Source organism: Mustela erminea, chromosome 7 (assembly GCF_009829155.1).
Source record: "Mustela erminea isolate mMusErm1 chromosome 7, mMusErm1.Pri, whole genome shotgun sequence".
In the NCBI taxonomy this organism is placed as follows: Eukaryota; Metazoa; Chordata; class Mammalia; order Carnivora; family Mustelidae; genus Mustela; species Mustela erminea.
Window position 1 is genome coordinate 120,932,373 of NC_045620.1, and position 68,916 is coordinate 121,001,288.

A 68,916-nucleotide genomic window follows, 5' to 3' on the forward strand; every position below is an offset into this window, starting at 1 on the left:
TTGAGATTGGTTGGTGTGTTTAATTTCCTTATAATTTGTAGATTCCCTACCTCCATATCTTTCTTTTATTCTTTCCATTTATATGTTAAAGAAATGGATCATTTGTCCTCTAGAGTTTTGCAGGCAAGATTTTACTGATTAAATACCCATGTTGTTATTTAATATGTTCCATTTTTCTTCTCTATTTCTTTAAATGGGGAAGTTGGATCTAAGACTTATCAGAATTACTTTGGAGGGATGGGAGACAATTTCAAAGGTCATGATGATTATTAGGAGGGACACAATTCTGGTATTTTATTTTATTATTATTATTACTTTTTAAAAGATTTTATTTATTTATTTGGAAGACAGAGATCACAAGTAGGCAGAGAGGCAGACAGAGAGAGAGGGGGAAGCAGGGTCCCCGCTGAGCAGAGAGCCCAATGCGGGGCTCGATCCCAGGACCCTGGGATCATGACCTGAGCCGAAGGCAGAGGCTTTAACACACTGAGCCACCCAGGTGCAGAGGCTTTAACACACTGAGCCACCCAGGTCTGGTCTTTTAAATGCCATTTTCTAGGGGCACCTGCCTGGCTCAGTCAGTAGAGCATGTGACTCTTGATCTTGGGATAGTAAGTTTGAGCCCCACACTGGGTGTAGAGATTATTTCAAAAAAAAATCTTAAAAAAAAATGTCATTTTCTAAATTATGTCAACACTTCAAAATAGAGTGCCTGGGTGGCTCAGTTGGTTAAGCAACTGCGTTTGGCTCAGGTCATGATCCTGGAGTTCTGGAATTGAGTCCCGCATCAGGCTACCAGCTCCATGGGGAGTCTGCTTCTCCCTCTGATCTTCTCTCCTCTCATGTTCTCTCTCACTGTCTCTATCTCAAATAAATAAATAAAATCTTTAAAGATTTCTTTTTATTCATTTATTTGACAGACAGAGATCACAAGTAGGCAGAGAGGCAGGCAGAGGGAGAGAAAGAGGAGAAGCAGGCTCCCTGCCGAGCAGAGAGCCCGATGTGGGCCACCATCCCAGGATCCTAAGATCATGACCTGAGCTGAAGGCAGAGGCTTAACCCACTGAGCCACCCAGGTGCCCCCCCAGTGTTTTTGAAGCTATGTGTCAGGAGTCTGGGACAAACACCAGATGTGTTATTATAACACCACATAGACACACACATACTGTCTATTTGACAGACAGAGATCACAAGTAGGCATAGAGGCAGGCAGAGAGAGAGGAGGAACCAGGCTCCCCGCTGAGCAGAGAGCTGATGCGGGGCTCGATCCCAGGACCCCCGAGATCATGACCTCAGCCGAAGGCAGAGGCTTTAACCCACTGAGCCACCCAGGTGCCCCCCCAGTGTTTTTGAAGCTATGTGTCAGGAGTCTGGGACAAACACCAGATGTGTTATTATAACACCACATAGACACACACATATATAGACACACACACACACACACACAGAGAGTTGGGGGGGGAGATTGAAAAATTAGCTGATATTAATATATTTCTGGAGGCTGATAAACCCCAACTTCTTGAGGCAGGCTGGAAACTTAGGCAGGGTTTCTATTTTCAATCTTTTTTTAAAAAAATTAAATTCAATTATTTATTTTTAAAAATATTTTATTTATTTGACAGAGAGAGAGAGACAGTGAGAGAGGGAACACAAGCAGGGGGAGTGGGAGAGGGAGAAGCAGGCTTCCAGCTGAGCAGGGAGCCAGATGTTGGGCTTGATCCCAGGACCCTGGGATCATGACCTGAGTGGAAGGCAGACGCTTGATGACTGAACCACCTAGGCACCCCTAAGCATCCAACTCTTGATCTCAGCTTAGGTCTTGATATTGATCTTTATCTTGATCTTAGGTCATGAGGTCAAGCTCTCCATTGGGCCCAGTATGGAGCCAACTAAAAAAAAAAAAAAAAAACAACTGATTTTTGTGTGTTGATACTGCATTCTGTAACTTTGCTAAATTCATTTATTAGTTCTAATTGGGTTTGTGTGTGTGTGTGTGTGTGTGTGTGTGTGTGCATGTGTATTCTTTATGATATCCTGTAAATAAGATTATGTCGTCTGTGAATAGAGATAGAGATTGTTTAACTTTTCCTCTTCAAAGGAAAGGATGGTTTTACTTTTCTTACCTAATTGCCCTGGTTGGAGTTTCTAGCACAATGTTAAAGAAAAGTAGTGAAGGGGCACCTAGGTGGCTCAGTGGTTTAAAGTCTCTGCCTTCGGCTCAGGTCATGATCCCAGGGTCCTGGGATCGAGCCCTGCATCGGGCTCTTTGCTCAGCGGGGAGCCTGCTTCCTCCCCTCTCTCTCTGCCTGCCTCTCTGCCTACTTGTGATCTCTGTCTGTCAAATAAAATAAATAAAATCTGTAAAAAGAAAAAAAAAAGAAAAGTAGTGAAATTGAGCATCCTTGTCTGTTCACTACCTTAAAAGAAAAGCTGTCAGGCTTTCACTATTGAGAATGATATTAGCTATGGGTTTTTCATTAATACCCCTTACTATATTGAGGAAATTCCCTTCTATCCCTAGTTTGTTAAGTGTTTTAATTTTTTTTATTAAATCATGAATAGTTGTTGGATTTTGGCAATCCTTTTTCTCCACCAGTTGAGATAATTATCCAGTTTTTTTCCCCTTTGTGTTATTAATGTGGTGTATCACATTGATTTACTTTCTTTCGTTGAACCTGGATTCTTGGGAGAATTTTGGCTTTTAACACTTTTATTCAACATTGTTTAGCTAAAACATTTTGGCAATACTATGAATATTATGTAGGCTCTTATAATACACTCTCCGAGACTGATGTCATGATTCAAAAGGGAGAAATAAAAATTGTTTTATTTGAAATGGTAACAAATGTAATTCTGCCTTTAAAGTGACTTGGAACGTGCTTGCAAAAAACTCAGGAATTTATGTTACTGATCGGGAAATTCTGCCCTAAAGGATAAAATAAAAATTCCATCATTTGGCAAAATCTGGCTTCCACTTCTATTTTCAGCTTTTGTCTTAGCAAATGTGCACCTGACATTCACGACTTTATAATCTTCTTGGGGATGTTGCCTTGGACTTGCCTGGAATGCTCCTTTTTCACCTAAAAACTTTCTGCTGATTCTTCAGACTCCAGTACAAATGGCCACTTCTTGAATAACTTTTCCCATCTCTCCCAGGCAGTGAATCCCTGTCCTTTTATTCTCTGACGCTTATATTTCTGTTATATATTTATTTATTAATATACCTATAAATTTAAATTTATTTATTAATATATTTAGATGTTTCTGTTCTATATTTATTTTTATGTGGTTTATGTGCTCTATATTTACCACACTGTATTATAACTTAGCTGTTTAGACATCTGTTTTCCCTATTAATGTGAATTCCCAGAATACAGGGGTCATATTTACCTTTGTAGTCCTAGCACCCAAGCTACTGCCTAGAACTTAGTGAGCTCTCATTAAATGATCTATGAATACATGAATGGGGTGCCAGTTGTGCTGTGGTTATGGACACCAACTGGATCAATATTTGTGTCTGTAAGAGGAAATGTGCTCTTGATTCTCTAACCTAGAACATTTTCTGATTTTATTCTTTTCTATTTGTGCCTCTCTAGACTTCAAAGAAGCATAAATTCAAAAAGATCCAGAAACTCACAGGTCAGAAAGATCCTATCCTTGATTCTTCAGCTCAAGGCTACTGACAAATCAACTGTGGGTCTGCTTTAAGACTCCAGACTTTAATAACAGGTTGAGGGAGGGAATTGGAAAAAGATTATGTAAATGAAAGAAATGTGCTTATTCTTTCTAGCATCTCCAAAGATGCTAGATTCTTTTGAGCAACTTCCAAAGAGATGTAAACAGATTGATAATTCTTCCTATGCTTCCTTTCCCCATGCTTTCTTGCCTAATTTTCCTTTTGTGTAGAACTCAAAGTATCAGGAAAGAAATTGGGTGAGATTAATGTTTGGTGCAGGAAGTTCCGATAACTTTTTCCCCTATCATAGGCACTGGATAGAATCCTTTGGGGGAAAAAAATATGTGTTATGAACTTTGGTTCCCCTACTCCAACTCCCTACTCGCATGATTGTTCCTGCTCTTTCCAACAGCTTCATCTACTCCACGGTGAAGGCAGCATAGTAGAGTTCAAAATATAAAAACTTGAGCCGTGGGTTAAGTCTGAGCTCTACCACTAATTAACTTAATGATCCTAGGCATGGTTTCACCTTTGTTTTCTTATGTGTACAACAAGGGGGTGGAACAAGGTAGAGGTGGTATCAACAATTAGGGTGCTAAAAGCTTCTTTATCTCTGCTCCCAGCTTCCCAGTGGGAAGAAAATCTTAGGATGAGCTGCTCCGAAGCTAATGAGACACAGTGAGTAGAGTTGACCTTCACTATCTATTCCTCCTCTCTTCAGCTTACTCTACTGATAAACTCTGTAGTAATTAAGAGAAAGGTACCTAGTACTGTTTTACTTCCTTCAGAATGATAGCTGTTCCTTTTCTAAGTTAAGTCACTATTCTTACTGGTTTCCTTACTAGTACTTTAATATCACTTCAGTGACATTGACCTACTCTTGTATCCAGATTTTCAGGTCTCCCTATGGGATGGGCCCAGGAGTACGCATTCTGGTCAATGGAGAGAAGTCTTCAACAGATCCTCCAACATCTGGAATGTGCAAGGTCAGGGAAGGTCGTTTCTGGGAGGAGGTTGGGTGGTGGAAGTTTTTGTTTTTGTCTTAAGTAAACTCTACTTGAATTGAATTGAATTCTTGAGATCAAGAATTGCATGCTCTACCAACCGAGCTAGCCAGATGCCCCAAAGGTGGTAGAACTTTTAAGAGGGAGGGAGGAAGAGACCGAAGAAGGGAGGTGGGAAAGAGGGAAAGAAGGAGGGAAAAAGAGAGGGAAAAGAGAGATTGTTAGTTGGTTGCTTATTTACTTAGTTTGGGCAGTGGGCATAAATTCTGGGTCCAAAGGTTAAGTCCATGGATCATTTCTGATTGGAATGGAGACCCATACCTTCCTCTCCTCCTAGAGGAATTCTTTACATAAGTAATTGAGATTGGGGAAGACAACCTCTTTTGTTGTTATTGTTCTCACTCAGGACAAAATATTTCACATATGAAATAGCCATTACCTTTCCCTTTTCCTACTTTTTCCTGCCCCAAAGCAAATGGAAACTTTTCTTTATTTCCTAGATCAGCTCTTAAGGAATTCTGTTTGACTGAATCACAGGACACGATTTCTTCCTCCACCTCCTCTGTGCTTGTGCCTCAGGAGCCTGTTCTACCCTGTTGTGGCTGTAAGAAAGCAAAACATTCTCCTAAGGACAGCAGCTCCTCCGGATCATTATGCAGCAACTCCAGCCTGTCCCACCTTCCCGTCTTTTCTAAAGGAACAACCCGGCAAATCCAGAGCCATAGTTTACCTATTTTACCCAGAAACCAGTCTTCCATGTTCAGGAACCAGGGCACAGCCCTGCCTCCTTTTCAGCTCTCAGAGTTTGGGAAATCAAAACTGTTACAGAATTTGGCAGCTCTTTCACCCTTAAGATCCCAAAACTCTTTGATCAACTCTGTGTTCGAATCCCCAGATCTCTGCCAACAAGAAAAAACAAAGAGTCGGGGAGAGAGCAAGAGTCATTTGACATTGGATCATGGGCCAGATTTTATTTTCACCAAGGCAAGACCACGATTCTCGGGGTGGGCTCCAATCCTGCTCTCTCCTTTGGCTAGGTGGGAGTTAGAGGGACATATGGCTTGGAAGGTTTATACTTTGAGGGAACAAACAGTGCCTCTGCCGGTGAGGGAGTCATGGGCAATGCTGAATTATTTAACTGAGGCACAAGGAGGAGTTCCCGAACCACAGAAACCTCAAATCCAGGTATCTATGCCCATTCATCAAAGCACTGAACAAAGTCTCTACAATAAATTCCCAAACTGTCCATCATTTCAGCTCCATGTGAATATTGGAGTGGAATCTGGATTAAATCGAACAGAAACAAAAATTTCACAGTCACTTATCCCAGGTAAGCAGTCACAACTTGGGGATGGCCCACAGATCCTTGAATCCAGGCCCTTAGCTACATCATTGGGCACTCCGCTTCCCAAAAGTTTTGGAGCTGACGTAATTCCAGAGAAGACCACTGGACTGCAGGAGCAGCCAAAACATGTTCTAGAACTTAATATAGAACAGAGGGTCCTAGGTCTTCTGGAAAAAGGGATTCAGCAGCATAAGTCCCACATGACTAATGTGGAATTGACCCCAGGGCTACCATGTCAAGTTACAGAGAGCATAAAGGTAACTCCTTTAGCATTACTTCAAGTCATGGATGCAATGGGGATGATCCCAGAATCACATTCAGAAGTGATAGAATCTGTGGGCTTGTTCACACAGCCACCAGACAAAGTTGGGAAACCAATGGAAACGACCAAAAAAGTGAGTGTAAGCACTAAACCATCATATCAAGTCACTAAACCAAGTGCTCAGCATCAAGTTATGGGATCCAAGATGACCGCCAGTCCACTGAATCAAGTCACAGATAATGTGACGGTAAATCCTGCAGCATTGCTTCAAGTCATGGATTCAAGTCATAGTCCAGTGGCACTATTACAAGCTATGGATTTCGTGGGAATAATTCCACCAGCACGGTCACATGTTATAGAATCAGGAGATTCACAGTCTGAAATTGCAACTTTGGCCCCAGGAGCAGCTCAGTCAGTTGGTTTGACATCTTCTAGCTCTCCTCCTACTATTGGTCCATCTGGAGTTGTAGGATCTGTGGGTTTACCTCCAAAGCGACCACTTAAAGTCACAGAATCAGTAGGGACGATTCCAATGTCATCACATCAATCCATACGTTCTTTAAAGGTAAGTCCAGTAGCACTGGGGTCATCCATGGGAACGATCATAAGACCACAATCACAAGTTGCAGAAACTCAGGATTTGACCTCGAGGCCAGTATCTCAAGTCAGGAAACCTCTGGAGTTGACTCCTGGGTCATGGATTCAAGTGCGAGACTCTGTGGAGTTGACTCCACAACCGTATGTTCAAGGCACAAAGACTACAGCATTAACCCCAGGGCTACCTCATCAAGTCATGGAATCTCCAAGTTTGACCCCATGGCATCAGATCTTAGAATCTTCCGAGATGAGTCCAAGGCAAAGCCATCAAATGATGGAAACTATGGGGTCGGCTTCTGACCCCATAACCAGAAATCTGACTGATTCAAAACTGTCACATCATCAAATAATGGAACATTTAGGGACAGTCCCAAGATCACTGGGTCAAAGAAAAGCATCTAAGGAAATGAGCCAAAAGCCACTGCATCAAGTCACAAAATCTGCAGTAATGACCACCATATCTCTACTTCCAGGTGCAGAATATTTGGGGGAGAAGCCAATGCCACAACTTACAACTGTGGATTCTATGACGTTACCCCCAGCACTGCACAATGTAACATCTGTAGACATGACTCCAGGTTCGGTCCCACAGATGGTGAAATATGGACAGCTGATCCCAATTGTGAGCCCTAGAGAATTGGCCCCAGAACTTCAACTGCAGATTGTAACATCTAATGAGTTGGCTCCTATTTCACAGCTGGAAAGTGGGAATTCTGTACAGTTAGCACCAGGGTCTCAGCTTCAAGGTGTGAAATCTATTCATTTTACCCTAGGAACACAACAACAAAGTCGAAAATCTGCTGAGTTAGCCCAGGCACCACAGTTGCAAAATAGGAAATCGCTAGATTTGACCCACAATCCACAGTTGCAAGGTCTGGAATATGTTCATTTGGCCCTACCGCTGAAGTTTTCAGATACAAAAGCTGTGGAGCTGATCCTAAGACCAACCCAGGAAGAGAAGAAATCCATGGAGTTTGCCCCAAAGCCATGGTTACAAGATGAAAGATCTAAGGAGACAGCCCCAGTACTATTGTTTAAAGATGTGAAATTTCCTCAAATGGTAGAACGTAGAAATGTTATTCCTGAAACACAGGTGGAAAGTATGAAATATGAGGAGCCGATCTCAAGGGCACACATTCAAGCAGTAAAATCTGCAGAGCTGAACCTCAAGTCAAATCATCAAGCCACAGAACCTAAAGGATTAACCCCATGGCATCAAGCTTTGGAATCTTTAGGAATGATCCCAGAGCCAGGATATCAAGGAGCAGAAGTAGAGTTGACTTCCGACCCTTGTCACCACAGGAAAGAATCTCTGGAGTTGACACAATCATCTTTAAGTACTCCAGGGCCATTGAACCAGACTTCAGAATATCTGCAGGCGAACTCAGTGCCATTCCAAGGTGCTCTTGAGACAATGCTCCAAGGCGTAAAGGCCTTGGAGACTCGAATGCCTCAACACATAATAAAAGAATCTCCAGAGTTAGTACCAGGATCAGAGATGCAAGGAATGAATCCAGAAGTGTTGAACCCAGAGTCCCAAAGTATGATGTTTGTTCATCTGGATCTAGGGCCGTATTCAGAATTTATGAACTATAAGAAGTTGGCCCCAGAACCTCAATTTCAAGGTGTGAAATCTGGGCCGCTGACCCCAGAACCGCAGCCCCAAAGTACAAAACCTGAGGAGTTAACTCTAGGTCCGTTAATGCATGGCAATAAAGTTGTGGATTTAAGTGTACCACTGGAAGTATCTAAGAGGTTGGTTCCTGAAACACACGTACATGTTGAATCGAGGAAACTAAGCTTGGAACCACATTTACAAGCAACGGCGTCTTTGGGTCCAACTTCTAGACCACGGCGTCAAGACACAGCATCCATAAAGTTAGCTTCTGAGACCTGGCCACAAGAGGAGGAATCTGTGAAATTAATCCCAGAGCAAGTCACAGGAACTACTGGGATGATGCCCAGGCCATGTTTTCAGAATATTTCAGAGATGACTCTGGGGCCAGGCCATCAAGACACAGAAACTGCACAGCTCTTTTCTGGGGCTTTGCTCCAAGTGGCATTAACACCAAAACCAACAGGTCAAGTTACAGAATCTACAGAAATGACTCTAAAGCCACACCTTCAAGTTACTGAGCCTTCAGAGATACCCCTAAAGTCAGAATACAAAAACGCAGAACCTTTTGGGTTGGCATTGTCTCAAGTGGAAAATATCCAGGAGACGATGCCAGTACCACCATATTCAGTAAAAGGATCCCTGGAGTTGACTTTAGGACCACGAATGCAATATGAGAAATCAGAGTCACTAATGCAAAATTTGAAATCTGTCAAGTTAACCCCTGAGTCATCCCCAGTAGTGGTGGGACCTAAACAACTTATCACAGGACCAAAAGAACATGTTCCGGCGTTGACCCCAGAGCCACAGTTCCAGGGAGTAAAGTCTATGCTGCTGCATCCAGAGCCACAATTACAAGATGTGGAATATGTGAACTTAATCCAACAGCCAGCTACTACTGGAATGGTAGAATCTGAGAAGCTGGTACAAGAGCCAATACTACAATGTATAATATCAGAGGAATTGACTAAGGGGGCACAGCTTCAGGGTGTGAAACTGATCCCAGGGCCACATTTGCAAAGTGTCCGATTTTCACATTTACCTCCAGGGCCAGGTGTGGTGGGTATGAAACCAATGGAGCTGACCCCAGACTCAAAACTTCAAGGTGTCAAATCTGAGTTGTTGACCTCAGAGCTGAAAGATGTGAAACCCGTGGTCTTAACTACAGGACAGGGTCTAAAAGGTACGGAATCTACTTTGCTAACCCCTAGTCCACAGCTGGAAGGTGAGAAATCTATGGAGATAACCACAGTGCCATGGATAGAATATGCCAAACCTGTGAAAAGCACCCACGATACCAAGCTTCAAGGTACAACTTCTGACAGGATTCTGCATGCAAGAATTCAAGACTCCAAAGCTGTGGAGTTGGTCCAAAGAACCCAACTGCAAGATGTGCAAACTGTGGAATTGAAATTTGAGCCCAAGATGGAAGGTGAGAAAGCTGTGCCTTTTGCACCAGGGCCATTGCTCCAAGGGTCTGAACTGCAAGGTGTGAAACCCAAGGAACCGACTTTAGAGCCACAAACCCAAGATAGTAAATTGGTCGACAGTACCCCGTGTTTAAAGCATCAAAGTTTACAATCTGTAGAGGAAACTCCAGATTCAGAGCCGCAATGTGAAAAATCTGTAAAGTTGACCCCGAGGCTAAACAAGCAGGAAGTAAAATCTGTGAAAGCAACCAGAAGATCAAAGTTTGAAGGAGTAAAAACTGTGGATTTAGCCCCAAGGCAACAGTTTCCAGAGACAGCACTCATGAATTTAACGTCTGGGCCAGAACAGGATGGCACGCTATCTGTAATCTCTCCAGAGCATCAATGTGTGAATTCAGAGCAGTTGCAGAGAGGGGCTCAGTCGGACGATGGGCTGTCTTTGGAGTTAACTCCAGAGCTAAAATTTAAAGGTAAAAAATTAGTAGACCTCAATTTTGAGTCACAGTTGGAAAGTATGAGATCAGACTTGACTCTAGAATCAAATATTCAAGGTTTAAAACCTAGAGAATTCAAGCCTGAACCACTTGAACCTCAGCTGCAAAGCACAAAGTCTCCTAAGTTGACCCCAGGGGCACCACTGCACCAGATTGAAGGCTCAAAGTTAGCTTCAGAGCCACAGCTTTGTGTAAAAACCATTGAGTTGAAACAAGAGCCACTGCTTGAAAGTACGAGATGCATTCAGTGGATCCCAGGACCTAAGTTCCAAGCTGTGAAATCTGTAGAGTTCAATCTCAGGTCACAGTCTCCAGGTGTTAAATTTGTAGGGTTGAAATCTTCGACACAGTTAAGAGATGTGAAGTCATCTGAATTGACTCTCGGGTCCAAATCTCAAGGTGTGATATATACAGAGTTCAACCTTGTGCCACGGTTGCAGAACATGAAAACCTCTGGGGTGCACGCAGGAACACAGCTGCAAAAAGGGAAGGTTTTGGCATCAACCTCAGAGCCACAGCTTCAAGATGTCAAAACTACTGAGTTCAAAAAAGAGCCACAGCTGGAAAGAGTGAGGTGTATCCAGTGGATACCAGGACCTGATTTCCAAGGTGTGAAGTCTATAGGGTTACAGTCTCAAGGTGTTAAGTCTCTAGGGTTGAAACCTTTGATACAGTTAGAAGATAGAAAGTCATCTACATTAACTCCAAGGCCAAAGCTCCAAGATACACAATCTTCGGCATCACTCCAGGAACATGAGCTTCAAGACTGTGATTTGAAACCTTGTCGACAGGTTAGAAGTGTGAAATCATGTGAGCTGACTTCAAGGTCAAAGCTCTGGGATATAAAATTTATACCACTGGAATCTAGGCTTTGCATGCATGATAGGAAATCTACTAAACTGCCTGCAAAACCAAAGCTTCAAGAAGTGAGACCCTTACAGTCATCCCCAGGAGCACAGCTTCAGGGTGTGAAGTCTCTGGTGCTTATGGAAGGTCCACAGCTTCCTGGTGTGAAATCTGGGCTATTAAGCCAAGGGTCACAATTACAAAGCAATACAAGTAGAGAACTGAACTCCCCACTACACTTGGCAAGCACAAAGTCTTCTGAATTGACTCTTCAGACAAAGCCTCAAGGTATGAAATCTGAGAATTTCAACTCTGGGTCACAGTGGCATGATCTAAAACCTTCTAAGTTGTCACCTGAGATAAAGTCCCAAGATAAGACATTTACTGAGTTAAATCCAAGTTCACAGTTGAATGGTATAACATTTGCTACACTGATCACAGGAACAAAGATTCAAGGTACCAAATGTACAGATTTCAACCTTGGGCCATTGTTACAACATGTGAATTCTTCCAAAAGGACCTCAAAGACAAAGCTTCAAAATGTAAAACATAAAGAAAGCTGTCCCAGTCCCCAGGTGCAAGTTGTGAAATCTTCTGACCTGCCCCTTGGATCAAAGCTTCAAAATGTGCAGGTGGTGTTCAACCCTGACTCACAGTTTCAAGGAGAGAAATGTTCTAAATTAATCTCAAAAACAAAGTTTCAAGATGTGGAATCTGTGAATGTCAAACCTGGGCCACAGCTGAGAGGTGTGAAATCTTCTGAATTGATACAGGGGACAAAGCTTCAAAAAGTGAAGTCCATGGACTTCAAGTCGGGCCCCCAGTTGGAAGATGTGACATCTTCTATGTTGATCATGGGTATAAAGCTTCGAGATGTAAAATCTATGAATTTCAAGTCTGGACCACACTTGAAGGATGGGAAATCTTCACAAGTGATCCCAAGGGAAAAGCTTGGAGGTGTGAAATCTGCAGAACTGAAAGCTAATCCAAAGTTACAAGGGGAGAAATCTTCTGATCTGACCCTGGAGAGGAAGTTCTCAGGTATGAAAGCAGGCCCACAGTTACAAGACGTGCAATGTTCTGAATTGATCATGGGTATAAAACTTCAAGATAAAAAATCGGCAGGATTTGGTTCTAGATCGCACTTGCGAGGTATGAGATCTTCTGAAGTGATCCCAGGGTCAAAACTTCAACAAGTGAAACCCTCTGAGTTCAACCACGGTCCAAAGCTACAAGGTGGGAAATCTGATTTAATTCAGAGGAGGAAGCTTCAAGGTGTGAAATCTGTGGAGTTCAACCCCGGACCACAGAGACAAGGTGAGAAATCTGATTTGATGCTAGAGTGCAGGCTCCAAGATTTGAAATCTGTTGACTTAAAACCGGTTCTGCAGTTACAGAGTGTGCCATCTTCGGAGTTAACACCAAAAACAAAGCTTCAAAGTGGAGAATCTGTGGAGTTCCATATCAGACCCACGTGGCAAGACATGAAACCTCTTGAATTGGCTCTAGGTGCAAAGACCCAAGATGTGAAATCTTTGGGGTTTGAGTCAGTCCCACGATTACAAAATAGGAAACTGCCTATGTTGACACCAGGATCACACATTCAAGGCATGAAATCTCTGAAATTCAGCCCTGGGGCAACGTTGCAAGGTGCAAAATCTCCTGAGTCTGTAAAGCTTCAAATAATGAAAACCACAGAGGTCAACCAGGACCTAGAGTTCCAGGTCGCAAAACCCTCTGAGTTAGCCTTGGAATCAAAGATTGGCAATGTGAGATGTTCCGAGTTCAATGCTGGGAAGCAGCGGCAAGAAGAGAAGTCTTTTACGTTGAAACCATGGCCAGAGCTTCAAAGTGTGAAATTTGTGCTATACAACCCTGGACCACATTGGCAACATATAAAATCTTCAGAATTGTGCAAAGAGACAAAGCTTCAAGATGTGAAATCTGAGGAATCCAATCCTGAGCAACAGTGGCAAGATGTTAAATCCTCTGAGCTATGCCAGGGATCAAGGCTTCAAGGTATGCCATCCTTCAAGTTCAATCCAGGGCCACAGTTACAAGAGATAAAACCTGAGTTGTGCACAGACAGGAAGCTTCCATATGAGCCAGTTCTGGAAATGAAGCATCATCCTAAATTACAAGGTAGGAAATCCTCTGAATTTAATCTAGCCCCACAGCTTCAGTGTAGAAATGTTAGGGCATTCAGTACCGGACCACCACTAAATGGTGTAAAATCTGAGTTGAATTCTGGATCAGAGCCTCGAGGTATAAAATCCCAGGTGTTCTGCCCTGGGCCACCTTTGCAGGATGTGAATTCTTCTGCATTTATTTCAAAACCAAAAGTTCAGTGTGTAAATTCTGTTAAATGCAAATCTGAGCCACCCTTGCAAGGTATAAACCCTTCTGAATTAACTTCAGTTTCCAAACTTCAAGGTACAAAGTCTTCTGAGTTGAGGTCAGAGACCCCTAGGGAGACAACTATGGTGTTCAACCCTGATCCACATTTGCAAGATTTGAAATCTGAATTGATTCCAGGGTCAAAGTTTCTTGCTATAGCACTCATGGAATGCAACCCTGAGCCACAGAGGAAGTGTGTAAATTCTTCTAAGTTGAATCCAGAGCCAAAATTACAATGTGCAAATTCTATGGGGTGCAAACCTGGGCCGCCTTTGCAAGGTGTACAGTCCTTTGAATTGACTTCAGGGACAAAAGGTCAAGGTCCAGGATCTCAGGGGAATCCGGGGTCCAAGAATCAAAGTGAGACATCTATGGTGTTCATCGCTGAACCACATTTACAAGATTTGAAATCCGAATTGATTCCAGGGTCAAAGTTTCTTGCTGTAGCACCTATGGAATGCAACCCCGGGCCACAGACGAAGTGTGTAAATTCTTTGGAGTTGGATCCAGAGCCGAAAGTACAATGTGCTAATTCTATGGGGTATGAACTTGGGCCACCTTTGCAAGGTATACAGTCTTTTGAGTTGACTTCAGGGGTTAAATGTCAAGGTATGGGATCTTTTGATTTGAATCTGGGGTCAGAAGTTCTAGGTATAAAATCTCTTATGTTCGACCCTGTGCAACATTTACAAAATATGAAACGCAAATTGAGTCCAGGGACAAAGTTTCAAGGTATAACATCACAAGAATTAAACTGTGGCCCAGAGCTGCAAGGTGTGAATTCTTCTGATTTGAATTTTGGGTCAGAACTTCAATGCATAAATGCTATAAAGTTTAATCCAGACCCAGAGATGCAAGGCATGAAACCCTCTGACTTGGATCCTACGTCACAATATCAAGGTACAAAATCTATTCTGTTCAGCCCTGGACCACATTTGCAAGGTGTAAAATCATCTGAGTTAATTCCAGGGACAAAGTTTCCAGACATCCAGTTTTTGGAGAATCACTGTGGGTCCCAGCAACAAGTTGTGCACTCAGTGTTCACTTTAGGCTCTTCGCTGAATGGTATGAAACCTGTGTTATTTTTACCAAAGCCACTGCTTGAAGATGTAAAGTCTGTGAAGACCAACAAAGAGCCAGTGTCTTGTGGTGGAAATTCTGTGAAACTGGCTTCAGGCTCTGAGCTGCAGGACTTGAAATGTGAGATGTTTGCACTAGAGCCATGTTTTACAAAAGTGAAACCTGTGGCGTTAAATCCAGGGCCACATGCTCAAGGTATGAATTCTGGGGAGTTGCCCTCACACCTCAGGCAGCACAGTGAGAGATCTGTGGTGTTTGCACCAAAGGTGTGTTTTCAAGATGTGAAATCTCTGGCGTTGAAGCCAGGGCCACAACCTCAAGATGTGAATTCTAAGGATTTGATTTCTTGCCTCAGGCAGAAGTCTATGGTGTTTGAATCAGAGCAGTGTTCTCAAGATGTGACATCTTTGAGGTTAAAGCTACAGCTACAGCCTCCGAGTGCTAATTCTTCAGGGTTTCCCTCATGCCTAAGGTCACCAAGTGTTAATTCTGAGGTCTTTGCACCGGAACTATGTTTTCAAGATGTGAAATCGGTGGGGTTGACACCAGGGTCCCCACAGCAAGGTATGAATTGCCAAGAGTTGACTTCAGGATGGCAAAGTATGAAACCAACAGTGTTGGCACCAGAGCCAACTAAGAAGTTCATACCAGGACCCATGGTGCGTAGTGTTAAATTTTCAAGTTTGTCTCCAGAATCACAGCGACAAGGTGAGAAACCTTTGGAGTTTACTCCAGAAGCAAAGTTGCAAAGTATAAAACATGTGGCATTGTCTTCAGCATCTCTGCAACAAGATATGAAATCTATAGAGTTACTACCGGGGTCACTGCTTCCAAGAACAAAATCTGAGGGACTAACTCCAAGGAGGAGCTATCAAATCACAGATTCCTCGGAGATAATCCCTAGGCCGGGGCATCAATTTATAGAAGGTGCAGAGATGATCCCAACACCAAAGCCTCAAGTCCCTAAATCTGTGAATTTGGTGATCCCAACACCAAAGCATCAAGTCTCCAAATCTGTAAATGTGATTTCAGTACCAATTTATCATACCACAGAAAGGTTGGCCTATCAAGGCAATGAAACTGTAGAAAAATCTGTGGGGTTGGCCCCAAAGTCAACAAGTAAAACCATGGAATCTTCAGGAGTGCCTCTAAGGCTAGATCTTCAAGTCCCAGAATCTGTTGATCTGACTCCTGTGCTAAGGAATCAAGGCTCTGAAACCTTAGAATTAACCTTAAAGAAAATCCCAGAAACTCTCGAGTTGCTCTCTCAGTCATGGCCTCAAGTTAAGGATTCGGGGGAATCCTATACAAGGCCAGTGCAGGAAGTTACAGGATCTGAAGAGATGACAGTAGAGCCCAAGTATCACACTACAGGAACTATAGGGTTGACCCACAAAGCAAGGCCAACAGAGAAGGAATTCCTTGGCATGACCCCAAAGCCAATAAGTAAAACCACTGGATATACAGAGAACGCTCCAAGGCCCTATCCTCAAGCACTAGAATTTGCGGAGGCGATCTCCGAGAAAAGACTGCAAAGGGAAGGATCAGAAGCACTGACTACAGAGTCATTACATCATGTCCCAGAATCTTCAGAGATGACACCAAGGCTAAGATATCCAGTTCCTGAATCTGTGGGTTCAACCTCTAAGCAGTGGCTTCAAAGGGAGGAATCTTTAGATTTGTCCCCAAGGCAGACAGGTCAAGCTACAGGACATGCAGAATCTGTAGAGCTCACATCTGACACACGGCAGCAAGGGGATGGACCAATGGGGCTGACACAATCACAGAATCAAAGTATGAAATATTCACAGATAGCTCCAGGACTACAGGGTCAAATTACAGAGCTTATGAGGATTAGTCCAAAGCTGCTCCATCAAGTCACAGGATGTACAAAGACACAGCTTCAAGCTGCTCAACCAATAGGAATAACCTCAAGAAGCCCCCCAAGAGTTGTTGAATATGTGAAAGTGTCTCCTGGGCCACCACTTCATGCTGTAAAGTCTGTACCATTAACACCAGGGGGAACCTCTCAAATGGTAGACTATGTTGAACTGACTCCAAAAGTACAAGATGTGAGACCTTCTGAGTTTACCTCAGGGCTATGGTTGCAAAGTGTAAAATCAAAGGAATTAACCACAGAGCCAACACACCAGATTTTGGATAGAATGAAGTTGACAGGCTTTCAAATTGTAAAGACTCTTTTAATCCCACGGCCACCACTTCAAATTGTAAAATCTGAGGAATTAGCACCACCACCAATTCCTCAGATTGTAGAACCAATAGGAGACTCCTTAGGATCAGCTACTGAAGTAATGGATTGTTTGGATTTCTTCCCAAGGCCACATCTTCAAGAAATGGTAGAACTAATGGTGAGGCCAAATATCGAAGAGAAATCGCCAGAATCACTCTCACAGCCAGCATTTTCTTTGGAGGAATCGACAGTGTTCACTCATGAACAAGGGCTTCAGGCTGTGAAAGGAATGGGGGTAAAAATAGGGCCTCCTCAAATCATGGAATGTGAGGATTTGAATCTAGTACAGATATATCAGAATAGGGAATCTGAGGATTTTATGTCAAGAGAGGAGTTACAAATAGGGAATTATTTCTCTAGATTTCTACAGAACTCTTCAAACTCGCTCATCTCAAGCTCTGTCGAAGCATCTGAATTAGGAAGCCTTTGTGATCTGGAGATGCCAGAAGTGTCAAGGGCCTTGGATATAAATAACTTTGGGACAGATATTTTGCAGTCTGAAGAATACTTTATAGACCCTACAATGATACAAACTTCAACCTTTCCCTTGTCCCTTCACAATCAACCCTCTGATGAGATAGGTCACATTGTAGAAATGCCACATTTTGAGATCCCAGGAGTAGGTGTCGTATCTAAGAGGACTGATAAGAAGCAGGTGGAGAAGCTAGAGAATTCACTCCAGCGCCTATCCCATCATCCACTGCAAAGCTGGAGAACACCATCTAAGACCTTCCAGTCAGGATCAGGAACTCAAAGAGGCCTGAACTGGTCTGTCTTGAGCAGACAACAGAATGTCTGGGAGAATCACTCCTGGAGACAGCGATTACCCAGAAAATACCTCTCCAAGATGCTAGTGTTAGGGAATGTCTTGGGAACCACCATGGAAAGGAACCTTTGTTCTCAAACATCTTTAACGGAAAGAGCCACTGCAGATATCTGTCAATCTATTCAGAATTTATTTGGGGTTCCTGCGGAATTGATGGAACTTTCCAAGAGCCTACTAGAGAAGAGTCGAAGTAGTATTTCTCAGACTTCAGTGCCTGAAAGCTACATTCAGAGACACACTTCCTATCATGGTCACGAACAAAGAAGAGCCTTAAGGATGTGGACACGTAGCTCCATGTCCTCCATAATACAGCAACACTCTGGGGCTAGTGCGAAAATAAAGAAAAGTTCGAAGCTTAGTGATATATCCCAGGAAGTCATTCAGCACAGGCCTGTTTCATGTACAGAGGGCCAGCCTCCTGTCCCAGTAAATTTAGAGTCTTCCTTCAATATACTTTTTACTAGGAAAGATTCTGTTCCAATGGAAGAGAGTGAGAACTCACAGAGTTCACAGACAAGGATTTTTGAGTCCCAACACTGTCTCAAGCCAAGTTATCTTCCCCAGGCCAAGACTGACTTGTCAGAACAGTTCCAGTTGCTACAAGATCTGCGGCTAAAAATAGCAGCAAAACTGTTAAGGAGTCAGATACCCCCCAATGTACCTCCACCTCTAACTTCAGGTGTGGTTTTAAAATACCCTATCTGCCTACAGTGTGGCCTATGTGCAGGACTTAATTGCCGTCATCAATTACAGGGCACTTTGGGGTCTTACCTTCTTATCTACCCACAGCTCCACCTTGTAAGTACTCCCGAAAACCATGGAGAGATTAAGGTGAGTTTTGGCTTTAGGTTGCAAACTAGGAAAAGATCCCAAGTCCCAAAGTACCACAGAAGAGACAGATCCATCACACCAAGGAGTTCTATATCACTACCACTAAGGAAAGCTAAAGCCTATACTCGAGCTTCCAAGAGTCCTACTTCTACAATGGATTTCCGGTCTGTATCTTCCCAGTCTCCTGCTCCTGTACAAGTCCACATCAGGCAAAGACAGTCTAGAAGCCCTGCCCTAGCAGGAAAGACGATAATTGGAGGGCCAGGGCACTATGAGTTTACTCCAGTTCACTCTCTACCAGAGAGTGACTCTGAAACCGATCAGGATGAAACATGGGCTAAAAGGAGAACCAAAAAGACCCGTAGTTCAAAATACCCTAAGAAAAGAATCACTACGGGAGGCAGAACACAAAACACAAAGTTCTACAGAAATGGTAGAACCACAATACGGAGTTCTTCTCGGGATTTACCAGACCAGTTAAGAAGGAAGAGGAATGGAGCATCTCTGACAACTACTGCCTCTTCAAAAAGACAACCTAAGAAATCCTCCCAACCCAAATTCATTCAACGGCTTTTTCAAGGTCTGAAGCAAGCATTCCAGAGAGCACGCAGAACTATGGCTTTTGCTGGACAGAAGCCTGAGGACACGTCAAGGCCAGACCATTTGTGTTCAAGCAAAAACCACCATCCAAAACGAAAAGCCAGAGATTATTCCTCATCAAGAGATATCAAAAGAGATAGGATGTCAGTTGGTAAGCTAAAGCGAACAGACATAACCACTAAGCAGGAGAAGATGTTATGGGAAGAAATACAGCAATCCACATCAGCTCATCAACCAAAAAGAGGTAGCTCTTTCCAACATAGACATACCCAACGACCCAAGCCCATAGTTTCCCAAAGAAGTGCTATTTTCAAAACCACTTCAGTTGGACAGGCTGTGGTCATTGTTCAAAAGGACAGCAGCAGCAAAGGTAACAAAAACTCTTCCAGATGTGAAATCTCTAGCCAGGAGTCCAAGAGCTCCAAAACAGGAACCAGAGTTCAGGCCAGAGAGAGAAATCTACACGGTTCCCTTAAGAGAACCTCACACAGTCACCTTACAGAGAAACTCACACCCACGAAGCAAAACCACCATAGCGTCGTAAGGGAGAGAACCCCATGTAATTCCTCGGAAAGGAGCCATCGCAGTCCCTCTCAGAGGCGCCATCGAAGTCGTCCTCGCAGGAGACATCACAGTTCCTCTGAAAGGAGCCATCAGAGTCCCTGTGAGAGGAGATGTCGCAGTCCTTGTGAGAGGAGATGTCGCAGTCTCTTTCAGAAAACACATCACAGTCCCTTAGAGGTGAGAGGATACAGCCCTTCTGAGAGAAGACAGCACAGGCCCTCTGAGAGGAGTGGTCACAGTTCCTCAGATAGAACTCACTGTAGTCCCTCTGAAAGACATGGACACAGTCCCTCTGAGAGGAACAGACACAGTCATTCTGAGCAGAGCCAAGAGAACCACGTTGAAAGGGGCCAGTACAGTTGGTGTGGGAAAACCCATCTCCGTGTCTTGGAGGTGAGAGGACACAGCCCTACTGAGGGAAGACAGCACAGGTCCTCTGAGAGGAGTGGTCGCAGTTCCTCAGAGAGAACGCACTGTAGTCCCTCTGAAAGAAATGGACACAGTCCCTCTGAGAGGAACAGACACAGTCATTCTGAGCAGAGCCAACAGAACCAATTTGAAAGGGGCCAGTACAGTTCGTGTGGGAAAACCCATCTCCGTGTCTTGGAGGTGAGAGGACACAGCCCTATTGAAAGAAGACAGCACAGGCCCTCTGAGAGGAGTGGTCGCAGTTCCTCAGAGAGAACTCACTGTAGTCCCTCTGAAAGAAATGGACGCAGTCCCTCTGAGAGGAACAGACACAGTCATTCTGCGCAGAGCCAACAGAACCAATTTGAAAGGGGCCAGTACAGTTCGTGTGGGAAAACCCATCTCCGTGTCTTGGAGGTGAGAGGACACAGCCCTACTGAAAGAAGACAGCACAGGCCCTCTGAGAGGAGTGGTCGCAGTTCCTCAGAGAGAACTCACTGTAGTCCCTCTGAAAGAAATGGACGCAGTCCCTCTGAGAGGAACAGACACAGTCATTCTGTGCAGAACCAACAGAACCAATTTGAAAGGGGCCAGTACAGTTCATGTGGGAAAACCCATCTCCGTGTCTTGGAGGTGAGAGGACACAGCCCTATTGAAAGAAGACAGCACAGGCCCTCTGAGAGGAGTGGTCGCAGTTCCTCAGAGAGAACTCACTGTAGTCCCTCTGAAAGAAATGGACGCAGTCCCTCTGAGAGGAACAGACACAGTCATTCTGCGCAGAGCCAACAGAACCAATTTGAAAGGGGCCAGTACAGTTCGTGTGGGAAAACCCATCTCCGTGTCTTGGAGGTGAGAGGACACAGCCCTACTGAAAGAAGACAGCACAGGCCCTCTGAGAGGAGTGGTCGCAGTTCCTCAGAGAGAACTCACTGTAGTCCCTCTGAAAGAAATGGACGCAGTCCCTCTGAGAGGAACAGACACAGTCATTCTGTGCAGAACCAACAGAACCAATTTGAAAGGGGCCAGTACAGTTCGTGTGGGAAAACCCATCTCCGTGTCTTGGAGGTGAGAGGACACAGCCCTATTGAAAGAAGACAGCACAGGACTTCTGAGAGGAGTGGTCGCAGTTCCTCAGAGAGAACTCATTGTAGTCCCTCTGAAAGAAATGGACGCAGTCCCTCTGAGAGGAACAGACACAGTCATTCTGAGCAGAGCCAACAGAACCAGTCTGAAAGGGGCCAGTACAGTTGGTGTGGGAAAACCCATCTCAGTCCCTTGGAGGTGAAAAGACACAGCCCTATTGAGAGAAGACAGCACAGGCCCTCTGAGAGGAGTGGTCGCAGTTCCTCAGAGAGAACTCACTGTAGTCCCTCTGAAAGAAATGGACGCAGTCCCTCTGAGAGGAACAGACACGGTCATTCTGAGCAGAGCCAACAGAACCAGTTTGAAAGGGGCCAGGACAGTTGGTGTGGGAAAACGCATCTCTCTGCAAGAACCCATGGCAGTCCCGCTAAGGAGAGACTCCAACACAACTGCCCCAGGAAGAGGCTCAGACATGGTCTGTCTGAAGATTGCAAGGGCTCCTCAAACACGTCTCCTAGGGACCACACACAAAATACTCCAAAACAGGCCAAGTTTAGAGGCCTGAAGCCAACCGATGAGAAGAGATTCGTCCCCATTATTCACTGACTGGCTCAAGCCTTCACCGACCTGCCCCTTTTGTGGCTTCTTTCCTGCTTGGCCACTGCCTTTGATACCAGCACCCTCAGCAATCAGAGCCTCTATGCTGCTCTACCTGGGGGAAGGGAGGGCGGGAATGGGTCTGTAATTTCTCTAAGTAAATAAAGGGGCGATAATTGATCTCCACCTAGAAAGCCCACTCGTTGTGCTGCAGCGGGGAACGGAGGGTGAAGGGATATCGGGTGTCGTGCAAAGGGATGGAACGGGAGGAAGGGGCCCTGAAGCCATGTTTGGGGCTCTAAACCCCACCTACAGCTTCCCGGGGCGGGGTCTCAGAGGAGGGAGTCGTGTCATGTGACTCACTCCAGCCGCAGCCCCCTTGGAAGCTGCCAGGCAGATGCAGACCTTGAAACCTAGGATCTGCAGCTCTGACTCCACATCCCCCTCAAACTCCTAATACCGTATTTCTCTGAATCAAAGATGCATCATTTACTTTGTTTTAGACAACACGAGTGGGGTGGGGCAGAGGGAGAAGAAGAGCGAATCTAAGGCAGATTCCGCACCCAGTGCAGAGCCCAATGCAGAACTTGATCTCTCAATCCTAGATCATGTGCTGAGCCGAAAATTATAAAGAGTCAGATGCTTTACCCACCAAGTCACCCAGGTACCCCAGATACATCATTTAAAACTTCACATGCAGGGGCGCCTGAATGGCTCAGCGGGTTAACCCTCTGCCTTCAGCTTGGGTCATGATCTCAGGGTCCTGGGATGGAGCCCTGCATCAGGCTCTCTGCTCAGCAGGGAGCCTGCTTCCCCCTCTCTCTCTGCCTGCCTCTCTGCCTACTTGTGACCTCTCTCTCTGTGTCAAATAAATAAATAAAATTTTAAAAATATATATAAAACTTTATATGCAACCCAATTTCTAAGATAATAAAATGTGATTATTTATATGTTCAGGAATTGATGAAACCTACTGACTTGGATTAACCGGCTAGATTCTTCTCTTTAGGAGCTTCTATGTAGAGGAGGAGACTCTGCTTTCTTCCTGGCTTCCTTCTGGCCCCAGCTCCGGCCTCTGGATTTGCCCTTCCAGCTCTGGTCCCAGGTCTGCCCCCTCCCTCACAAAGCCTCCCTCCCTCTCAGTCGAGACCTCACCCGTCTCTGAACTCCACTTCAAATCACAGCCTTTATCTTCACCGAGGTACTCAATTAGCTGAGCCACAGTGGTGTCCAACTTCCCGCAATTTCAGGCTGTTAGGCGTTCTGCCTCAGATCCCCTTTTATAGTTTTCATAGTTCTGGCTCTAGCATCTAGCAAGCACTCAGCAGGTACCTGCCGCCTGAGCGAAAATGAGAGGCCCAGGAGGAAAAAGCAATGTCTGAGGAGGAATGCTGGCTGTGAGGGCGGTCCGGGAAGTGGGCGGCCAGGAAGGGTGGAGCCCGCCTCACCTTCATCCAGCACTTTTCCACCAGGCTGCTGCTGCCTGAGCCCCACACCTTGAGGTAGCAGTCGACGGCACGGCTATACTCTCCAGCCTGCTCCCACTGGCGAGCTTGGTCCACGAGCCCCTCCATGCCCCTGAGATGAGAGTCCACGTGACCAGGACAGGCTGGGCAGCGTGGCCTATCCTGTGCACACCTTGTGACCCACCCTCCAGCCCTGCCGACACTTGCCGCCTCCTGGCGTCATACCTGGCCCCTTTCTTGGTAGCCTCCCGCTCACACTCTTCCTGCAGAGCCTCCAGCTGGCCCGGCACGTAGTCCTTGCAGATCCGCAGAGCGTCGCTCCATAATCCAGCCTCCTGCTCAGATTTCCAGGTATCAGGAAGGCAGAGGCCGGCATGACACCTTCCCACTGCCACACAGGTGCTCTATACTATGGGCCACGGATCCCTAGGTCCTTGCACCTCTCTCCTCCTCCTTGTCTCCTTCCCCCTCTCCAGTGCTAACACTCTGGATCTTTCCCAGTAGTATTGGTTAGTGTAGTACTCTGTGGGTTCTTACACTCTCTCCCCCTCCCCCTCATGGTCCTGAATCCGGTGCCCTACCTTATAATAATTGAAGGCCAGGCCCGGTCTCTGGGCCCGAAGCAGCAGCCCTTCTGCTTTCTGAATGTCCTTCTCCTCCAAGGCCCCCCGGGCCTGCCCCACAAGTGCCTTGGCAACAGCGTCAGGATCGTGGGCCTCGGCCACATGCTGAGCTGCCTCCCAGTCCTGGTTATGGACGAACCTGCTCCCTGAAGAGGACACAGGGGAGGCTCATCACAGGACTGAGGCCTCAATAGTGGGAGACAGACAGCGATATCAGAGGGGGTAGAAGATTTACTGGTACTAGGTTCAGGTGAAGGTGGCCATGCCAGGTCCTGGGGCTGCGGCTGGGAGGACGGGTGTAAGGAATTGACGGGTAACTCACATGAGGACTGCTTCCTTGGGCTTACCAGCCCTGATGAATTCAGCTTCGGCCCCTTCAAATTTACCCTGTAGGGACAGAAGGGCAGCCGCACACGATCAGAAGCAGATTGCCATCACGGCAGCCGGGAGACAGGAGGAGGTCCAGGTTAAAAGCAAGGGAGGAGGAGCACATCCATACCTCATTCTCCAGGTACATAGCATATGGGAGATGCATCTCAGGGGTTCTGTGCTTGAGGGCCAGCCGGGAGAGTTCAAAAGCAAATTCAAATGAGCTGAAATGGAAGGTGTAGGTAAGGTCTGCCTACTCAGTACTTTCATTTTATAAGAGGCGGAGCAGGGCAAGAGAAAACAAATAGGGTAGAGACGGGGCCAGGGGAGGGAAAGGACAGACTGAGAAGAAAACCCATGTGAAGTGACACAGACATGTAAAGGAGGACGGGGGTCAGGGGACACTTGGAAAAGCCTGTGCTTCCTGCGACCAGTGGGCATAAAGGAATGGGGTGGGCTCGAGGCAGGGGACCGCAGTGAGCCCCTCAGCTCTACTCTGCCTCCCGAGCGAGGGCTCCGGGTTCTCCACCACTTCCTCCTGAGCCACATTTATACTAGCAGAAAAACTGTCTCCCTGAAACATTGACTACCCTCAGCCATCTGACTCCATGCAGGATTATTACTAGTCTTTGTAACATTTGCTTAAGAAAAGCTCTTTTTGCATTTAACAGAAGCCCACTTCTGTTACTCAGAAGTCAATTACTGGTTTAGTGCACCTTAGCTTTAAAAGCTCTTCTCTCTGGGGCACCTGCCTGGCTCAGTCTGTACAATGAGGGACCCTTGATCTCAGGTTGAGTTCAAGCCCCACACTGGCTATAGTAATTGCTTCAAAAGGTCTTTTTGAAAAAGAAGGAAAAACGCAGATCACTTTCCATCTTCATAGAACAGCTAAACACTGTTCTGAGCCCCCGGGGAACAGGGGAAGAGTTACTGATTCATTCCTTGCCTCTCCATCACGTTCTTCCAAGGATTTCTTCACTCCTGCCTCCATTTTCAGAAACACTTCTCAGCTATACAGCCGTTTTCCTTGTCTATGTAGAGGCTCTGTCTCGAAAGGGGCCAGTGGAGAGAAGCGGTGGGGCCTCACCAGTTGGCGGCGGCGTGGTCCACGGCAGCTGCCTGGAGTCCGAGCTTAGTGAGCAGTCTCACTGCGGACGCTCCTCCCAGGCTCTTTGCCCACAGATAGGCCACGTGCTTGTGGGCATCAGCTCCTCCGTGAGCCTTGGCCACCTGTGAAGCAAAGCCATTTGGCAGTCCTCCCACCCAGGGCCACAGGGCTGCTGCCTTCCCCTCTCTGACCGGACTGCAGCTTTGACAAAGGTCAGGTCTTTCTACTAGAACAGGGAGAGGGCTCAGTTTTGGGGTCTGTTAGCCTTAGCCTGCTCAGGGTCCAAGGATGGACTTCAGGTAGTCCACAGACCCCTCCTACAGCATGTGAAATTTTGCCTGTCGGTATGGGTGTTTTTCAAAGAGACCCACGACCAGTTCAGAATGTGTCACTTGAGAGTGGGGAGGAGGGACGGGCGTGTCCCCAGAGTGACCTGGACTCCTTACCCGGTAGGCCTCCTCCCAAAGCCCACTGGACCGGTCCATGTTCACTGTTGCCTTCCATTCCTGAGCCTCGAGGTAGTGATACTCGGCCTCCTGCAGTCGGCCTTCAGCCTCCAGCTCCTGGGGAAAGGAGGATCAGGATGGGGCGAGGGGGACGTGGGGCCTGTTCGGGGAAGAGATGGCCGAGACCGGAGAAGGGCTCACCTTGCCCAGGTGTAGGTGTGTGTCACTGAGGAGATCTGGGTGGTGCTTCCCTACCAGGCGGATCATATCATCATCCAGCTTGTGCTTTTTGAACATGGTGATGGCAAGATCAGGCTCTTCCACTGTCACGTAGAGCCTGGGGAGGGGAGAGACACCCGGGGCCTCCTGACCCAGATTCCTGCATCACTGCCCTCTAGGCAGACGGCGCGCATCTTCAGACGCACCCCTCTCCCCGCACGCCGCCTCTGGGGACACGGCTCACCTTTCCGCCTCCTGGTACTTGCCCCGCTTGTCGCCTAACCAACTGAGCCACCCAGGCACCCCTGGATCTATGATTTTAATTAGACCCTCATAGGGGTCACTAATGAAAAAAGGTAAGAGAAGAACTCTATTATTTTATATACTATTGAAGACGAGCCCTGTGTAGTGGGATGACTTGTCCAAAGTCTCACAGCTCATTACTGCCCCTGGAACATGGGCCGCCACACTACACCATTTCCATTACAACTCAACAGTTGGATGTGAAACATAAAGCTCATGAACTGTAAAAGTATCTTAAGAACAGACCCATATGTATTTGGAAACTTGATTTATAAGAGGGGACATTACGAATCTGTGAGTACAGAACGTATTTCCAATAAACGGTTCAACATGGAAAAAGTAAAATATGAGCCACACCCACATTATGCGCAAAAATTAATTCCAGGTGAAAAGCAAAATCTAAAAATATTAAAATATAGGAGAGAGTAGGAAACCTTTTCTGTTTTAAAAATTTTCTTTCTTGCTTTCTTTCTTTAACTCTACACCCATCATGGGGCTCAAACTCACGATCCTGAGATCAAGAGTCCCATGCTCCTCTGGCTCAGTCAGTCAGGTGCCCCAGGGAAACTTCTTAAACGAGACCTCAAAAATCACAAACTAGGAGCACCTGGGTGGCTCAGTGGGTTTAAGCCTCTGCTTTTGGCTAAGGTCTTGATCTCAGGGTCCTGAGATCGGGCCCCCCATCAGGCTCTTTGCTCAGTGGGGAGCCTGCTTCCTCCTCTCTCTGCCTGCCTTTCAGCCTACTTGATATCTTCATCTGTCAAATAAATGAATAAAATCTTAAAAAAAAAAGAACTAGGATGGGTACACAAGTAATAATATTATTAATAGCTAACATTTATTAACTGCTTATTATTTGCCAGACATTAGTCTAAGTGCTTTTCATATAAGGTAGGTACGATTTTTATCCCCATTTTGTGGATGAGGAAATTGCGATACAGAAAGGTTAAGAAACTGACCTAAGATCACACAGGTATAATTGCAGAAGTGGGGAAGTTTGACTCTAGACCCTTGTTCTTAACGACGCTATATGGATATGTTATTCTCTATACATCATAGGGAATACTGTGCTGCTCTAAATACATTTTTCTATGCTTGAAACATTTCATGATACAGTTAATTTTTTTTAAAGATTTTACTTATTTATTTGTCAGAGAGAGTGAGTGCACAAGCAGGAAGAGCAGAAAGCAGAGGGACAAGCAGGCTCCCTGCTGAGCAAGAAGCCTGATGTGGGACTTGATCCCAGGACTCTGGGATCATGACCTGAGCCGAAGGCAGGCTGTTAACTGACTGAGCCACCTAGGTGTCCCCAGAGTTAATTACTAATATGTAAAATAAGATCTATTTATTTATGTGAACACTTGTGAAATTCAAATAAATTTTGTCCTCACTGGCTACCAATGACGTGTGGGCCACCAGGTAACGTTCCTTTCTGAGGATTTTCACCTCTTCCACCTCGTAGCCATAGTGTGACTTGAGTACCGCCCGGGTCCCCGATGACAGGTTCTTCACAATCACCTTGGTAAGGCACAAGTCTGAGCTCCCTGAGGCTTCCCTCAATCCCAAAGAGGAGTGATCCTGCCGTGTCCACCTCTACAGTGTTAAACAAAGGTAGTCTCTTGTTTCCTCACCTAGCCTAGGCTATTGTTGGTAAAAATGACACCTCCCATTCACACAGTGCTTTACGATATACAAAATGTTTTCAGAGATTATCTCTTTCAATGCTAATATATAATACATAAGGGGTAAAACTAATCACTCTCCTTACCTTCCAGTACCTCTTGTGAAAATCTTTGTGATTACTTCATCGTGGTATATACTGATCATACTGTCATTTCATATACCTCTTTGCTAAAATGATCCTGATTAAGGAACAACAGAATACAGACAATTATCTTTGTATTCTCGGTCCTAACAGTGCTCATGTATAGAGAATGGACAGAAAATGAAAGAACTGGGGTGCCTGGCTGGCTCAGTCAGAGGAGCATGCGACTCTTGATCTCAGTTGTGGGTTTGAGCCCCATGTGGGGTGTACAGTTATTTAAAAATAAAATCTTAAAGAAAAAAAAGAGGGGGTTCCTGGGTAGCTCCGCTGATTAAGCATCTGCCTTCGGTTCATGATCTTGGGGTCTTGGGATCAGGCCCCATATTCAGCCCCACGTCCGAGTGCTCCCTCTCCCTCTGGCGTTCTCCTGCTCCTGTGCAGACACTCTGTCAAATAAGTGAACAAAATTTTAAAAAAGAGAAAAAGAATGAAGGAACCAATGAATAATAAATGGAAGGAAAAGAGGACAGAGGGAGAGAAAACAGAAAAGTGGGCTCAGGAACTAAGAAATTACCTTGCAATGTCATACACGGTGAGTTCAGAGGCCCTAAAGCAATGTCATGTACCTGCGTAATTCTAAACTTCCCAGTTAACATACAGGTAATAAAGCTTTTTCTGTTTTGTTTTTTTTTAGAGAGGGATGGAGACACGGGTGGGGCAGAGGGAGAGGGAAAGGGAGAATCTTCAACAGAGTCCATGCCCAGCGTGGAGCCCCTCGGGGTGCTTGATCTCACAAGCCTGAGATCATGACGTGAGCTGAAATCGAGTCCGACACTTAAGACTGAGCTATCCAGGCGCCCCAGGTAGTAAAGTTTTAAATCAGGAAGATGGAAGTGGCAATCTGTGTACCCCTTCAATTTGGTGTTTAAATCTTTTCTTACAATAAGCTGGAAGAGCTATAGCAGGAAAGTTGCCAAAGAGTTGCCTGATATACTCTGTTCTCCAGAACAGCTCTGCCAGGGGTTAAATTTGGCACTGTGGCAGTGTCCAGAAGGAGATTTTGGTGCAGTAGGCTATCAGCTGCTTACCTGGCTAGGTCCCACACACGTCAACTCAAACTTATTCTTGTAAATGCTTCTCCGGAGGCAGCAGTCAAACTGTTTCACTCCACCAGAGTGTGCCCTGGAAGGGAAAGCGACAACATAAAAGGTAACAGGCATCGGAAGGATATCTGGAGACACCCTTGAAGCCCAAGTTCTAGAATCTAGGAAAGAGTTAGCAGTAAATGGGCTGGCAGTTTTGGGAAGTACCAGATGGAAAGAGGTGGCACTCACAGGACGCCAGGATAGTGATGGGAGGAAAGGGAGAAATCAGCCCCGCCTACAGAATTCTTTGTCTCTTTTGGCTTCCCATAAAGTGCGAATTTCTCTTTCCTGACGTTAATGTCACATTTTTAGGTTGAAGTCAAAAGGGAAGAAGAGAGTCTCTAGTTTCAGGGAGAGTGCTTTAGGCTAAGGCCGGATTTTTCCTAGTTTGGAGAAAGTCACCCAGGCAGAAAGGGATTACCAGTAAAACGCACCGCACAGAGTCGAGAGCCATCCCGTTTCCAGGCCAAGGCAGTGACGGTATATAAGTTGGCAATCTCCTTGCGCTTTGCCTCTTCCCAGATGCTTCTTCGAGGGCTCCAGGTGAGTACCCGAAGTCTGAAATTAAGGAGGTGGATTTCAGAAGAGATGGAGACTGAGCAAAAGGGTGGAAATGGGTGCGTAACAGAAGGCAATGAGTCTCGCTGTAGTAGAGAAGAGAGGAAGTGAGAGAGAACACACATGCTAGGGAATCTCATAGGAGAGGACACAAAGGTTCAAAGGAAGGAAGGTGGGAAAATCAAGCCAAAAGTAAAATGGGGTGAGAGCGATAGGAGTGGGGAAAACAAAAGGAGATCATGGCTGGTGAGAAAAATGAGCTGTTAGCAAGGGAGAAAGAAGGAAAAAGAAACAGAAAACAGAAGGAAGAGACCCAGATGACATCGAAGGGGATAAAAGGACAGGACTAATAAAGCTGATGTGAGGGGACCGGGGCCCTTTATTTATTTTATTTATTAACTCACCCTTCCATCATCCATCCCTTCCTTCCTTCCTTCCTTCACCAAACACTTAAGCATACATTATGTACTGGATGCTAATTTAGCCACTGGAGATTTCAAAAAAAAAACCCCAAAACGAATAGGCCCTCTTCTCATGGGCATTTCAGTTTAGTCACTGAACTATAAACACCAAAGTGTAATATCATGAGACAAACACTGAGCCAGTGGTCTGAAAAGAGGCAACGGTAATACAAAGAGAGTGGAGAGGAATTCCACTGTGGAGTCCCAGGCAGAGGCACAGAGACACAAAATCCTGGTGTACTGTGGAACTGCCAGAGTCCCAACAGATGGTGGGAGCAGGAAAAGGGAAGTGAGTGAATTAAAACCTGAGGATCTCTTTCAACCTACACTTGCTTTCCAACCGTTCTCCCACTCTGGTTGAAAATAAGTGGGCTAGAGCAAGGTGTACACAGGGAAAGTAGGCAGAAGATGCACATGGAAAGGGACCCACCTGTCATAACTTCCCAACACAACAGACTGGCCCCCAGGGCTTGCAGCAGCGGTGGTGAACTCCCGCTCCTGAGGGTCACGGCTGTAATCAAAAGTTTGTAGCACGTGGCCTTCCTTTCCATAGGCTACAATTCTGCGATCACAGCCTGCAGCCACGATGCTGTTGGTTGCCCAAGCCAAGGCATAGGGCGGGCATGGGTGGCTAACCGACTTCCCCTAAGACAGAAGTAAAGGGTTCCAATCGCTCTGACTCTGACAGCCTCAGCCAGAGGTTCTTCCTTTCTAGGAAAAATTTATACCCTGTATAAATCTTCCAACATTTTCCCACCCAAACACATCCTAATCTAGAGAACTTCACAAACTGTCTTTAGGTTTTATACTCTTACACACGTATGTATCACATACACACACACGTCTGACATTGTCCGCAAGAGGAAACCTCAAAAGGCTTGCATGTTGAGTTCTTTAGTAAACACCTACAAGGCCCCCAAAGGGACATATCCTACATTATCTAACACTGGGTAGGTCCGCATGGAGCATACAACTCTTTCTTACAGAAGAAATAAATTTAATTATTACATGAGTAATTCTTTTTTTTAAACTCTTTTGGCTTCCAATAAAGTACGAATTTCTCTTTCCTGCCTTTAATGTCATATTTTTAGGTTGGAGTCAAAAGGGAAGAAGAGATTCTCTAGTTTCAGGAGGAGAGTGCTGTAGGCTAAGGCCGGATTTTTCCTAGTTTGGAGAAAGTCATCCAGGCAGAAAGGGGTTACTTTCTTTCTTTCTTTCTTTCTTTTTTTTTTTTTTTTTTAATTTTAGTTATTTAAGGCATCTCTACACCTAATATGGTACTCAAACTCACAACCCTGAGATCAAGAGTCACATGATCCACCAACTGAGCCAGCCAGGCACCCCTCTAAGAGTAATTCTTAAGGAAAGTTATTCAAACAATAGAGAATTACATAAAGTAAAACATAAACATTCCTTTTATCCCCCACCCTTTCCCTTTTCTCTCTTTGAGAATGACTTTTTAAAATGATTTATACATATAAATACACTTTTTACATAGATAATAATTTTCGCTTTCCCTTACTCTCAGAATCCTATCCCCTCGATTCCTCATTGCCCACAAATATTAAGCTATGGCCTCCCAAATAAAAATCTTCTCTGTGAATGCATCTAAATGTGCCCCCCGCCAACCACCTCAATCTTAATGTTCAACCTCCCCTAGGAGGGATCTTGGATTTCTTTACCCCCATCTCACAGCATCCTTTAGTCCTACCCTTGACTCTCCAGAGCCTTCATCTTCGAAGAAATACCTAACAATGGTGCCATCTGCATGACCAGAGAGAATTCCTTTCCCAGAGGAACTAAACAAGTGAGTGAATTAAAAGGAAGAGGAAGAGGAAGAAGAAGAGGAAGAGATTACTCTGTCTCACCAAGAAATCCTGCTTCTGTGTCAAACATTACCCTACCTGGGCTCCCTGCTACCAGTCCACCCCATCTTCCATATTATAGTCTCCAATGAGACTATAGACCCCATGAACAGGTTGACACACAGAGTACTCTCTTCACCTTCATGTCAGCTGGTTTGGTGGAGAATTTATCTCTCCGCTCCCCCTGTTCATCATATAGCACCACTATTCGGTCCACTGTGCAGACCGCAAACTTGGCATTGTTCTAGGACCAAGGCATGCAGGTCATCTTTGCAGCTCCATCCTGCAGAGGCAGAGGGGGCAAAAATAAGCCCAGCTGTTCGTCTAGAGTGACAAAAGCATTTCTAGTTCCTTTAGCTCTACTGTGACTTTGGTCAATTATCCACATCATAGTCCTTAAAACAAAAGATGCACCCTGGTCTCCAAGGCTATAAACCTCTGGCCCAGGAGAACAAGGTGCTTTAGAAACCCATAATGCAAATACACTTCGAGGTGACTCGCAGAATCAAGTGTACCGATGGGCCCTTGCAATGGCCTTGCTCCCTCATAGCTCAAATGAAATAAATTCATTACTCTGTCTCACCAAGAAATCCCGCTTCTGTGTCAAACATTACCCTACCTGGGCTCCCTGCTACCAGTCCTCTCCATCTTCATATTATAGTCTCCCAGTCCCGACATTCCCATCGCTTCTTCCTATGTCTCTAAGCTTGGGATGCTGCTCTTCCTTACTCACTTTGTTGTCAGTGATACCATGTACGAATCTGTCCCATAGATGGGAGATGATTTATTAGTTTTAGTGTTTGCTAAAGAAACCTGAAAATGGGAAAATGGATACAAGTTTGGTTAGGTTCCTTTCAATCCCACCCAGATCCTAAGGAAAGAAAAAGAAATAACAAAAAACCGGTCCTTCCATTTTCTCCCCCAATATATAACTTGACCCTAAGGGAGACATTTAACTGTATTTCTCTCTCCAGAACCGTTATCCCCACCCACAGCCTCTCCTGTGTTTCTCTTCCTCCTTTACCTTCCCTTCTGCCAGTCCAAAAACAATGATGTGCCGCTCTGCTGGCCACTGCAGACAGGTGACAGCACTCTGCAAGGAGGAAATCATGAAAAGGATAACCCTGTCCATGTCGCCCAGCGCATTTATAACAAACTGAACCCCCGCCACATGCCACCGCCCCAGTCGCCTACAGCGGAGAAGAGGACACAGCCGGGCTCACGGAGGAAAGCAAGGAGGAGGGGCAGCCACGCAGCACCATCCTCCATCCTCTCAGCTGGAAAGGTCAGATGGACAAGTTAAAAATGCAACTTCCGGTTACATTTACAGGTAGCTATATTGATATATGTTTGCTCATCCAAATCTCCCCGAGACAGGTCTGAACTTTACCGTCTGGATGAATTTCTTACAGATGACTTTCTTGTCACCCCTGCCAAATAAAAGGAGGCAAAACACATTAAAAACACTTTCATAAAGAAAGTGCCACACGTGATGCTGGGGGAAGGGAAGAAAGACCTGATACGTTCCCTGCTCCCCCTAATGTTGCCTATCCTTCCATAAGAGCCTTGAAAGGAGGCATAAAATGGAGCCCGAGCAGTTTTAGAACAGGAACAAAGATGCTGTGTCACCAAGGGCTCCCATCACAGGTCCTCATGCTGACCTTAGGCTGATTCCCCCAGGGATGGGATCTCACAACACGAGGCAGGCACAGATAGGGAAGCAGCAACAGACTCGGGAAGGCCTTTGCTCTCCACGTCCCAGCCTGGACCATCACCTTCTCTTCTCCCCTTTCCCCAGTGAGACATTTCTTCCCGCCTTGCCCTTCTTTTCCAGGTCACCCCCACCTCCCAGTCCTTATCCTCACCAATCTTCACCAATCTTGTACACATAGATGATGCTGTCGGTCTGTCCTATGGCAATTTTAGTGGAATCGGGAGAAAAAGCCATGCCCTTCACCATATAGCTCTTCCTGCCATACTAAGAGTTAAAAAAGGAAAAGAAAAAAAAAGTCATGAGCACACATGGTAGAGAAAAGAGAAGAAAAGGTGTTTGTGTGACTGTATTGAGCGTGAGGGATTCATCCTGAGAACAGATGGGACAGGCCATTTCCTAGGCAGATGGCTGGGGAAGTTAGTTAGGAAGTTTTCCAGATTCCTAAGACCCCATGAACAGGTTGACACACAGAGTACTCTCTTCACCTTCAAGTTTAGCTGGTTTGGTGGAGCCTTTCTCTCTCCGCTCCCCATGTCATCGTATAGCGACACCACTCGGTCCACTGTGCAGACCGCAAACTTGGCATTGTTCTGGGACCAAGCCATGCAGGTCACCTTTGCAGCTCCATCCTGCAGAGGCAGAGGGGGCAAAAATAAGCCCAGCTGTTCGTCTAGAGTGACAAAAGCATTTTAGTTCCTTTAGCGCTACTGTGACTTTGCTCAATTCTCCACATCATAGTCCTTAAAACAAAAGATGCATCCTGGTCTCCAAGGCTATAATACTCTGGCCCAGGAGAACAAGGTGCTTTAGAAACCCATAATGCAAATACACTTGGAGGTGACATGCAGAATCAAGTGTACCGATGGGCCCTTGCAATGGCCTTGCTCCCTCATAGCTCAACTGAAATAAAATCAATTGGTCTGATAAGTTTTTTTTTTTTTAATAGGTTCTGGTCTTCGACCATTCATTCAATATATACATTTTTTTCATTCAATATTATTTTTTAAAGGTTTTATTTATTTATTTGACAGAGAGACAGCGAGAAAGGGAACACAAGCAGGGGAAGCGGGAGACGGAGAAGCAGGCTTTCCAGTGAGCAGGGAGCCCAATGTGGCACTCAATCCCATGACCCTGGATCATGACCTAGCTGAAGACACTTCATGAGTTAGCCACCCAGGCACTCCTCATGCAATATTTTTTGAATACCACACTGAGAAAGGAATGTAGTCAGGGGCTGAGAGGACGACAAAGAGCAAAATACGGTCCCTGTCCCCAGGCTAATAACATGTGCAAACAGGAAAAATCCCATTAGAGAGGCCTGTACAAAGCACGATGATAGTTTGGAGAAGCCTGAAATCTGAAATCGTTTTATGTTTAAATGACCAACTTTAAGGTTTGAAGAATTGGATGTAGTTAAATGGGGGAAGTTATCTGAAGTAGAAGGAATGATAGGAGCAAAGGCAAATCTCATTAAGAGACAGTAATTTAATATAGCTGAAACTATCATGCAAATAGAACAGAAGAAGTAAGGCAGGAAAAACAGGGAGGCCAGTACAAAAATACTTTGAAATTTGGCCAGGGTTTTAGGCTTATTTGGTAGCAAAAAGATAGTGAAAGTTCTGGAATGGGGAGTAAAACAATCAGAGTTGAGATTTAAGATGAAATTGCCACCACCTTATTTTTTTTAATCCCCCCCCCCAAACTACGCACTGCTCAGAAGTCCAATTTTGAAGTGATCATCTCCCAGTCGATTATTCTCTTCCACATCTGTCCACCACCTGGTCCTCAATGGTTCTTCACTAGGGACTTCCCTCCTTGAAATAAAACATTTAGCCTCTGCTCCAGTTGTGTGATTAATTACTTGGGCTCCAGAGCTCTGGTTTGAAACTTTGTTACTTGTCACTCCTAACCCAGGTACCTCCAAAGTCCCAGGTTTAAAAGGCCTTTTTTTCCCCATCCCCTCCATCAAAGTCCTCAGAGTCAGAAAACAGCTTCACCACCACCTTTACCCCCCCATCCACCGCTTGATTAAATTAGGTTTGAAGGGCTGAGGGTTCCTCGTTTTCCTTGCTCATCATCTTCCTGCATCATTTTGCCAATCCTGGGCCTTTGCCCTACCCTGCATCATGACATCTTATTTTGAAAGACTGAAGGGGATTTTCACTTCCAATTATTCCATTAGGGTAAAGGAATTTTTAAATTACAATTTCGGGGGCAGTTTCCTGAGCAATGAGCACTTCTCTCTTTTGTTCTAATTTCCCTCTATTCTCCTAATACCACATTCGCTGTGAAGCCTTCCTCATTCCTCACAGCACTGCCTGAGGATTCAATGGGGACCGGGAGTAGAATAATAACTAACCTTTAACAAGATCTTTCCATAGACTAGGCAGTTTGATAGATGCTCAATATGCATTGTCCTTTAATTCATAACGCTTAGACAGAGATGATTATGCATATTTTACAGTTGGGGAACCTGAGGTTCAGAAAAGTTAAGTAATTGGCTCAAATTTACATACACAGTTCGTAAGGGCTGGAACCAAGATTTATATCCCCATATGTCTGACTCCACAAACCACAATCCTAACTCTTTAAATTATGCCGTCTGGCTGCATAGCAAACATTCACTAATGGCAGATACTATCATAAGCTTTGTCTGAGTCTATCCTTTGAATTTTGGATGTTCTCTCTCGTCTATCAGATTCTACAGGGCTTTTTAGTTCGCGAAGGCTTTTGCGAACTCTTCCCCCAAACCCACTCAGGTTGCTATTATTGTTACTCCCATTTTCCAAATGAAGCCGCTGGGTGGGCGCTCAGAGACTGTGTGCCGAGGGCTTCAGGTCAGCGGGATTGGACCATTTACTGAAAGTGCAGCTGGCACTAGGACTTGAGTGCTGGTCTCCTGGCTCCAAAACCCAGCCTCTCGTCAGCATGGTTCCTCTCCCGGTGCCCAGCCTTTTCCGAATCTGAGATCTTCACCATCAGAACGAACGTGGGAGGTTTTCCGCACTCCGTCTTGGGGGCTTTTACCTAAAGCGCTCGTTTATCCGGGCGCAGACTTAGGCTCGCTGTTTCCATGTGCGCCCAGCACGGGGCCTCGTACACAACTGATGTCAAACGAAACGGAACGAAAGCTACCGCGGTTAGCGGTCCGTCCCGCTACTGCACACCACCGACCGAGCAGAGATTCCGCATACAGTAGGCGCTCACCATCGTGAGATTTCAGTTCCCCCACTTCTCTGGGAACGTTAAGGCTTGCGGGGGAGGGAAGAGGCACGCAACTCCTCACCTGAGGGCTCAGCAGGGTCCTCAGGTGCTTCAACTGCCAGAGGAACACCTGTCTCTCTGATGCCACCAGTCAGCGACAACTCCCTTGGTTACCTGGACAACCCGTAACGCTGCCGCAGCGACTGCAGCTGACGCGCTGTCGCTGACGCTCACGCTGACGCGGGTACAGCGAGACACACTTCGCAAAGTTACCACAGAGCTTCGCTGTGAAGCCGAGAGAACGTGCGCAGGCGCAGTGAGGTCTAGGGCGGGACCGAGAGGACTCGAATCCTCTCTTCAACCAATCCTGTCGTCGCTTGCAAACTCAAGCTCAAGCCACGCCCACGAGCCCTCCTCAACCTCGAGGTCCTATGGCATCGCGGTCTTCCTCCCGCCTGGATTGTGAGTGAAGTGTGGCTGAACACTTCTTTTAATCCTTACAACCCTGGTGGAAGGCAGGGCGATTGCTTTCATACGTTTTGCAGCAGCCCGGATTGAACCCAGATAGTCTCTATGATGTGCACGGGGTATCACAAGGCTAATAATGATAGCTAACCGAATACTCAGGATGCGTCTGCCAGCTACCGTGCAAAAGGTTGTAGATGCATTATCTCATTTAATCTCAAAGACAGCTTTTGAAGGGGATGGCATTATAGTTCCATTTCACATGCCAGGAGACTCGGGATTAGAGGGGTCCCTTAACAAATGAACAGTAAAGGATGCAACTGGGATTCAACCCTGAGCTGATGCATTGAAACAGCCTTTATATTCTGAACTCGTAGCTCCCTATATCTATGCCATGCTTCTATACCCCGTGCCACTTTCATCCCAAGAGATGAGGTGTCCAGAGTCTGCGATGTGAGTGTTTCCGCGCCAGTGGCCAGTGAGAGGTACTACTGCAAAACTGGGTAGCAGTGGATCAAAGACTGCTGCCCAGATCGGGATGCTTTTGTGGTTCAAGGCGGAGGGCAAATGAGAACGGGGCTTATCTGATAGGAGGAAGTTAAGTCTTGTGATACGTGGGATTGGAGCTTGGTGAGGTAAAAAGGATAATGACCTCTTGATCTGTTTGGATTGGGGTCCCTTTCAGAATTACTGGTCTAAATTCTTGACACATGCCAGAGAGACTGAGATGCAGAAAAGCAGCGTTCATACACCTGCTCTGGAAAGATCAGTGGTTTCCTCTGGAAAAACAGTGGTTTTTCTCTCACTGGCACCATCCCTCCCACCCTCCTTTGGAATTTAGGAAACAGTAGAGGAAAGCCTCTATTTTCACAGGAAGGAAGTAGCCCCAGAGCCCAAAATATAAGTCTTTTGACAGGGGAGTTCCAACCCTTCAGTTTTATTTCCAACATCCTCCTCTGGATATAGTGGCAGAGAGTGAATATAAAGTCATTTACACTTTACAGTTATTACTGACTTTGACCGAATCAGCGAGAAAGAGGCAGACAGAAAGAAAAGGAAAAGTGAGTGCGGGGAAGACTAGGAGTACAGGAGTGCACAGGATAGGAGCACGTGGCACTGAAGGATCCATTAGCGAAGCTTCTCTTTCATTTGTCTCAAAACACCGTTCGGTCCCTTTCTGGAAATTAACTCGAGGTTGATGGAGGAGTCAGAGGAATCAATGGCGAAAAGCTTGGGTTTCAATGTGGGCAGTAAAGTTAAAAAGGTTACCGGCCCCTCTCATGTGGTATGACCTTAGTTTCCACGGATGCAGGAGAATTTATATACCTCCCCTTCTTTTCCTTCTCCCCCGTTCTCACTGAACAAAACAAAAGGAACTAGGGCTCTAGTTTTCTATACCCATTTCTGTCCTCTCCCCACCCATTCAAGGCTACAGAATCAAAACAAACACCTTAAAACAATGTTAGTGCTCCTGTCGAGTTGGTGTTGGTGTGAGAGGCCCTTGTGGTCAGGGGAGAGACAGTGGGGAAGTGTCTTCAGCTTACTGTACAGTATCCCAAACAGTCATCTCCAGTTTGTCCAAGAACGTTTATTGGAAAAATGTCCAAGGGGTGAGGTCACCAGCAGCTGGGGGGCCACCAGGTGAGAGGGGGAGCACCTGAGACTCTGTGGAAGACATTGGAGTAGTGCAGTGCAGCATCTGCCTCCAGACCCAGACAATTCCTTTGAGTTGCTGGGGGAGGGGGAGTACCCAAAGAACCCTCCCCCTCTGTGACCCAGAGGCAAGATGTGGGGGCAGCTGGGGATGCTGAGAGTCCTGATGCAGGTGCAATGGGGGCCCATCTGGGACCTAGTGGGATACAGTTGAACAAGTGTCTCTCCCCTGGACCTGGGGGATGGAAGGACATTTCCCATCTGATAGCCATTCCCCAGGTCCAGGGACACAGACCCCAAGAGACGTACCTTCTGGCCCTGCTCACAGTGGAAAGAGGATGGGCACCAGGCCTGAGATTGTGGGAGTGTCATTACCCTCTAGGAGATTAGGGGATCCTTCAGTCTTGGACAGATCACCAACTGAGGCTCTCCCTCACCCTATCCCCATCCCCAGGGTGTTAGTGCATCTGTTTTTGAGTTCGGTTTCCTCACTCATACATACAGCGCGGGCAGAGGGCAGGCGGAGGCGCAGCGGGAGCGGGCCGCGGGGCTGCGGGGGACCCCAGAGCTCCGACGGGCCGCGTAGTCTGTCCCTGAGCGGGGGGCGGTGCCGGCGCGGCCTGGCCGCTGGCCGGAGTCCCGGTGCCGGGAGGCAGTGCGGCTGTTCCGCCGGCCCCTGCAGCGGGATGTGACCGTCGCGGCTAGCTAGCCGCCGCCTTCTGCAGAGCTGGCCCCGCTAGCTCCGCCGCAGCCGAACCGGGACGTGCCGGCCCGCCCCGCCCCGCCGGGGTTCTCAGGGCTGTCATCCCTCTCACCCTCCCTCCCCCGACCCCGTTCTCCCGGGGCTCCTCCCACGACCCTCCCATTGGCGGCCTCCTGGGTCCCCTTGCCTCTGATCCTGGCTCAGTCCAAGGAGCCTGCGGGGGGTGGGCCGTAGGGAGAGGCGCAGGTGCGAGGGTCTCGGGCTCCCGGGAGGGCCCCTCCCTGCCCTGGTAGAATTAGCCAAGTTGGGAGGAGGAATCCCACTTCCCCTGCCGGAGGGGACAGAGTGGCGAGATAATTGATCTAAAATCTCCACTTGTAGACTGCGTCAGCTTTTAAATCTCTTCCCCATTCGTAATCTGATATTGGTTCTCGTCGCTCTCATTCATTCTTTAATTTATTAAACAAATATTTATTGAGCGTCACCTAGGTGTCTGGGCACGGGAAGAGCTGGAGTCCAGCGGTTAAGACAGCAGGCTGGGTTTATAGCGGGGAAGTCTAAATAAAGAGCAGCAACCTATGGTTTTTAGCTCTTCTTCCTGCCTGGTGTGCAGAAATTGGTCGTCTAAGTGTCAGGTTTCCTAAAACCAGAGCGTCCAGAACCTCATAGGGCTGTTGGCAGGATCCAGTGAGATAATGTTGGGGAATGTCTTTATAAATCTTATGACACTGTGTGAGCGAGGGATTATCATGAATTTGCACCAGCGTGTTAGTTACTTCATTCGTTTAACCAACATAAATCCTTAAACTATTTCATGAGATCTGGAGTAACAACCTGGTGTGAGTCCCCTTTCTGTCAACTGTCTGATCTTCAGCAACGTCCTAACTTCTCTGAGCCTCTGCTTTACCATCTGCAAAACGAGGGTGTCAGTGTGGTCTCCTTAGTGGGAATGCACTGCATGTGAGATACTGCATGTGAGCAGTGCATTGTTCGGTGTAAATAACTGTTGGCTCATGTTGTATTTAGGGCAGATACTTTGGTTTCTAATTCTCATTGCAGCATTTCTAATTCCGTGGCACTTTTTTCCTGTAATATTCAGTTCAGCGTGTGTCCCCCTGGGGCTCCAAAGCTTCTGTTACCTTCCTTCTGAGATGAAAGAGTGAAATGGAGCAAGAGGGGCCCAGAGTACTGTGTGTTCTGGACATGTGATCAAGCCACAGCTCAGGTCCTCTGCCTCTGCTGTCCCTGAGGACCCTGATCTCTGGCCTGCTGTTTCATCCTTGTCCCAGAAGAATCCTCTGCTCAGGGATTCTCATTGTCCTGGGACTGGGTATTACCCTGCACTTCTGAGTTCCAGGCCCTCCGGAGAAGACGTCATTGTTTCCAAAGGTTAAGAGTAATGAACCTCAGGTTTCCCCCTTCATGGGGCAAAGCAGAGGCTGGGCAGTGTGCATGTATGCAAAGAGGGAGCCCTGAGCTTCCCTGGGGTGCCCAGAGGGCTGGGGGCCCACTGATCGGGAAAGGGTGTGGGGAGAGATACTCAGAGGGGGCGGTGCTCAGAGAGGCCAGGGTACCTGGGTTAATCATCACTGTGGCTCAGATAAGGCCCCCGCCAGCTGGAAGCAGAGTTAGCGTGACAGAAGCGTTTGTGTGGCTGAAGATGGAGGTACGACAGGGTGTCCAGAGCATGTGACCATGCCAGGCACAAAATGGTTTCAACACGCGATTGAGACCCCAGAGCCTGGCAAGTGGGAGGTGAGACTCCCTCATCCCACCTTCTCCATGTTGGTCTTCTGCACTGATTCCTAGAATCATTTCTCTTCTGGACTTCCCTCCACCCTGGGTTTCTGTTTTCCCTCTCCTCCTTCCCATCTTCCTTCCTGACCTTCCCCTATTAGGCCCAGAGTACCAAGTTCAGGCTAAATCCTTGGATGGGGTGCGCGTGTGTGTGTGTGTGTGTGTGTGTGTGTCCCCAAACCTTGTGCCTGCTGCCGCTCCCACCTTCAGATCCAGAGGTGTGAGCGAGGCCTGGGCTTCCTGTCTGCATCCTTGTGCCCCTTCCCTCTAGTTGTCTGGGTATGAGGCAGCCCTGCCAATCACAGAGGAGTCAAACCCACTGACCCAGGACCTCGACAAAGCAGATGCCGAGCAAACTGTTCCATTGCTGGGACAATGTGATGCTGAGATCTTCCAGGAGGAGGGGCAAGTCATGCCCACAGACTAGGTAACCCAGACCCATCCGCTGGATACTGAAAATAAAGATGCCAGCTCCATGCCAATGGTCCTTCGTGTTTGAGACCTGAGAGCCCCTCCACCACACCATTCATTCCTCCCCCTCCCCCAAATCCACTGTCCTTTTCTTGGCTTCTGATTCCCACCTGCTCCCTACAGAGACTGTATAGTGAATCAGTTCTGACCACCATGGTCCAAGTGGCTGGCAAAGTGCAGGAAGTGCTGAAGGTACAGTCTCTCTGTCTCCTCCCCTCCTAACTCCTCTCCCTCCCCGCTTTCTCTTTTCTTGGCTTCCACTTCTCATTTGACTCCATCTCCATTCTCCTTTCTCCCAGTCCTCCCTCTGGCCTCTTTATTGTCATCTTATTAATCAACAGTAATTATAATAACTATTATCTACATCACACTCTGTAATTGACATTGTGCTTTCACACTCATTACCTTTGCAAAAACCTGTGAAATGAGTGTGGTTGTCTCCATTTTATTTTTCAGATAGGAAAACATAGGACAATCACAGTAGCTTGCCCAAATATATCCAGCTAATAATTGCTGGGTAGCACTGCTTTTTATTGAGTGATTGGTGGATGACAAAGCTGCTCTTGGTCCTTTCTGGAATGAGTAAGGTTGGAGTAAGTAGCTCAGCCAGAGTTGGGAGTCAGACTGAAGTTTCGTTCTCAAATCCAGGCATCTTTCTGTTCCCTTTTGTGGTTAAGGAGGGTTAAGGAGTCTCCCCAGGAGTTCTTCTGCTGCTGACAAAGAAGGAATGTGTTTCCCCCAACCTGGAATTTTTCTTTCTCAGGAACCTGAGGGGGAGCTGGTGGTGCTGAGTGGAGGGGGCAACTCTGGCAGGATGGCGTTTCACATGTTGGTGAGTACCCTGATCCCCGATTTTCCTTCCTCTGCCTTCTCGGGGTAACCCTCAGGACCATAAAGCTCATCATAGCTAAGCTCCTAGGTGGCCCTCTTGAGGCCTGGCTCACTCTCTTCTCAAAAACAGATCTCACCGTGGAACCCCGTATCTTCGGAACCCACCTGGGCCCCACTCCGTCTATTGAGGGTGTCTCTACATCCCATGCACCCCAAGCTGTCGTCTGCAAGTAGCTTTCGACGTGCCAAATTCCAAGCAGGACTGGCTTAAGTGCTGGCCTGAGGGAATCCTCACACTAGTTGTCAAAATCCAAGGTTACCGCTCCCTTTACTTTCATCACTAACCCGTGTCCTTCCCCGCTGACAGGTCTCCTTCAACCAGCTAATGAAAGGTCTAGGACAGAAACCTCTACACCTACCTCATTGCAAGCAGTGACAGGTAAGCCACGTTGGCCTGTGAATATTTTCTTTGGCCTGGATAGTATTTTCTAGAAATAGAATTTTAAGGCTTTCAGGTGGAGATCGTGCCCAGTGTGTTTTGGTCCCCATTATTTCTTATTGCCTTATCCTCGGCCCACTTCACATACTCATGTCACCTGTCTGGCCCTTGTTGGAATTGAAGTGTCCAGCCCTAAAAAGTGTCTGTTGTGGTGTTCAGCAAATAGTAGGTGTTTCAGTCAATGATATCTTTCCATCATTCCCTTCTCTTAATGCATTCCCTTTTCTTCCCTAGTATACTATAGTCTTCTGCTTTCCAACCAGTGCCACTGACTTTGAGTCTGTCCTCTTAGGTCTGTGGTGGCATCTAGGGAGGGGACAGAAGATAGTGCCCTGCACGGGATTGAAGAACTGAAGAAGGTCTGTGTTTTCCCCTGATAGTCAACCAGACGTCTCTGTCTGTTCCTTCTCAGGAGGACACTAGAGTCCCCATCCAGCCAAAGCCCGTTCTCTTCCCCAGTCCTGACCCTGACATCTCCATGCAATAGGTTTGTATCCTAGAATCCTCCTGGTGGCACTGTCTCACCCACCCTCCTCTCCTAGGCGGTCGCTGGGAAGAAGAGGGTGATTGTCATTGGCATTTCGGTGGGATTCTCTGTGAGTGTGAAGACAGCCTGGGGGAATCCATTCTACAGGGAGGAAAGGGGTGGGGGCAGAACAGCATGGAACATAGATTGAGGAAGTGGGTACTAGAAAACAGAAAGGGTTCGCACAAGGAATTTTGATTTTACTCTCACTAACTGAGACCCAGCTGCATGAATATGGAATGACAGGGAAAGGATCCTATTCCAGAATACCTGTGTATCAGTCCATTCAACAAGCAAGGTAGATGGACTAGTCCCAGGGTCAGCAAACCACAGTGGCCAATCATGCTGCTGCCTGTTTATGTAAATAAAGTTTTATTGAGACACAGCCATTTGTGTTTACATAAGATCTATGGCCACTTCATGCTACAACGATAGGGTTGAGTATTGCATAGAGTTCACAGGGGCCCCAAAGCCTAAAATATTTACTCTCTTGCTCTTTACATAAGAAGCTGACCCCTGGACCTGTCCTTTGCTACTTAAGCATGGTCCTTGCTTAGCAACATCAGTATCTCCAAAGATTTGCTAGTAATGTAGAATCTCGCCCCCCACCAAGACCTACTAAGTCTGAATCTGCATTTTGACAAGATTCCAAGCACTGGATTTGGTGACCCCGATTTTCTCTCACCACTGCAGTATACTGATTCTAACAGTTCACTAAGAGAAACAGGTCCAGCAATGCTAGATGCGGAAGGACACCCACAAGGAGGGCAGGACACCGACCTTAAGGAGCATACAATTTAGTTCAGTAGTTTTGAAACTTTACCATGCAGAGGATTTCCTTGGGGGACCATGTTAAAAATACAGGCCTGGAGTTTTCCCCTTCCAAGGCAGATCCAGTAAATCTTCCCTGGGGCTGGAACTCTGCATTTCTAACAAGGACTGGGGGGAATATGATGGTCCTGCGCCTCAGGAAACATTAGAGTAACCCCTGCGCTCTCATCATACCCTTTTTCTGCCCCTGCCATCAGGCTCCCTTTGTGGCAGGCCAGATGGACTCCGGCTTGGACAGCCCAGGCACTTTCTTACCAGTCCTGGTTGGTTTCAGCCCCGTGAACATGGCCAGGTGAGCCCACTGTAATGAAAGGCAGTGACGGGCCAGGCCCCTGGCGGAGGCTGAGAGGAAACCTGTCAAAATCTACAGTACAGGGGCGCGTGGGTGGCTCGCTCAGTGGGTTAAAGCCTCTACCTTTGGCTCAGGTCATGATCCCAGGGTCCTGGGATTGAGCCCCGCATCGGGCTCTCTGCTCTGCAGAGAGCCTGCTTCCCCTCTCTCTACCTGCCTTTCTGCCTGCTTGTGAGCTCTGTCTGTCAAATAAATAAATAAAAATATTTAAAACAAAACAAAACAAACAAACAAACAAAAACAAAATCTACATTACAGCCACGAAGAGGAGGGAGGGCATGGTGGCTATGTTCTTACTCACCACATCCCAGAATATTAAAGTAAATATGGACTGTCCCTGAGCTTATGAGGATTTTGGTTTTGGTGGATTTTTGTTTTGTTTTGTTTTTGTTTGTTTCTGTTTTTGTTTCGTTTTTTTGGTCCACTGCTTGATGTAGTCTCTTGTTTCGTGAAGGACTGAAGGCAGCTTACAGAGGCCACATAAAATACCAGAAAGCAGACATTCAAAACAGGAATGAAGAGACAAGGAAAACAAGGCCCAGGAGATAGAATAGGGTCAGGACGATGCATACCCCAAAGAGAAGCATCTTTCAAAGGAGTCGTCGGTGCTGAGTGGCTTCTGATTCCCCTTTGCCCAGCTCCCTTATTGTAGCAACCATTCTCCTTTGTCATCCTAGGCTCCCCTTGCGTCCCCCTGTGGGTACTCAAACGCCACCCTGTCCCCCTTTCCTGAGGTCTCTGTTCCACCCAGTCACCTCCGCCTTATTCTCTATGTAGATGGACGCTTTGATCCCAGAGGTCAGCGTGTGAAACCGATAGTGCTCAGGTGTGGTTCCCTGGATGTTCAGCCTCAGGAGTGTTAAAGCAAGAAGAAAGTAGATTCGTAGACCCTTGTGCGAGAGCTAGGATGTTGTCGCTTTGGGGTGAGGCCTGAAATGCCTTATTTTTTGAGACCACCCCTGGCGATGCTGGTGCCCGGCCACGTGCGGGGAGCTCTGCTGACTTCACCATTGGCGTGGGCCTCTTGATGAAGCTGAAGGCTTCCTGTCACTGGAATGTTCCAGGGAAGGCTTGTGGATTCCTCAAGAGCAGCTCTGCACATGCAGTGGTGGTCCTGGGGGGAGGGGCGGCCGGGTGCTTTCTGAGGTCCTTTTCTCAACTCCCAGATTCCAGGCTTGTAGCGTAATTCAAGTGACGATATAAATGAGTCTGAGATACTGTTAACCCTGCTCCTTTTAATGGAGGAATCTCCTTCACCAAAAATGTATGTGCCGCAGTGGATGCTAATTTCAGGCCCTGTGACCAAGTGAAATGAGGGATTCAAACAATGTGGGCGTGGAGCTCTTCCAGTTGTTCGTTAAATCAGCGGCTCCCAAACTTGGCTGATCTTCAGAGTCTTCTGGGAAGCATGTTAAAAATACAGATTTTGGGGCTCCACTCCTGAACTCCTGAAACTGACTCTCAGGGTGGGCGTGGTATCCAGAAATGGGTAGTTTAAAAAAACAAAAAACAAACAAACAAACAAACACCAACCCAAACTCCCCAGGTGATATTGATGACTCTCAGTGTTAAACCGCACAATGAACCCTGGCTCCAGGCTCCGCTTAGGTCTCTAGGGATTTTCTGAAGTAGTTTGAGGACAAATGACAGGAAACATTTTTACAAAATGGGCATGCAATATGTGAAATTGCCCTTGAGGAAATACAAATTGCTTGCCCTTGAGGAAATACAAATGAAAAAATACAAAAGTAGTTAAAGTAGGGGTAGATATTTTGCAGGGATGGGATGATGAGGGGAGGTTAGGGAGGCCTTATACAGAGGTAACTGTCTGAGCTCCTGCCACAGTGGGTCATTGGCCGGGTGTCCCCTAGCAGGGTTGACCAGTAGAGGTCAACTACAGAAGATCCCCATTCTTTGAGATTCCATGGTTGCACCTAAGCAGGTAACAAGCCTGATGTTCTCTGGTCCCCTTAGCACATTGTTTTGTTCGTGGTTAATTTATTCGAGAAATGTTTGCCAACTGTTGGATGCTACGCGTCATGCCTTGTAGCTGTGCTCCTTCGGCAGGAGTGGTTGTCCCTCCCTCAGGTAGTGAGGGGTTCACTCTTTGGGGAGATGGCCAGAATATATTTCCAGGAATGGGAAGGGCTTCTGATGGACCTTAAGACTGAAAATAAAGTGGCAGTTTTGACATTCTGATGATAGGCACTCCTCCAGGGGTCTACAGAGAGTTTTGGGTTTTGTGGCCATGGCAGTGGGACACGGGCAAGGACGGGGGCACAAGAAATTTCTGGTGTCAGGCTGGTGCTTTAAACTTGAGTGTTGGCTTTGCTCTGGGATTAAATTGCTGAATATTTTACTAACCCTTTTCCTTGGGGTTCAGGGACACGGTGCCCCTCTGAGCTCCAAAGCACATCTCTAGGAGAATGTTGATGTTAGACCCCAAGCCCAATGTGGTCTTTGATCCCGACTCTCATCTGAGGCCCTTCCTTTAGATTCTCACCATCTCCCCACGTCACTCTCTCTGTGGGCCCCGGAAATGACCCATAGAAGACTGGAGTTCCGCATTCCGACAAATAGCAGAGCGCATGCAGAAGCTGCCGGGAAACAGGAAGCTTTCGGGCTCAGTCCTGCTGTTGGGGTAGGATCCTCCCCACCCTCACCTAGGGAATGCTTGCCGCCTCCTGGATGCCTCCGATCTTGTTATGTCTTGTCTGAATTCCTGGCGGAGTGTGTCAACTAAAATGTCGTAAAGCAAATCCTATTTTCCCATTTCCTCCTTCACCTTAAGATGTTGTATTTCCCTTCTGACCCTGTCGGCGAAATCCGTCATCATTAAACAGCTAACCCATCTAGGGCAGGTTTCCCCTTAGAAGAACCTCTTTTGCATCTGTGAGTAGAGAGGATTGAATGGAAGGGTGAATTGCTTTCTGTTTCTCTGACATTTTCATTTCAAAGGTGGGCTTTAAAACAATGGGAAGCAGTTTCATTCTTCTGCCTTCCTAATCCTTTCCAAAAACTGGGTGGACCTTCCAAGCCTCTGTGCTCCTCTTTCTCTCGAGTGTGGTCTGCCCTCACTTTGACTGGACAAGGCCCTGAGCCGAGTGCCTGCCCCTGGGCCTCTCTGCCAGGGACGGACCCCTGTGTGACATTCTCCTTGCTCTACCTTCTGTGAGAGCGGAAGGCAGCCGCCCCGTGTGAGGTCCGTATCTTTGAGCTCTCAGGCGCTCATCTCTCCTCCCATCTGCAGTTGTTTACTTTTAATCTCCTTTCTCAGACACCAACTTGATCATTCTCTTTGCAATAATCTCTTTATGCTTGGTGTGATGTGTTACATCCCTGTCCATTACAATGGCTGCTTCATTGGTCCGTCCAAAGGACCTGAAATGTGATGTTTGCATTGACTAACTATTAAAAAAGTGGAGGGTTGGGTTGGAAGAAACTTCTTGAACAAAACAAAACAAAACAAAATCCTCTCCAAAAAACACTCATTTCCTGCTAACGGGACACTCAGTCACTGTGGCCTCCTCCTTAGAGTCCTGAATGTGCCATGGAAATGACCAGAGGTGGCCCTTACCCTCTTTCTGCTTGTCTCAGTGAAGCCCACAATCCAGCCTTCCTCATAGCGCACTGGACACCCCCAGTCCTGCAGAATGCAGACCCAGTGGCCTCTAACCAGAGCGCATGCAGAGGAATCACTAAGTCGACTCTGCCAGGAGCCTCTAGCCAGAACGCATGCCCAGCAGCCACTAATTCGTGAACAACAGGATCCTCCTTCCTCTCCCAACCTCTCCTGGGTGTCATCACCTCCTTAGCCTGAGGGCCTCAGTGGCTCCTCCCGGATGAAAGGTGGAAGCGCAACCGAGATCCTGCTGGAAACCTTGCTACTGGCCGCCCGTAAGACTGTGGACCGAGGCATCGCAGCCTCTCAGAGGTAGGAGAGCACAGTCAGAGTCAGGCAGGGAGAGGGTCGGTATGGGCTGGGGAATGGCAAGTGTGGACGCAGAGACAGACGGGTTAATGGCAGCGAGACGGAGGCCCAGTACCACCACCCCCACCGCACCCTGGGCCGTGGGAAAAGAGCTGGCCTGGGTTTCTTAGCACACGAAGTCTCACTTGTTTCCAGCGGACCCTGGGCTCCTCAGGTCCCACTGATCCCTGAGCCCACCTGGGACACCTAATCCCTGAGCCCACCTGGGACACGAAAGCTCACCTCGTTTCAGAGAGTCTTTGGCTTGGGGAGGGTCCAGGTCGTGCAGGAAGAACTCCTTCTGCGGGGGCCTGTGTCTCTGGCCTGGCTCCCAGAATCCCCGCTGACCTCCTCGTCCGCTCCGAGCCCGTCCTCCTCGCCCCGTTCTCTACATGTCCTTCGGCCTCGGTTGGGTCTTTGTGTTCTGCTCACGGAAGTCCTTTCTGTCCTCTGCCCTGTGTTCTGACAGGACTCCCTGCACCTCCGCTAGGGACCAGCAGAACTTAGTTTTCAGGGAATTGTGCCTTCCCCTGGGCAGGGCTGGGTACCCATGCTGTCTAGAGGGGGCCCTGGGCCCACCCCGGGAGCTGGTGGCCTTTCTCCCAGGTGCCTTCTGGAAATCCTGCGGACAAGAGCGGGCTCATCAGGTGACCTAGAGTCAAAGCCCGAAGATCGCTGCCCTGACGATGCAAGCCAGCACCAGGTGTGTGGAAACGTGTTAGGAGTGGGGAGGTTGCGTGGATGGGGGACTGTCCTGAGAACAGCGGAGACCCTCAGGACTCCTTAACGCGGTGAGGGGAGCAGGTCTGCGTGGTGGAGGGCGCGGCAACCTTTCTGCTGGTTTGCACCTGTGCTTGGCCGTGTGCATCTTTCTCTGATCCCTGATCTTTTCTCACTGCCGTATCTCCTCTCGTGTCCTGACCTCTGGCCCATGCTAAGCCTGGAGAAAAAAGGCCGCGTGTACCTAGTTGGCTGGCAGACCCTGGGCATCATGGCCATCATGGATGGAGTGGAGTGTATCCACAGCTTTGGTGCCGGTGGGACCCCAGTCCAGACTTTCTTCCTGGCTCCTCTTGAATGCAAACCGATTTCCTCCCCCCATCCCCAGCCCATGGGGGTTCCTCATTCGATGTCCAGACTGTCCTGTTTGAATAGGCATTTCAGTCAAATGCTCCTTGCTGTGAACCCCTACTCAGGCTTGGGTCCCTCCACTCCCAGCCCCGCTTAGCTGTGGCCTCCCATGTGTGTGACACCTCACCCTCCACCCCTCTGGGCACTTTCCTTCAAGACCCATGAACGTTCCCCCAAGCCTAGAATCAATCTTTCCTATAAAGCCCATCACTCCTTTCTCCCTGTCCTTAAACGTTCCAGACTACCGAGATGTCCGCGGCTTTCTCACTGGTGATCACAGTGACATGTTTAACCAGAGGACGGAGCTCCTCCACCAGGTGGGGGGATGCCGGGACATGGGGCAGGTTGTGAAGGTGACAGGTGTGCAGGGAGTGGGAGGTGAGGGGCGCTGGGGACAGGTGGGGGAGGAGAGCAGGCAGACAGTCCAGGGAAGGGAATATGGGTTAGAGGTCGGGAGGCTTTGGGGTAGCACAGGGAGGGCGGAAGGCTCTGGATACTCCCTCTAAAGCTGGCTCTAATCCAGGGCTCTTCCCTCAACTTGCTGCATCATCTTGGGCAAAACACTTGACCTCGTTGAACCTCGGTTCTTCCATCTGTGTACAAACACGCTGTGTGAGAGGTCCTCTGAGGCTCTCTGTGGTCCCCAGGTCTGTGTGTGGGAGTTTTTCATGGGAGGGGGCCCCCCATCTTCTCGTGCCCAGGGTCCCCAGTTCTCCTTCTCCCCAGAGGACCTCCTGACGTGCATCTTGCCATCCCTCACAGAAATCGACACCGTGGTCTTCATTTTCACCCTAGATGGTGAGAGGGAAGGCAGGAGCGGTGGGGTGAGCAGAGGGAGGCAGGGGAGTGACTCGGGGAAGCTGCCATTTTTCTGGGTCTTAAAGCACCTGCTCCGAGGGAGGGAGAGGGGCGCGTGTCCTGACAGGACCGCAGGGAACAGGAAGAACAGCTTTCGTCTCTGGCGCCCTCCCCTCTCCTAGACAACCTCACGGAGGTGCAGGCGCTGGTGGAGCAGGTGAAGGAGAAGACGGCCCACATCCAGGCCCTGGCGCATAGCACCGTGGGGCAGACCCTGCCGGTGAGGGTCCAGCCTTGGGGACGGAACCTGGGGTGGCAGTTACAGCAAGGCCTTCCTGGGGATGCTGCTCTGGCTCATTCTCTCTCTGTTTCTCCAGACCCCTCTGAGGAAGCTCTTCCCTCCATCATCAGCATCACGTGGCCACTGCTTTTCTTCGAATACGAAGGGAACTTCATCCAGGTATGGGGAATGAGAGGGTGTTCTCTGTGCTGAGGGACTCAGAGGGGGAAGGGTTCCACAAATTAGAAAACTCAAGGCTGGGGTGCCTGGGTGACTCGGTGGGTTAAGCCTCTGCCTTTGGCTCAGGTCATGATCTCAGGGTCCTGGGGTCGAGTCCTACATCTGGCTCTCTGCTCCACGGGGATCCTGCTTCCTCCTCTCTCTCTGCCTGCCTCCCTGCCTACTTGTGATCTCTCTGTCAAATAAATAAATAAAATCTGTTTAAAACAAAACAAAAACAAAAAACAAAAACAAAACAAAAAACAAAAACAAATAACAAAAAAAAAAACAAACTTCTTCCAAAAAACCACTTAGACAAATTTTGGAGAATGTTCCTTTAGGCTTTTTTATGCATATGTAAGTATGTAAATATATTTATACAAAAATAGGACCATCTTTGCCATGCTGTTTTTAACTTGCTTCTCTCTTCACTGAAAATTATGAACACCTTTCGGTACAAATATATCCATATTATCATTTTTTAAAAGATTTTTATTTATGTATTTGAGAGAGAGAATGAATAGGGGGAGGGGCAGAGGGGCAGAGGGAGAAGCAGACTCCCTGCTGAGGGCAGAGCCCAACGCAGGGGCTGGATCCCAGGACCTGATGTCATGACCTGAGCTGAAGTCAGACACTAATGTAACTGAGCCACCAGGTGCCCCTAATTCAAATTCCTTTGATGACTATGGAGATTAGCCGCTTAAAGATATATATTGGCTATTATTTTTTTTCCCTTATTTTGTTACTTCTTCATGCCTTCTGGGCATATTCACCCATTCTTTTGGGCATATTTAATTTTTTCTTACTAATTTATAAGAGGGAGTGTATATAGCAAGACAGTAGCCTCTTTTAAATTCCTGTTTTATGTTTTCCTCTAGTTATGACTTTTTAATTTTTCCATTGTTGATGGAGAGATGTTTTCTTTACATTTTTACATAGTCATATCAATCAGTCTTTTTTTGGTGTGTATAGCTTCTGTCTTTCGCTTGATTCTGGTTTGTATCTTTCCAAATACATTGCAGTTGTTTGAAATAAAAAGGCTTCCATTAGTGAATCTTTAGTTGCAGAAATATCATTGATGTAAACTCCTCCCACACTTTTATTTTGAAAAATTTTCCACTCTACAGAAAGATTGCCAGAACAGTGAATACCCATACAGTTTTCCCTAGATTCACTAATCTTTTTTTTTTTTTAGGATTTTATTTACGTATTTTATTTTATTTTAAACTTTTTTTTTTATTTTAATTTGAGAGACAGAAATCACAAGTAGGCAGAGAGGCAGGCAGAGAGAGAAGGGGAAGCAGGCTCCCCGCCAAGCAGAGAGCCCGATGCAGGGCTCGATCCCAGGACCCTGGGATCATGACCTGAGCCAAAGGCAGAGGCTTTAACCCACTGAGCCACCCAGGTTCCCCAATTTTATTCATGTATTTTATAGAGAAAAATAGCACATAAGCAGGGGTAGTGGCAGGCAGAGGGAGAGGAAGAAGGAGAAGCAGGCTTCCCACTGAGCAGGGAACCTGACATTGGGCTTGCTCCCAGGATCCTGGGATTGAGACCTGGGCTGAAGGCAGATGCCCAACCGACTGAGCCACCCAGGCACCCCTAAATTCACCAGTATTTAACATTTTGCCACATCTGCTTCATCCGTCTTTTCCTCTGAATTATTTGAAAGGTACTTGGAGATAAGATGACATTTGACACAAATTACTGTGTTCCCTAAGAACAAGGACATTTGTCTACATAACCACAATATAATTTTCACACTCAGGAAAAAGGACTGTGAGTACAATTATTGAATATGCAGACTGTGTTCAAATTTCCCCAATTATCTCTACATTATTTTTATTTCCAGGTCCAGGATCCAATCAGAGATAAACCGTTGCACTTTGTTATTAGGTCTCCTTAGTTTTCTTTAATCTAGATGAATTCTTTAGCTGTTTTCTGTGTCTTTTATGACATTGATAGTACAGGAGTCTGACCAATTATTTTCCAGAATGTGCTTCACCGATTGTTTCTTCATTATATTCAGGTGAAGCGTTTTGGCAGGAGTGCCGCAGAGATGAGGCTCATAGATAAGGGTATCACATCGGGAGATGCCTGATGTCAGTTCCTTCCTTTACTGGTGATGTTATGTTTTATCACTTACTCAAAGTAGTGCCAGATTTCTTTACTTTTTCTTTTTTTAAGCTTTTATTTATTTATTTGAGAGAGGCAGAGAGAGATTAGGAGTGGCAGGGATGGGGCAGCGGGAGAGGGCAAGCACACTCCCCACTGAGCAGGGAGTCCATCGCAGGAGCCCAAGATCATGACCCGAGCTGAAGGCAGAAGATTAACCAACTGAGCCACCCAGGCGCCCTGGGTGTGTCAGATTTCTTTAGTGATCTTTCACCCAATGGTTTTAGCATCCACAGATTATTCTTGGTCGAATCAATTTATAACTATGGTGGTTTTTAAATGTGATTTTTCTATCTTTCTGTCTACATTTACTAGTTGGGATTCTTCTGTAAAGAAAATCTCTCCCTGGGGCGCCTGGGTGGCTCAGTGGGTTAAGCCGCTGCCTTCAGCTCAGGTGTGATCTCAGAGTGCTGGGATCGAGCCCCGCATCGGGCTCTCTGCTCAGCGGGGAGCCTGCTTCCTCCCCTCTCTCTGCCTGCCTCTCTGCCTGCTTGTAATCTCTGTCTGTCAAATCAATAAATAAAATCTTAAAAAAAAAAAAAAGAAGAATCTCTCCCTTCTCTCCCCACACCATCTACATTTACTTAGACTCAGTGTGGAGTCATGAAGTTTTGGTTGTTAAATGTGTTTTAACCCATTCCTGTCATTACTGATTTTAATACTCCAAATGAGAGCTTATTCAAGCTGGCCCCTTTGTCGTTGTGACATAGTCACATTAGAGTTGGAACACTCTTTGCTGTGTTTCTTTTTAGAAAAAGAAAATAAAGCACCTTTTCTCTCATGCAGAAGAGTAGCGTATGATAGTCTTTTGTGCCTTGCGTTTTTCCTTAGCAAGATATCTTGGAAATCACTCCACTTCAGTTTCTAACTCTGTTAATTATTACTTACCTGTGTGTGTGTATGTAGATGTGTGTCTGTACAGTAGTGTCCCCAGCCGTCTATGTAGGGGAACAGAAATGTTGTCCCAGGTTCACCTTGTACTTTCCTAGTTCCAGTCCTGGCTGGAATCCGTAATTTTCAAGGAGCGCTGGTGGCTGTCCTTGGGGATCGGTACAGCAGTCCTGCCTTCTCACGGTTGTGCTTCCACAGCTTCATTTACCCTAATCTACTGGTAGTCCGGAAGCAGATGACCCCCTTACCGGTTGCCAAAGGGTCAGTAGTAGTCTAACCCTACGTCACGATGCCTACGTCATTCCCGTCCCTCCATGTCATGGAGCAGCCATTTTGTCATCTCATATCGTCACCAGAAGGCGAAGGATGAATACAGTACAGTAAGATATCTTGTGAGAGAGGCCCCAGTCACGTAACTTTTATCATAGTCTGCTGTTATAATTGTTCTATTTTATTATTGGTGGTGTTCATCTCCTACTGTGCCTAATGCATGAACTAATCTTTATCGTTGGAATGTGCGATAGGAGAAAATGGTATGTGTATGGCTCCGTACTGTTCGCAGTAGCAGACATCTACAGGGTCTGGAACTTATCTTTGGGGTAAGTGGGGGCTGCCGTATTTAGAAACCTAGGTGCTAGGTACGCTCACTGCTACTGCTGACTTTGCCTCTAAGCAAAATTCTTTGGTAGAAAGAACAAGGAAATACAGGGACACCTGGGTGGCACAGTCGGTTAAATGCTGGACTCTTGATTTTGGTTCAGGTTATGACCTCAGGGTCACGAGATTGAGCCCCACATCTGGTTCCAAGCTCAGCGTGGAGTCTGCTTGAGATCCTCTTGCTCCCTCTGGCCATCTCCCTGCTTGCATGTGCACGTGTGCTCTCTCTTTCTCCTCTGTCTCAGAAAAGAAGGAAAGAAAGAAAGAGCAAGGAAATACAGTTGATCTTGAACAACATGGGGGTTAGAAGCACTGGCAACCCACACCACACGGTTAAAAATCCCTGAATAACGTTTGACTCCCCCAGACTTAACTAAGAGCATACTCTAGACCAGAAGCCTTCCCAATAACATACTCAATTAACACATATTTTTAAAATTATATGTGTTTTATGCTGTATACTTACAATAAAATAAGCTAGAGAAAAGAAAACATTAAGAAAATAATACAGAGGGGCGCCTGGGTGGTTCATTTGTCAAGCATCTGTCTTCTGCTCAGGTCATGATCCCGGGGTCCTGGGATCGAGCCCCGCATTGGCTCCCTGCTCTGCGGGAAGCCTGCTTCTCCCTCTCCCACTCCCCCTGCTGTGTTCCCTCTCTTGCTGTGTCTCTGTCTGTCAAATAAATAAATAAAATCTTAAAAAAAAAAAGAAAAGAAAACCATACAGAAAATTCATTTATAGTACACCACCCTGTATTTTTGAAAAAATATCTGCATATAAGTGGAACTGTGTAGTTCAAACCTTTGTTGTCCAAGGGTCAACTGTATTTTTTTTTCACATAAGTCTGTGTGTGTGTATATATATATACACACACACTCATACACACACATATATACACACACACACACACACACACATTTATGAATGTATGTATGTTCTCCTTCCTCTTTTCCCTTAGTGAGAATGTTGATTCCCAACATCATCACTTTATTTATCCATTTCCTTAGTCCTACAATAAATACCCATTTTGAAATTGCCACCCCGATACCGCTATCATCAACAAACTTACCAAGAACCGGTAAGATTTCTTTGCAGTTCTTTTTGTCTTCTGACCATGTTCTATGAAAGATACATAAAGTTTTCAAAAATCACTAGGATTAGGGCGCCTGGGAGGCTCAGTGGGTTGAAGCCTCTGCCTTCGGCTCGGGTCATGATCTTGGGGTCCTGGGATCGAGCCCCACATCAGGCTCTCTGCTCTGTGGGGAGCTTGCTTCCCCCTCTCTCTCTGCCTGCCTCTTTGCCTACTTGTGATCTCTCTGTCAAATAAATAAATAAAATCTTAAAAAAATAGTCACCAGGATTAAATTTTTTTTCTCTCTCTGTAGTTATGTTATCAATATGATATATAGTGAGTTTCATTTCCTTTATTTATTTATTTTGGAGGCTTTTTTTTTTTTTTTTTAAGGATTTTATTTATTTATTTATTTGTCAGAGAAAGCCCAATTTCAAGACTGGATCCCAGGACCTTGGGATCATGACCCGAGCCAAAGGCAGATACTTAACCAACTGAGCCACCCCAGATGTCCCTTTTTGTTTTTTGATACCATTTTATCTTTTGATAAAAAGATATCTTTTGTAAAACATAATGTGGTTTAAAGTCAAACGGTATAGGGTGCCTGGGTGACTCAGTGGGTTAAGCCTCTGCCTCAGCTTAGGTCATCATCTCAGGGTCCTGGGATCGAGTCCTACATCAGGCTCTCTGCTCCGTGGAGAACCTGCTTCCCCCCGCTCTCTCTCTGCCTGCCTCTCTCCCTACTTGTGATTTCTCTCTCTGTGTGTCAAATAAGTAAATAAAATCTTAACAAAAAGTCACACTGAATAATAAGGAGATGTCCCCTCCCCTTCACTCTTCCTTCCACCTGTTTCCACTCATCCCAGCAGGTAAACAATTTCATTAGTTACTGACTTGCCTTCCTATGTTTCTTTGGGCAAAAAAAGCATATTTGTTTGTACTTGCAATTTTTTCTTTTACAAGAGGCACTGTGCTATGTATAGTCTTTTGTGCTTCAATGAGATATTCTGAAAATAACTCCACTTGGGTTTATAAAACCCTTCCTCATTATTTTTTACATTTGTGTGTAGATTGTACATGTGCAAGAATGATTGGGGCAGTCTCTGATGTAGGGCATTTGGTTGTCTCCGGCGTTTTGCTGTTACCAATAATGATGCAATGAATATGTGTGTGTTTCTGTAACGTAGAAGTGTATCTTTGGGTAAATTCCTAGAAGAACGAGAACTGGATGAAAGGACAAATACATACGTAATTCCATGAGATATGGCAGCATTTCCCCTCAGAAGGATTGTCCCATTTTGCTTCTTGTACCAGCAATATCCTATAGTTCCTTTTTTAAAAAAAGATTTATTTATTTATTTGAGGAAGGGGAGGTCGGAGGGAGAGAGTCTTATGCGGACTCTGCACTGAGTGTGGAGCCCAGCATGGGGCTCAATCCCATGACCCCGAGATCAGGACCTGAGCCAAAACCAAGAGTTGGATGCTTCACCAACTGAGCCACCGAGGCACCCTTTCCCCATAGCCTCTTTAAAAGCATTCAAAAGCTTTTGAATTTTTGCCAATCTGGTATATGAGAAATTCTATTTCTGTGTGGTTTTCATTTCTATTTTACTTATTATGTGTTTGGTTGAGCATCTTTTCACATGCTTAAAGGTCTTTAGTAGATCTTTTTCTTTGTGAACTGTGTGTTCATGTAAATACATGATATACACTCATTCTCTAATTGTATTGGGGTCTGCATGCCCCTTGATTTTTAGTAGTTTATTTCTATTTAAAGATATGTTTATTTAAGAGAGAGAGAGTGGGAGAGCACAAGCAGGGGGAGTGACATGCAGAGGGAGAGAGAGAGAAGCAGGCTCCCCGCTAAGCAATGACCTCGATGCTGGCCTTGATCATGACCTGAGCTGAAGGCAGAGGCTTAACTGACTGAGCCCCTGATTTTTAGTACTTCATAAATCAGGGGCATTAATTCTTTCTTTCTGATATGCATTGTACATATTTCATTTGGGTTTTAACCATGCAAATGTCTTTGTTTTAATTCTACTGGTGTAGAACTTATTAATCCATTTTTTGTTCAATCTGGACCTCTGCTACCCCCCACGTTGTAAAGGGACTCCACCTGTGTTTTCTTCTAGTACATGTTTCTTCTAGTAAAAATGGTTTCTTTTTTCCTTTCCTTCTTTTTTTTTTTTTTTTTAAACACTTAGGCCTGCAATTCATTAGTTTATTCTTGTCTATGGGTTAAGGTATGAACCCAATTTAATTTTTTTCTATGTGACTATCTGATTGTCTCTCTCCATATATATATATAATTTATTCAAGAGAGAGAGCGAGCAAGAGAGAAGGAGCTGGGGGAGGGGCAGAAGCAGGCTCCCCGTTGAGCAGGGAGCCCCATGGGGATCTCCATCCCTGGACCCGGAGATCATGACCTGAGCTGAAGGCAGATGTTAACCAACTGAGCCCCCCAAATGCCCCATCTCAATACATTTTAAAAATTCATCTTTTCCTGAGTGATTTGAGGTGCAGCCTCTATCAGATACTTAGTTCCTATGTGCACTGGTTTATTTCTGGACTTTCTGTTCTGTTCTACCAGTCTGTCTATTGATGTGATGATGCCACTCAGTTTAAATACAGAGGCTTATTGTGGGCTTAATATTTGAAAGGTTAATGCTTCTCTCACTCTTCTTTTTAAGGATTTTTCTAGGTACAGTTGCTGCCTTTTTTCTGTGTGGACTTTAAAATGAATGTGTCTGGATTCAGATTATGTACACTTGAAAATATTTTTGTGTTAATAATAGTTCATGGTACAAATGGTTATTTGATGGTCAGTGACATAAATGATATAACCCAGATTTGACTGATCTCTTTCCCACAGGGCAGTCTGTGTACTGCATACTAGCTAGCTTCATTCCGATTGGTCAGATTTCTGCGTGCACTCTTTTTTTTTTTTTTTAACCAAATGAGCCACAATATCTTTTTCTTGTTTTTTTTTTTCTTCCAGTTTTTATCTAAATTCCTATTAGTTAATGTACAGTGTAATGTTAGTTTCAGGTGTGTAGGATCATGTTTCAACACTTCCATACAACACCCGGTGCCCATCACAAGCGCACTCGCACTCCTTAATCCCCAACACCTGCTTCACCCACCCCCGCCCCCACCTGCCTCCCCTCTGGTAACCGTTGCTCTGTAGCTAACAGTCTGTTTCCTGGTTTGCCTCTCTCTCTCTCTCTCTCTCATTTTCCCCTTTGTTTTGTTTCTTAAATTCCACACACGAGTGAAATCCTACGGTGTGCATCTTCCTCAGACTGACTTAGTTCACTTATCCTCATAGTCTCTAGCTGCAGCCACATCCTTGCAAATGTTCCTCTTCAGTACTCATGTCCTTGTCAGTCGCTTGTTAAGTATTTTCAATATACCCTCTGCAAGGGGTGTGTGTGACCTGCTCCTTCTAGAATGCCAGAATAAGGAGGCAGAAGTAGTGGTAGCTTGTTCCCTAGCCTGGCAAGGACCCAGCAATGAATCCCCTCAGTTCGTTTTCTGGACTCTTGTTACAGTAATAGATGCAAAGTGCAGTAATAGAAGGTTATATAAGGGCAAGAGATGAGGGCCAAGGACAGGTGGGCTTTCACTTACAGTACTGTGTGTTTGCACAGTGTCTTAGTATTCAGTGTGCTTTCATATACGTTATCTTACTCCCCCCCAAGGAGATGATTGTGGCCAAGTAGGGAATGCCTTCATCACAGATCAGAAGACCTGGATTTAGGTCCCGATTCTACATGTCACTATCATATAAACTTATTCAAGTGGCTTCTTTTTTTTTTTTTTTTTTTTTTTAAGATTTTATTTATTTGTTTGACAGAGAGAGACATAGCGAGAGAGGGAACACAAGCAGAGGATTGGGAAAGGGAGAAGCAGGCTTCCTGTGGAGCAGGGAGCCGGATGCAGGGCTTGATTTCAGGACCCTGGGATCATGACCTGAGCTGAATTGAAGGCAGATGCTTAACGAATGAGCCACCCAGGCGCCCGAAGGCAGACTATAATCTTCTAATAAATAATACTCTGACAAGAACTTTAAATATATTCATAGTAGATACACTTTATTCGAATGTCTGTATAAATAGGACTTGATGTTGAACACGAAGAGGTTTTTCCAAAGGTTAAAATTTATCCAACAACAGAACTTGGTCCTTCCCTTCAGTTCATCTCCAAACTTGGTCGCCCCACATAGCACTGTCAGAGGTCCACCCTCACTAATCATTTCCATCACACGCAAAGTCTAAAAGTGTTCCGGTGGCCCTTTCCATTTCTCTGGAAATCTCTTTAACTGCTTTCGGTTGCGACAGAAGTGTAAGGTTTTTACCCGCTCACACTCTACTGGAGCCCGAAACACATCCCTGCATTCTCTTGTTTAAATGGAGGCTGCTTGTCCCGCGTGTACAAATGGAGAACTGAACAGTAACTCACAAAAAACGTAGCAGCTCCATATGCGGTAACTGTAACTTTGCTTTACAGTTTTTTCATTAAATAATTAATTTTATTATCTTTACACAGAGAAGTGATAAAGACACCTGTAAAAACTTTGAGAAGGCACTTTAAAAATCCCGAGATGAAAAATTCTAAAGTATAAATCATGATATGTCATCTGTGATTTACAAAGAAGAATAAAATAAATTCTTCAAGTCAGAATTTAGAATTTCTGAATGAGTTTGACAGGAATTTACTCAAAGGAATCAGAACGACAGGACTTAAGACTTTCTATTTTAACCCCAGTTGAGTTTTTAAAAAAGCTCCCCAGTTGTCGGCAGGCGTGGCCCACGCCTCCCTCGCTGCCCTGCTCCGGGTGACGTTAACCGAGGGACAGATTAGTGCATGGACGTGCTGGGCTCTTTGTGCAACTGACTCTCGTGGTCGCCTTTTATATTTTTCCCTTATGTTTTAAAGAAAAGTAAATATACATATGGCAAGAAATGTAAATGGTACAGGAAGACCTAAAATAATAGGTAAGTATCTTTTTTTTCCATAGCCTAGAAAGTCTGAGGTCTTCACAATCATTCAGCAGTCATGTGAATCATTTGCAAATTGAAGCGAACCTTGGAGTCTCATTATCTAAAAAGAATTTTCAGTCCTTTGGAATGCTGTTGATTTTCTCATCTATTACCTCTGTTCCAGAGGCAAGCCATGCAGTCTTGTCCTTCTTAAAAGAACTGATTACAAAAGTGACATGCGCTCTGCTCAGGGACAGCGAGTAGACACCTCCTTGCTCTCCGTGGATCTGTTCCTGGCTCCTGACAGAGGCCTTGGTGTCACCCCTGAAAGTCAGGTATCACATTTACTACCAAGGCATTTTCAACAGCCAGACTTTTCTTAATCGAAATGAATCACCTGGTCCTTGTAAAACAGAGATTTAATTCTAACAGACCCGTGTTGCCTGGACATTAAATAGATAAATATTTTTATTTAACGTTGTACAAAAGGGCAGGAGCCATAGAATCCCAAGCATTCAAGCTACAACGGAGTCAAACCTTTCCTAGAGAACAAAGGGAAGATGAAACAGCAAGGGGCCACGGATGGCAATTCCTTCAGAGAAATTCCCATCCCGGTGATGAGAGGCTGGGGGGGGGGGGGCTCCTTCCCCAGAGGCCACTCTTTCTGTAGTGGGCAAACAAGGCTTACAGAGACAGGGCAGGGGCTCAGCCAAGCCCTTCCTGAATGCCTCGGATCCTTCTGGCCAGCTGCACGTCCTTCGGGAAGAGAGTGACCCGGCCGGCGTGTAAGGACAGGAGATAGGCGTCCTCAAAGAGATGAACTAGAAAGGCTTCTGCGGCCTGGGGGCAGAGAGAAACGGGATGCCATGGGGCATGGGCTGCTTCGTTCTAGGAGCCCCATCGCCCATGGTCTCTGAGGGCTCCCAGTGCTGTCTGAAAGGCTGCCCACAAAACGAGGGTGGACTGTGCCTGGGAATTCTGCTGTCACCACAGAAAGATCTGGCCTCCAAACCCCAGGCATTCCTTGATGGTGTCTTTAAGGAGGCAAGAGTCAGCATATGGCACATCTCAGTCAGCCCTGTGGAATTCAAGAATGCCTTTCTCCTGTCCCCACCAAAGGGAACCCACTTCTTACCTCTTGTAGGGCCAATAGGGCCTGGGCTTGCCAAGAGAAGTCCACCCCGCGAGTGAATTTAATGCATATCTCTCTTGCCTGTGAGGGAGGGGTGGGACGGGGAGCACGGGGGAAAGGGAAGGGGGAGTGGACAGTAAAAGAAGAGAGATTCAAGGGTTAGATCCTCTCCATGAATTTCTGTGAATCTTCACTTCTGTGATACCTTTGTGGCCCTTAATCTTAGGACCTAACTAGCAGCCGGTGTCTCCTTCTAGGAGTTGCGGAATTGGGATGTCTCCTGCTGGTGGTGGGGAGAGGAGGAGGAAATCTCCCAGGGTAGGAAGAGGGGTCAAGCATGGATGGATGAAGGAGTCCCTATTTCTATAACCAAAGAGCACAGGTTCAGAGGTGGTGGGGGTTAGAAACTAATTCCATAAAGAACCGGAGGGCACCGTTGGTGGGCTCATGTTTTCCAAAGATGAAGAGTCCTGTGCCAGGTTAGAGAAGAGGTTCCCTTAGCCGTTCAGGCAAGAGATGACAGAGTCTGCACTACCGGGGAGAGTTAAAGAAAGGAGGCAGCAGGGGGTTGGCGTTGCTCACCAGGCGGCCAAAGGGGCTCTTCCTTATCAGTAGGCCTGTGCTCTTCTGAAGCTTTCGGATTTCCTTCAGAATCCGGGATCTCCGAGGACCACGCTGACGGGAGGAAGCGCCTGAGAAGAGTTGGGTTGGCAAGTGGAGTGTCAGTAGCTGAGCCTCTCAGCGTGGCTGACACAAGCAAACTGCCAGATGGCCAGGCTGCCATTCGCTCCACGGAAGCAGGGATTTCGGTCTATCATTTACTATGATTATCTTCAGCAGCTGGAGAACAGTGGATAGACGCTACATAAATTTTTGCTAAATGAATGAGCGGTCCTCTGAGGATCCATCCTCAGTAATGATCCTTTGAGGGTATTATCTTAAATGCCAACTCTTCCAGGAAGCCTTTCCTGATTCCCAGTCACTTCCAGACTGATAGGTCACCTTCCTCCTCTGAGCCCTGCAGTACTTCGGGCCTCTTTACTTTTTCCCATCTAGATTAGAAACTCAGTAATTTTATTTTATTTTATTTTATTTTATTTTTGAGCTGGAAGGAATCTGAGAGGTTCTCTAGCACAATTCCCTGTCTCCGTTATCCTGAGACCCAAAGGAGTGAAGACAATTGGCCAGAGCTTATTTGTGGCCAAGGAGGGACCTTGGACGTGGCATAACTCAGTGCCTATGTTGGGCCACTGGGCTATAGAGCCAAAACTTTTGGCTCAAAGACCAGTTCCAACAACAAAAAAGAAAAAAAAAATCTTAAAAATATCCCCAAAAGTAGAGGTCAAAAAAAATGAAATTCTGATTTGAAATTAAAAACACAAAAATAAAAAATAAAAAAAAAAACAACCCACAAAGAAACAAAAACAAAACTTCGAACTATTGTGTTGAAGAAGAAACTTAATTGACAGTAGACTATTTAGAAGTGAATCAAAAGTCTACATCTCAAAACTTATGAGATACAGCTAAATAGTACTAGAGGAAAATGTGCAGGTTCAAGATAGATTCTCCATTAAAAAAACAAAAGCTTGAAAAGGCAGCTGAGCTCAGTATTCACCTCAAGTGTTAGATAAATAAAATCAAGGACCAACAAAAAAACACTAAACCACTCCTAAGCTGAACAAAGAAAAAGAAAAACCTCCATGAAAACTAACATTTTTTTTAAAAAATAAGTTTTTTTCTTTATTTATTTGACACAGAGAGAGAGAGAGAGGGAGAGCACAAGCCGGGGGAGCGGCAGGCAGGGGGAGAGGGAGAAGCAGGCTCCCCACTGAGCAGGTAGTGAACCTTAAGATCATGACCTGAGCTGATGGCAGATGCCCAACTATCTGAGCCACGCTGGAATCCCCCAAACAAACATTTTGAAGGAGAAAATGAGCTCCAGAAATGTTACTTAAGCTCCAGCCGAGGAAAGAGAAGGCACACCAAGTAGTTAAACCCCTGGGAGGGATTTAATAGTGACCTAATCACAAAGTGTAAGGAGAGCTGCATGAGCAAGTGGGGAATGGGGACCCGAGAAACAGGGGGGCCTCACACTCAGGAGTCAGGCTACTGGTGTCTACTCCCCCCCATTACTGTTTGGCAATCCACACTCCCTTGGAGGCAGCCTTTAATAGACAGATGTAGCCGTCGCAGAAAATGAATGAACACAACCAATCTTACCAATGTGAGAAAGGCAACACCTTGTAAGGAAGGAAAGAGACTCGACAAACAAAATAACCAATACTGGAGGAATCTGAGTTAGGAAGAAAAAAAGAGACTCTGAGAGAAATATGGGTAATAACCTCAGAGGTGTAAGAGAAGACCTGACATCTGGGCCCTGGAACCAAAGGTTGTGAGAAGTAACCAACTCTGGGAGAGATCATGGGAATGAACGGGGGTTAGATATTTAATCACTGGGTCTTGCAGTGTCAGATACAGAGTTGGGATTTAATCCCAAAGTAACAGGAGGCTATGGGAGAGTTTTAAGGAAGACAGAGAGGTGGTCCACTTACATTTTATTTCTTTATTTTTTAAAGATTTATTTATAGGGCGCCTGGTGGCTCAGTCTGTTAAAAGTTGGACTTGGGCTCAGGTCATCATCCCAGAGTCGCCCGATCAAGCCCCGTGTTGGGCTCTGTGCTCAGCAGGGAGTCTGCTGCTCCCTCTCCCTCTGCCCCGCCCGCGCTCTCTCTCTCTCTGTCAAATAAATAAAATATTTTTTAAAAAGTCCTGGGGCTCCTGGGTGGCTCAGTGGGTTAAAGCCTCTGCCTTCAGCTCAGGTCATGATCTCAGGGTCCTGGGATCGAGCCCTGCATCGGGCTCTCTGTTCAGCAGGGAGCCTGCTTCCCCCCCTCTCTTTGCCTGCCTCTCTGCCTACTTGTGATCTCTGCCTGTCAAATAAATAAATAAAATCTTAAAAAAAAAAAATAAAGTCCTTATGTGCAAACAATAACCTACTTAATCATTTCGATGGAAGCAGCTGAACAATAGAATTAGCAAGAGAATTCAGTAAATTGGCTGGGTGCAAAGGTTATTAAGGTTCAGGAAAGAAAAATAACCCATAATACACTTTTTTCACCCCGCTCTTAACTATCTAGCAGGAGACAAAATAGTTGTTGCCACAAGGAACAGTTCTTGCCCCGTGGGTCTCCCATCCACCAGACCACAGTGCAGAAACTTGAGGACCACAGACCTGTCTTCTTTCGTGATCCCAAACCGCAGGAAGACAACAAGGTGCGAGCACTCTAAAGAAGGCCCACGAACCATTCACTTAAGAAACACATACATTGCCCACCCCCCCAACCCCTCACATAAGGACACCTGGAAGGGCACCTTCTAAAAGCAGAATTGTTTGAAATTGTCACCAAAAGCGGCCAATAATTTTGCAACTTAAAAAAGCACAAACACTTAAAAATCCTGTCTGCTGGAGCAAGCTGTGTGTCCTTGTTCAAGTTACCCGGCCTGTCGGCGCATCAGTTTTCTCATCTGTAAAATGGGCACAATGTAAAGTTGAGCTAATTCACGAAAGGAGTTGAACACAACGCCTGGTTAGTGGCAAGTACTCAATAAATGCGAGCAGTAGCAAGAATGAGTATTAGGAGCCAGGCCGCTTGGGCCATCCTTTCTCCTCCTGCTCGCTTTCCCCAGTCCCTTGCGGGGCCTGGAACTCGCGGCCGGGCCCGAGCAGGTGCGACCCGCAGCAGGACTTTGCCGGGCCGCAAGGGAGCGCCAGCCGGAAGTCGGGAGATTCCGACCCCAGCCCCGCACGCGAGCTCGGTTTTCTGGTCTGTGAAATGGGAACGCGGATCCGGCCGTGCCCACCTCACACCCAGGCTGCAGGGAGGCCGGCTCCAGGGCAAGGAGCCGCGGCCGGTTACCTAAGGAGGGGGCCCGACGAGGGGGGCCGGCGGCCGGGCTCGCGGTGCGCCTCCTCGGGACTTCGGCCTTGCGGCTCCGGCGGCGCGGGCCCATGGCGGGCGCGGAGGGTGGCGGCCCGGAGGCTCCTTTTCTGCCTTCGAGGTCGGGAGACAGAGACTGGCGTCCGGGGAGAAGCCCGGGAACGTCCTGGCCGCGTGCCCCGACCGGGTGAGTGTTCGGCAGCCCCCACGGGGGCCTCGGTTCGAAGGCCCGGCACTGCCGACTCACTGGCGGCGTTTTTTAAAACCCGAATTCAGCGACTCCCAGTGGCTGGCTCTGGAACGCCCCTGGGGCAGAGCGACGGCAGGGAGGGCCAATGGGAGCACAGGCCGAAAGGCGAGCGGCGCGCGCCGAGCGAGGGCGTAACGGATCGACGGTAGGAATCAGCCAATGGGAACCTGGAGAAATGAAAGAAGGCGGGAACTTCTGCTCCGCTTGTGCGGGTGCTCAGTTCTGACCCGTCCGACCTTCGTCTTCCCTAGGGTTGGGCAAGAAAGCTCTATTCTGGAGATGTAGTTGCTGCGTTTGTAGAATGCGTACCTGAAGAGAAACAACTTTGTTTAAACATTTTGTGTTTGTCCTATCACCCTGAAGTGGTTTTTAAAGATGAGGAGACAGACCTAGAAAGAAAGGAACAAGCCCATGTCGCCCCCGTGGCCTCCTCAGGAATACCCCACGAATATGGCTCAGAAACCAGTTTCACTGCGTGAACGTTACTGATGACTGGGGTGGCGGGACAGCCAGGATCTGATGATGTCTTGGCTCACACTCTCCCGCACTGTGGTAGAATCCTCCTAGGGGAGATGACTCCTTCCCTTCGTGTTGGAGATAACACGCATTCCGGCCAACTGTACATCTCAGTAGTTAGAATAAAGATTTTATTTTCTACACTTTGTTTCCTTGTATTTTCTAAATGTTTCCCAGTTAACGTGTATCATAATCAGGGAAAACGTCATTACAAAAATCAGTGATTTCACGCAACCTTTGTTCCCTGGTGCAGCCAGAGTGGAAAAATGTATGTTGATTAACAAAAAAAAATTAAATGTAGAATTACCTTACGACCTAGCAATTCCACTTCTGGGTATACACTCAAAGGAATTAAAGGCAGGGACTTGAGCTGGTATTTGTACACTAATGCTCACATCAATGTTACTCACAATAGCCCAAAATGTCCAAACGGATGAATAGATAAACAAAATGTAGTGCATACATACAATGAGATACTATTCAGCCTTAAAAAGACAGTAAATTCTGACACGTTACAACGTGAATAAACCTTGAAGGCATTAGGGTAAGCAAAATACAACAGACACAAGAGGAGAACTACTGTTTGATTCCACTTACATTAGGTACATTACAGTGGTCAAATTCATAGATAGTGGGTGGTGGTTATCAGGGGCTCAAGGGAAAGGAGGAACAAAGAATTAGTGTTGAACGGGTACAAACTCTCAGTTTGGGAAGATAAAGTTCTGGGGATGGATAGTGGTTACCACTGCATAGCAAGGAGAATTCAATGCCACTGATAATCAAAATGGTGTTTTGTTGTGTGCGTTTTATGATTTTTAAGAAGAGGAGGGAAAGGGCAAAGGAAGGGGAAAAAAGGGGAAGCAGCTATACTTGGGGATACTCTGGTGTGTGTCCACCGTGATGGAGGGTGGGGTAAGCAGTCTGGTCCAGGAGATCCATTCTTTGGTGGAGGCCTATGCAATGTAAGATCCGACAGCTAGGGGCTCTAAAATGTAAGCCCACTCCTAGAAAGGCTCTTGTATTTATTCAATATTTCTCTAGTTCAGACTCTAATCAATTGAACGTTGTTTTACTGGTCTCTGCCTTTAGTGATCTTTCCAAACAGCAATTTGGATCCTATCACTTCCTTGCCTAAAACTCCCCCAGGGTACTCTAGGTCTACAGAGTTGTCAACTCATGCCACCACAAAATCTAAAAGGTACAGCACCATGTGGGCGCCTGCCCACCTCTTTGACCTTGTCTCTGGCCACTTTCAGCATTGCATGCTTATTTCCAGACATACCTGTCTACTTATCTGTGGTTATTGAATACATCACTTACATGTTTCTGAGCTTTCCACAAGCTCCTGGCCAGGGAGACTCTGGCCTGTTCTTTAACACTCAGCTCTTGAGTGGAGCTCTCTGGGCATTCTAGGCCGAGTTAGCTGATCGCTCCTGTACGGCCTCCTTTGTATCTCATACAAAGGCCCCTTATGCACATCACACTGTGCTGGAATTCTTCCTTTACACATTTGTCTCCTGTTTTTCTTTCCTGGATCCACAGCCCTCGGAGCACATCCGTTTTCAATAAAGTTGGCTGAATTCTGGGAGAGTAGTCCTCTACTGAAGGTTTTTTGAGAAGC

At 46.5% G+C, this 68,916-nt stretch overlaps 4 protein-coding genes, 2 long non-coding RNA genes and 1 pseudogene across 22 annotated transcripts; 3 read left to right on the forward strand and 4 right to left on the reverse strand.

Annotated features, from left to right (window-relative positions):
- The first annotated feature begins 3,266 nt into the window (after nucleotides 1–3,266).
- LOC116596073 lies at nucleotides 3,267–21,874 on the forward strand. Its single transcript, XM_032353084.1, is given in 4 exon segments — nucleotides 3,267–4,354; nucleotides 4,567–4,662; nucleotides 5,181–21,814; nucleotides 21,816–21,874. Coding segments are annotated over 4 exon segments (16,818 nt in total). The 5' UTR covers nucleotides 3,267–4,325.
- Nucleotides 7,565–33,251, reverse strand: LOC116596066 (intraflagellar transport protein 172 homolog). Of its 17 annotated transcripts, none has more exons than XM_032353064.1 (13): nucleotides 32,968–33,251; nucleotides 29,785–29,908; nucleotides 29,294–29,387; nucleotides 28,612–28,651; nucleotides 26,120–26,205; nucleotides 25,919–26,035; nucleotides 25,452–25,594; nucleotides 24,495–24,588; nucleotides 24,318–24,382; nucleotides 23,954–24,134; nucleotides 23,598–23,707; nucleotides 23,062–23,484; nucleotides 7,565–7,653 (listed from the first exon to the last, which is right to left on the reverse strand). In XM_032353064.1, exons 2-12 carry the CDS (start codon nucleotides 29,802–29,804, stop codon nucleotides 23,217–23,219), a joined length of 1,218 nt encoding a protein of 405 aa, XP_032208955.1. In that variant the 5' UTR covers nucleotides 29,805–29,908; nucleotides 32,968–33,251; the 3' UTR covers nucleotides 7,565–7,653; nucleotides 23,062–23,216. The 17 variants fall into 17 exon arrangements, with proteins under 17 accessions (XP_032208955.1, XP_032208959.1, XP_032208956.1 ...); XM_032353068.1 differs by lacking the exon at nucleotides 32,968–33,251 and having other exon boundaries at nucleotides 23,062–23,245; nucleotides 23,355–23,484; nucleotides 29,785–30,064; XM_032353065.1 differs by lacking the exon at nucleotides 32,968–33,251 and having other exon boundaries at nucleotides 23,062–23,284; nucleotides 23,355–23,484; nucleotides 29,785–30,064.
- LOC116596071 (intraflagellar transport protein 172 homolog) lies at nucleotides 30,309–36,390 on the reverse strand. The gene is made up of 7 exons (XM_032353082.1): nucleotides 36,308–36,390; nucleotides 34,434–34,577; nucleotides 34,100–34,212; nucleotides 33,625–33,664; nucleotides 33,259–33,327; nucleotides 32,374–32,517; nucleotides 30,309–32,168 (listed from the first exon to the last, which is right to left on the reverse strand). The coding sequence occupies exons 1-6, from the start codon at nucleotides 36,359–36,361 to the stop codon at nucleotides 32,479–32,481; spliced, it is 459 nt and encodes a 152-aa protein (XP_032208973.1). The 5' UTR covers nucleotides 36,362–36,390; the 3' UTR covers nucleotides 30,309–32,168; nucleotides 32,374–32,478.
- Nucleotides 36,391–37,303: 913 nt separating this feature from the next.
- LOC116596074 lies at nucleotides 37,304–46,504 on the forward strand. The gene is made up of 8 exons (XR_004287990.1): nucleotides 37,304–37,614; nucleotides 42,042–42,197; nucleotides 42,365–42,433; nucleotides 42,698–42,834; nucleotides 43,440–43,511; nucleotides 43,864–44,058; nucleotides 45,126–45,220; nucleotides 46,058–46,504. It is a non-coding gene; the product is annotated as an uncharacterized LOC116596074 (long non-coding RNA).
- LOC116596075 lies at nucleotides 39,186–40,046 on the reverse strand. Its single transcript, XR_004287991.1, has 2 exons — nucleotides 39,580–40,046; nucleotides 39,186–39,466 (listed from the first exon to the last, which is right to left on the reverse strand). It is a non-coding gene; the product is annotated as an uncharacterized LOC116596075 (long non-coding RNA).
- A 1,184-nt stretch (nucleotides 46,505–47,688) lies between the features above and the next one.
- Nucleotides 47,689–51,733, forward strand: LOC116596070 (annotated as a pseudogene).
- Nucleotides 51,734–60,550: 8,817 nt separating this feature from the next.
- CENPA (centromere protein A) lies at nucleotides 60,551–67,676 on the reverse strand. Its single transcript, XM_032353083.1, has 5 exons — nucleotides 66,509–67,676; nucleotides 63,174–63,283; nucleotides 62,595–62,672; nucleotides 62,148–62,299; nucleotides 60,551–61,783 (listed from the first exon to the last, which is right to left on the reverse strand). The coding sequence occupies exons 1-4, from the start codon at nucleotides 66,600–66,602 to the stop codon at nucleotides 62,165–62,167; spliced, it is 417 nt and encodes a 138-aa protein (XP_032208974.1). The 5' UTR covers nucleotides 66,603–67,676; the 3' UTR covers nucleotides 60,551–61,783; nucleotides 62,148–62,164.
- Between the last annotated feature and the right edge of the window lie 1,240 nt (nucleotides 67,677–68,916).

What these genes read in the sequence shown, in the direction of transcription:
- LOC116596066 (XM_032353064.1), bottom strand. Translation starts at nt 29,804, where the DNA reads ATGGCTCTCGACTCTGTGCG. An exon ending in AGAACGCCAGAGGGAGAGGG is followed by an intron (nt 26,206 to 28,611) that starts AGCACTCGGACG and finishes CCATGTTCAAAA; the next exon opens with AGCACAAGCTGGATGATGAT. An exon ending in CCCAAGGAAGCAGTCCTCAT is followed by an intron (nt 24,135 to 24,317) that starts GTGAGTTACCCG and finishes TTCAGGGAGCAG; the next exon opens with GTTCGTCCATAACCAGGACT.
- LOC116596071 (XM_032353082.1), bottom strand. Translation starts at nt 36,361, where the DNA reads ATGCATATTGAGCATCTATCAAACTGCCTAGTCTATGGAAAGATCTTG. An exon ending in ATGGAAAGATCTTGTTAAAG is followed by an intron (nt 34,578 to 36,307) that starts GTTAGTTATTAT and finishes CTGCCTCTGCAG; the next exon opens with GATGGAGCTGCAAAGGTGAC. An exon ending in CAAACCAGCTAAACTTGAAG is followed by an intron (nt 34,213 to 34,433) that starts GTGAAGAGAGTA and finishes TTTAACTCTTAG; the next exon opens with TATGGCAGGAAGAGCTATAT.
- CENPA (XM_032353083.1), bottom strand. Translation starts at nt 66,602, where the DNA reads ATGGGCCCGCGCCGCCGGAGCCGCAAGGCCGAAGTCCCGAGGAGGCGC. An exon ending in TCGTCGGGCCCCCTCCTTAG is followed by an intron (nt 63,284 to 66,508) that starts GTAACCGGCCGC and finishes AACTCTTCTCAG; the next exon opens with GCGCTTCCTCCCGTCAGCGT. An exon ending in AGAGCCCCTTTGGCCGCCTG is followed by an intron (nt 62,673 to 63,173) that starts GTGAGCAACGCC and finishes CCTCCCTCACAG; the next exon opens with GCAAGAGAGATATGCATTAA.